The 72,089-nt window shown below is 38.6% G+C and overlaps 3 protein-coding genes across 9 annotated transcripts in view; 2 read left to right on the forward strand and 1 right to left on the reverse strand.

The window, feature by feature from the left end:
• Window positions 1-9,968: 9,968 nt before the first annotated feature.
• On the reverse strand, window positions 9,969-36,944 carry sp3 (phosphatidylinositide phosphatase spermathreecae). 7 transcript variants are annotated; one of them, XM_014242564.3, is made up of 15 exons: window positions 36,683-36,940; window positions 32,864-33,092; window positions 32,375-32,798; window positions 32,188-32,309; window positions 31,946-32,118; window positions 31,696-31,888; window positions 31,300-31,627; window positions 31,164-31,234; window positions 29,848-30,063; window positions 29,293-29,529; window positions 28,911-29,227; window positions 28,713-28,843; window positions 27,989-28,656; window positions 21,356-21,530; window positions 20,429-21,288 (listed from the first exon to the last, which is right to left on the reverse strand). In XM_014242564.3, exons 1-15 carry the CDS (start codon window positions 36,777-36,779, stop codon window positions 21,160-21,162), a joined length of 3,510 nt encoding a protein of 1,169 aa, XP_014098039.3. In that variant the 5' UTR covers window positions 36,780-36,940; the 3' UTR covers window positions 20,429-21,159. The 7 variants fall into 7 exon arrangements, with proteins under 7 accessions (XP_036213826.2, XP_069969270.1, XP_014098039.3 ...); XM_036357933.2 differs by lacking the exons at window positions 20,429-21,288; window positions 21,356-21,530; window positions 29,848-30,063 and adding exons at window positions 9,969-10,027; window positions 12,937-13,151 and having other exon boundaries at window positions 32,864-33,110; XM_070113169.1 differs by lacking the exons at window positions 20,429-21,288; window positions 21,356-21,530; window positions 29,848-30,063 and adding exons at window positions 12,865-12,884; window positions 12,937-13,151 and having other exon boundaries at window positions 32,864-33,110.
• On the forward strand, window positions 24,830-27,084 carry LOC106623152 (juvenile hormone esterase). Its single transcript, XM_014242565.3, is given in 5 exon segments — window positions 24,830-25,744; window positions 25,847-26,057; window positions 26,119-26,436; window positions 26,524-26,656; window positions 26,839-27,084. Coding segments are annotated over 5 exon segments (1,650 nt in total). The 5' UTR covers window positions 24,830-24,931; the 3' UTR covers window positions 27,014-27,084.
• Window positions 36,945-72,072: 35,128 nt separating the features above from the next.
• Window positions 72,073-72,089, forward strand: part of HtrA2 (HTRA2-related serine protease) — a 2,430-nt gene continuing 2,413 nt past the window's right edge. Inside the window, exon 1 of the mRNA XM_014245138.3 lies at window positions 72,073-72,089. This exon is cut by the window's right edge and continues 1,129 nt beyond it. The gene's annotated coding sequence lies outside the window, so the exon portion shown is untranslated.

Genomic DNA, 72,089 nt, shown 5'->3' on the forward strand with positions numbered 1-72,089 from the left:
CAGAAACCGAACAAATTATTTTGCACGAGAATGAATTAAAAATTTTAATTCTTTTTTAAATTCATTTTTGTAAATTGTTGTCTACAACTTTCTTTAGGTACTATTAACATTGTTAATAAATTATATTTTCAATTGGTCGAATTTTGACCACTGGCGATCCTAGTATTTATTTTTCGAACAAATCATGAATGGATCAAATCAAATTTTGTATCTTATTAACTTATATTGAAGGGCATGTACTCGCGTCAACGAAAATTATATTAAAGTCACCCTTATATGAGAAATATGTGATATACATAAACTTAACCAAGGTCAAGACCAATTCCATTCTAATTCAGCGCTAAACCAAATAATTTTTTAGAAAGCTTGTCCAAATAAATGTATTAAAACATCGCATATTTTGACCAACCTAAACGTTTTAAAGACAGGTGGGAAGTCGGAAATCATATAGGGAATATAGGGGGCAGTAAGGAGCTGGGCTGATTTAACTAACTTTTGACACTACTCAGGTATATTCAAGAACATACGGACAGACAATCACTCGGAATTCAACCTTCTTGTCATCCTGCTCATTTATTTATATTACTTTATTTCGATTATTTCAATTAGTTTTAGGTGATCGACGAAACTGTGAATGGGTTAAATTCAATTTTGGTATATATTTATATATTTATGCTTCATGTCTAAAATATTTATATTAAAATCAACTAATTAACTCAAATGAGATATATGTGAAGTCTAAAAAGGGGCTGGGTCATTCCATGTCAAATCGACAAATAGTTGGACGCGACCCCCACCGAATCGATCGAATTTTGGTGGAAAGTTTTGTCTTATCATAAAACGAATAACCAAAGGAAAAAATTTTCCTAAGAGCTATACGAAATTGAAAATTTCATTGTTTTCCCGATTTATGAGTTTATTTATTTAATATTTCAGAAACTACTGTATATTAAACAGAGAACGCTGGTGAGTTTTCAGAGGACACTTAGAGGTATGGGAAATAAATTGTTTTAAAAAAAAATTTCAAATGTAAAGAGTAACCATCGCGGGAAAACTGTGACCTCACAAGCAGCTTCATGGGTTACTAGGATCAACTATGTACGCAATATCACCGACTTCGATGGTCTTTACATCTGTAAACTTGCTTCGCTTGGTTATTGTGGCCAGGTACTCCCATATCCAACGTCTCCAGAATGTGTTTTCTAGTTGCCAGTTACGACGCATTAAAATGTTCTCAGCAACTGGTTCCGCGATTGGATTAACTCCACTGGAGCTACCTAACAAGAAGTGGTTAGGAGTGAGTGCCTCTTCCTCTTCATGGTCGATGGGGATATAAGTTAAGGGCCGAGAGTTAACCGTCATTTTCGCTTCCAATAAAACTGCACGAAGGAGTTCATTGCTGGGACGGCTAGTTGTCAAGACTTGTTTAAGCACTTGCTTTACTAACCGAACTAACTGCTCCCACGTTCCACCCATATGAGGCGAAGCGGGTGGTATAAAACGCCAGTTGGTAGTAGTAAAAGTTCTTGTTTTGTGATTTTTATCTAATAGTTCAAATGCTGACTTCAACTCTTTCTCAGCACCTATAAAGTTTGTACCGTTATTACTCCATATTACTAACGGACTGCCTCCGCGAGCGATAAAATTACGTACAGCTAGAATGCAGGAGTCTTTTGAAAGCGAGTATGCGATTTCAAGATGCACCTCTCTGGTTGTTAAAAAGGTAAATAATACTCCGTATCTTTTCTCGGTACTTCTCTTAACCGTGACCAGGAGTGGATCAAAGTAGTCAACGCCTACGTAGGAAAACGGTCGACTGCATGCTGAAGTATGGGACAGTGGCAGAGAGGCCATAATAGATGGTCGAGGTTTGAATATTCTGCTTTTAAAATGCTGACAAATGCGTCGAATCTCATTGGCCACTTTGCGTAGTTTTATAATCCAATAGTATTGCCTTATGTCGTAGACAACTTTTTCCAAATTGCCATGATGATACTTTACATGGAAGGGGTTTATTATTAAGCACGTAACAAGGTGATTTGAGGGCAATAATACTTGATCTAGTCGCCATGTTATCTTAACTCGACAATTTATTCTCAAAACACCGTAGTCATCTAGATAAGGTGATAGCTTGAAAATATTGCTGGAATTGCCAACTGGATTTCCGGATTCTATACATGCTATTGAGCCTCCGAAGTTGTCGTGTTAGGCCTTTTTCCACAGATAACGTTCCGCTTAACGAAAAAAAAAAACTTAGTTGGGCCATCACCAGCAAGTTGTTTATCTATTATATGTTTGGCGAGTCGAGCGCGTAGAAGTGCTGCTTTTAGTTCTAAACGTGGTATAGATATTAGCTTCAGGTGGGCTACCCGTGTTTTGCTTGCGATCATTGTAAAGTTAACCACATCATACACATAAGCTTTCTATTTTCGGAATTAGTTTGAGCCATCTTAGCCACTTCGTAACTTGGTCATCTAGGATTGGAACATCCCAGTCGCATCCAGCTCTCCATACTGAACTAATGAGTTCAAGAGGATCGTCATAACCAAACTCAAAACCTCGCGCTTAGTAGGCCGCCGTAACGGAGAAATATGTCAGATCTCTATACTTAGCGGACACAAGAAATGCGAAATGGTCAGTAGACATAATCCACTACATGCCTAATACCTTCTCAGTAGGCAGCTCACGTTCAAGATCAAGAGATAGCTCATCAAGCGGATCCTCATTTAGGGCGACTGATACCCTATATGGCAAATACCAATACTTTTTTACGGCAGAATCAAGAGGTCTCAAACATCTAATGTACCCCTTTTGCACATAATGCAGGATTTCAGCCAGGTCATGGTCTCGTTGCATCTTTTTCCTTAGACATTTCGCCCGAAATAAAGCCATTGACAGACTATCGGGGATCTCAATGTTCAGATGCTTCCACCATAGACTAGTCTCGAAACGATTTCCAATACGGACGGTGTACCTTCGTAGTTGCTCCAAAGCGGCCTCATCCTCCTTAGACATTAAGGCAACAGGTTTGGTTGACACACCTAAGTTGTAATTTCAAGCAATTCGTAGTTTGTCAGCATCAAGCGATTGCGTAGACAACCGAAGTTTCTTGACAGAGCGAACACCCTTTAGAACAATTTGCCTATGCCCGTTTACAGCCGATATGGTTAGGTCGGCTACAACAGACTCGTTTTCATACGGATGGGTATCACCAGTGCAACGTAGGCAGAGTGGTTCCGGTGTTCCTCTTACATTAAGCGATTTTAAGAGTTCTTCTTATGTTGAAACACTACCATGACTAGAGTGTAAAACTACTGGTAGTATTCAACAGTGTGCTTGTCCCGGTTGCTATATGCGTATTAGTGTTGGCGGAATGCTCTCTGGATACCATATTGACATTGTTTGACCGAACTCTACAAGGTTTAACCAAATTACATCTATACATCGAATGTCTTTTCAGATATTGACGACATAGCTTTAGCTTACGAACAACTTGCCACCTTTCACTTCATGGCATTACCTTAAAAGAGGTAAAATTAGAAACTTCACTACAACTTTCATCGCAAACGATACATCTTACCGGACTAAAAAGATGATTAATTGCCCCTCGTTTGCGCTCTCGTATTGATTCCATTGGAACGATAACGCAGTTGGCTCCTTGAGCCAACTAAAAAAGCCAATCACTGAAGTTTTGTAAATTACGTACTGTCAAGCTCCGCTTATGCATTCCCCAATATGCTAGTAGAAGCCCAGGTAATTTGAAACCAAGTGCTGTTCAAATTCGGGATTGTTCAAATGACTAGTCAGACCTGATACTGACACCATTGCAACGATGTTTTGCACTTCTACCGCAAAGTCGAGTATAGATTCTAGATGGCTCTCCGCTGGGCTGGTTGTTGCAGAGCAGTCTCTGGATAGAGCATCGAGTTCCATCGCAACTGTTATTCAAGTGACTGTATTCGATTCAATAAGGGTTGAAGGACCGGTGTTCGTATATCAGTTTCACCTTGCTGACCAGTCAATATTCGAGTATATTGTTATGGATTGAGGGCCCACTATTAGTAATACCATTTACAACAGAATCTGCTCTAGTAAATGGTGCTGCAAATATTTGAAATCCTAGTCATTGAGTATTGCCTTTCGCGAGGTCGTCATCGAAGCCTATTGCATCTATGCGATCCAAAAACCTGTGCTGTTCCCTTAATAAAGCCTCGCGACGACAAAGCCATAGTGAACCAACGGAATGAACAGGACTTATGAGTTAGCTTTCGTGAAGATGCCCTTATTGGGGTGATACCGTATATACCCTATTGGCTGTGGGAGCTGCATTTGTTACGCCTGCGTTCGATCTTTCAGTGTGTACCACAGAAATTCGCTATTAGCAGCCCGATCAATAACACTATTATCTTCTGGATTGTCCACTATTGGAAAGCTGGTTGAAGTAGTGAGATTGCTGGCTGCAGCGAAATTATACCCAGAACGATATTAGCAGGTGTAGAAGCTGAATACAAATTATTCGCGCGACATTATAATTTGCCTTTATATGTAGTGAGCGATAAGAGTAGAGTAAATTTTTTAAGATGTTAAAAAAAAGGCGGGAATTTTTTGCAATTAACTGAATTATATTTAAAGGCGGTTAAAGCGATATTATTAATTAAAAAATTTACTCTGAACTCTATCCTTTGAAAGTTGTCATATGAATGCATGATCGGCTCCCGTTTTCCCATTGCCTGCTGTGCTAATTTTACTAATTGCTCCCGTTACGCTTATTGGACCAATCAGAACGCGCCTCGTCAGTTCATACATAAGCAGGTAGGACTTACGAGGATTACATCAATCATGCTGCCATATCGTTCGTAACACAAGTATTTATCGATATATGGTATACGGTATGAACTCAACCGGAAGTTGGAAAACCTTTTTGTTAGGTATATGAAGGCTAAAGTATTAATCACCGAATTTGGTCGAGCCTTTCTTGAGATATGAGATTTCGTTTAAAAGTGAAATTTAATGCTTCTGACGTATTTATTTAGTAAGTTATCGTACCTCCAGTAGTTTTCGACATAACAGTTAAATGGGAAGTTGGCGGGGTTATCATCCACTTTTACCTTTTCTCACAGTGTTCAAGGAAGTGCCAAAAAGATTTGTCCGGAGCGAATTGGGTTAGAAAAGCTTTAGTTGTTTGTAGGATATGTACAATAAACTTATTACGGGGCAGGAGCACACCCATTTTTAAAAAAATTTTAAACCACATATATTATTTTCTACTGCGATTAGCTATACCGATGCTGCTCATATACAATACAACCTTTTTATGGTACCAAGAGACATGTGTACCAAGTTTCATCGAGATCTCAATTTTTACACAAGTTAACGCTTGTACGGACAGACGGACGGACAGACAGTCACCCGGATTTCAACTTGCCTTGTCATACTGATTATTTATATTTACCTTATATCTATTTAAGTACATTAATTTTATTTGTTAAAAACTACCGTTAGGTTTGCAGATGAATAGCATCGGACCATTGCATTTTCTCTTCTTTTTATTCCTAAGAGTAGTTTGAATTCAAACACCTTCTGTCTACAACGCGTAAGTTCTCTAAAAAGGCGTGCCGTATAGTTGTGTTGCTAATGTCGTGTAAGAAATCCTCAACACTCCTAATTTACATAAAAGATAATGAAACGCTAAAAAGATTGTCCATCGGTAATTACCATCTCCTCTCCAATTCACTTCCTACATTTTTAAGCATATTCGTTTAAATATGTTTGTGTTGTAGAAAATTATCCAAACCATTTAAGGTCAAAAATCTTTAGCTACTGACAGTGATAGTAGATAGAGATAGTCCTTAACGAAAGGAAACCACTACATAAAATAATTTTAATGCTTTTAAATACACGAATTTTTGTTACGGTATTTTAAATGATAAAAATAAACAACATTAACTTGTGTTGCACCGAAGATATAATACCCTTCACAAATACAAAAGATTCCATACAATTGATTTTAATTGGTTATTTTGTATGGCAGCTATATATATACCTACTACAAGTATAGTGGTGCGATATCGCCGGTTCCGACAAATAACTCTGCTTTTACACACAGATTCTTTTGTAGCCCAAACCGGTTTATTGAGGGCGAGGGGACGACGAGGAAAGACCAAGGGACCGTGCCACTCGTGTTCGGGTGGCACGCTTTGTGTTCTTATTCGTAACAGCTCGCTGCTACCCTTTTCAGCATTCCTTTTCACTTTCAAATTCTTTACACGGTTGCAAGAGCGCTCGTTTTCAAATGAATTCGTTCGCAAATTTGAATTCTGTTATTTATTTTATGCATGTAATATGCAAATATTATATATATGCATAGAACAACAGAAATATTTTGAAAAATTGTAAATAAGGAGCAAATTAAGATATAGATTATGGAGTAAGGAAATTATGAATTTTTAATAATTAAAGATTAGGAAATTCCTGTTATAAATTTGGCTTTGAAAATATTAGTAGCGGATATTCAATACATTCTGGTGGATTAGGAAATTCCCCTCTTAAGTATTTCTTTGAAACTATTAAGCGGGTAGGTATTATGCATTTTGTTCTACCACATTCATGGTAATTCATTGCAAGCAAAATGTGTGACCACCATCCCAAAATACAAATGAAATATGCAACACGCTCTAAGTGTTACGCAGTCGAACCGCACAAGTATTTACGAAAATTTTGTGAAAAGTAATGCAGAAAAACTAGACTCGAGTTGCTGGACTCTTTTTGACCGTGTGAATGCACAGAGCGACACCAAAAGAGAATTTGCCGACAACGAGGGTCAAAAGAATCTGTGTATAGAAGCCGTCTAAGCAGCTTCATAGATTGAAACGGACGTGTGCAAAATTTCAGATCGATATCTCAAAAACGGAGAGACTATTCCATGTATATAGACAGAGGGGCCGACAGGCGGTCATGGCTAAATCGTCATGGGTAAGCTGATCATTTACCTACAAGTATATATGTACGTATTGGGCGTAACAAGCTTCGTGGAAAATTAATATATCCTGTTTAGGGTATAATAAAAGATTTTTTATGTATTATTTAAATGAAAAACTTTGATTGCTCATCGGCATCTTTAAAAATTAAATAAAAAATTTTGCCTTGCAGGGATATTTTTTCTTTGTAAATAGGCTCATTTTAACCATAGGTTAGCTTGATTTGTCTCACCCTAACACATACATACTTGTATATGTACATATTTAGATAAGTATGCAAGATGTTCGGTTTGCCACTGACAATACTAATCGATTGCAATGCATTCGATTTCTGGCAAATTCTGTAAATATTTGTGTGATTTAATCGAAATTAGCTACGCAAAATGTCAGTGAGACAGGCAGTCGAAAGATTGATCATCGGTTGATGGCAAAACAATTATTTGATGGCAACAGAAGTGGCTGCAAAATTGATAGGGCATTAGCCTGTGGTAAATGTCCTGCACATATGTGAGTACGACTACACCAAACACACACACAGCAGCAGCCACGTGTGTTCAACCATGTTGTTATCGCCAGCGCGACACACTCGTCCGTCCTCCTCCACCCACACTGTGTATTCAACAAACTAAAAGTTCAAATTTATAAAAAAAAAAAATCTCCAGGATAATCGCTGTCCAACAACTTTTGCAAGTTTTGCAAGTAGCGGAAGCATACATCTGTATGCCACGAATTGTAGCTACCAGTGTGGTTTAATGGATTTTTCATTTCTTCATTTGCGTCAATTCAAGTAACGGTTAATGCCCAATGTTCGCAAAGTCCTACCGTTAGCGCATAAAGACGCAAATGACCGTTAAATATATACATATATTCATATAGAAAGTGTGTGCGAGTGGTTGAAACAAGCAATCAACAGTCGCAACATTTGACACTGACACTTATTGCTCTCATTGTTTTTATCGTTTGGTCTTTTTGATCGGTGTAGGGAAGTTATTGCGGAGCATTGCGGTCAAAAGGAGACGGCTGCTTGTGCCAATATTTGCATTTATGATAGATTTACGAGCTTGCAACTTTTGGTCATTTACGCTATTTTTATTTCCATGGCTTATACACATAAGGTTACAATATAAATGGCTTTTTAAGTGGCAAAAAGAAAAGCCATTCCAGAAGTAAATGCTTGATAAGATATTTAGAATTACATACTTATGTTAGGTAAAACTCTAAAGAAGTTGTTATTGTATTTTTGCATCACGCCCAGAAACTCACTTTTTCCGTAAAAACATAAAGTAATGCGACTCCGGGGCCAATTTAGCAAAAAGGGTCACTTTGGGAGGAATACGTGTGGTTTTAAGAGTGTAAAATATGGGGCGGTGGCCTTATTCTCTAATAAATTTTATGTATGTATGTATATAACTCATAAGATATTCAAGCTTATTATGTTCGGAACTACTAAAAATACGACAACTGTCTAAAGAATACTCTAAGAAAATCCATATTTAACTCTTAAAAGAAATATTCTACTTACATAAATGGATCAATTTTAAAACTGAACAGCAGACGTTGCACCACCCACTTTTAGGGGAAATTTCATGTCTCACAGGCTACTAAATAGATTCGAACTTAACTTCGTTCGGATGTTGTCAATATATCATCTTAACACAGTATAAAAATGGAAAAGATCTGGCTACAACGACATCCACTTCTCATAAGCCATTTTGAATCATGTTAGCTTATTCTAGTTTATAAAATATCGCAAAAATATTTTCCTTCCTTCTCCTTCTATACCATCTGTGAAGATCTCCATCTTTGGATTGCATTTATATTATATCATATGATCAAATTTGACCCGGACAGGTTCAAAAAAACGGCATTTTCATGTGTTTCAATACATAAATTTATTATCGCCCTCAAAATATGCTTTAAGTCAATGCATACACTTGCTAGAAGCTTTGGCTGGCCTTCAGTGAATATAGCGAATTTTGGTTTTTCGGTTTCGGCTCATTTCTGAATAGCCATCATTAGATTGTTGTACAGTTCGACGTCATATTCATAAATCTTAGTCTAGCAGTGACACGCTTCACATTCAAAACATTAACCAAAATCGGTGGAGTCGATCCTCACGAGACTTTGATATCCTCTGATATTTTTCTGATGTCAACACGACAGCTGGAAATTTATTAGAGCTACGCTTCTTTTAAAAGACTTTAAGCCGAAGAAGCCCTTTCTTACAGTGGCAGTTTGGTACAGAGGAAGTTTGTAAAAATACGGGCCGACGGAGGTATACTAATTATTTTGATAAACATAATGATTTACATTTTGTATGTACCTCATCAATGTTATTCCCCAAAAACTACGCTATGTTACTACATTATAAGACCTATCAAAAATTACTGTTAAGTCTAACGTATAAATATTTTGAAGAAAGTTTTTTTTTTAAACTTGAGTATTGACAACTCTAGTACTTTGAAAACGTGACTGTACCGCTTGAGAAATTGAGAAAGAAAATATATATAAAATACGTGTTGCAACTATAAGGCCGTTATTATTATTCTTCCGTTTAGCAGATTTTTATGATTTTTTTAACTTTAAAAGCGAAAAGCGTTAAGTTAAGAAACCATATTTTTAGCAAATTAAAGTCCAACTGTTCCCACTGCTTTAAGTTTTTCCTCATTATTAATTTGCCGATTTTTAGCATACAAGGTTCGTACACGAATTGCCGAATTGTCCTGCTAATACATTCAGTTTTTTTCACTGTTGGAAGTTAAGAAGGGAAAAAAGTCTTGGAGAATCGCTGTCATCATGGCTATTCGTTTAGATTGAACAAAACTGCTTTATTCGTAGAGAAAATTTCTCATAACTCAAAAACGTTCATTCCGCCGAAATTTCGCTTCGAAAATAAAAACGGATCATGTGAATGATTAATTTTGTTTGACTAATACAAAAGGCATTAAAACAAAGTCCAAACTCACTACCCAGTATCCAAACTTGTCTTCGGCCAAGAGACCCATCCTACCGGTGCCGAACTGCCTGTGCCAAAGCCTTTATTTGTATATCTGAAAGAAAAATTTCTCATACTCAGCGAGGCAAAAATTTCAGAAAAATATTTGTAGGTCCACAAATACGGGAACTGATAAAAGATAAGAGCCTTGAAGAAAAACTCGCCTGGAAATATTTGGTGAACGTTGTCGAAAAATTACAAAGACTTAATAAATGGACTTATAATGTCATATAAAGCTTTGGGAAGTAATATGCCCTTAAAAATACATATGCTGGACTCACATCTGCAATTCTTTCCGGCATAAGTGACGAACAAGGCGGTAGTTTCCATCCGGACATTGCCTTAATGGAGAAGCGCTATCAAAGGAAATGGAGCGCAGGAATGCTAGCAGGTGATTGTTAAAGACTTAAGAAAGATCTTCCAGAAATTTTCACGAAATTCATAAGTATTTTTTCTGTATGAAGCAATAATCTCTAATTGTAGCTGATGCTTGTACTATTTAGGAAAATTAATGTTAATGCCACAAAAAAACCTGGCGTGTATTTTTCATTTACATACTATTATTGTTTAGTGGCCCTAGTGCATTAAAAATTTTAGATGAGTTTTCATGGGACAAATAAGGTTAGGTTGAGTTAAAAGGTCGATCCCAATAGGGATTTCACTTGGATAGCTAAGAACGCCGGTCCGTTGTGGTACCTAAGAACTCGTTTATACTGGATCATAAAACCCTTACAAATCGACAAAACGCTTTAAGCCTATCACAAATTTGTTGAGACGGCTAACGTCAGTTTAGCCTCAGTAGTGCAAAGGCTTGGCAATGGAGAAAAAGTGCTGAGATGTTTCCACTTCATCCTCCTCCATACAACTTTGACAACTAACGTCCATCAAGATTTTTAACCTTACCTCATGGATGTCTATTGGGCAGTGTCTTACGAGAACTCCTATGATTGCGACAAAATGAATTTTGATCAAGGCAAATAGTCGAGTAGATCTCTTGCGTTTTACTTTAGCCCAGAAGGATCTCATAGTCGCGCGGGATCAGCATCTTTGACCAGCGTATGCTAAGCGCCCGATGGAGATCCAACTCGGTCCCAATCCGATGCGTGCGAGGCAAGGGTGCCCCTTCTAGTCTAATGATAAAGTAGCTTGTTGCTATTTATAGTGAGGACAGACACCTAGTGCCACTTCGTAGCAGTACGTCTACCGCCACCTTGATAGCAGCCACTCCTGCCTGAAAAACACTACAATGGTCTGGGAGTCTAAAGCTAAAAATTACCGAGAACTCCTTGCAGAAAAATTCTCCTCCAACCTTCCCTCATAGCGTTGACCCATCCGTGAAAGAACTCACTGCGCCTCTTCTCCAGCGACTTCTCCCAATCCCCATATCCCTCGTCGGTATGTGAGCAGAGAAGAAGCCGCCCCGAGTAAGAGAATTTCAAAGCATTCCTGTTCGGAACCCTTCAAATACCCAGCTTCCCTGAGCCTTAAATTACACTTCGCAGCCATTCACCTACCAACATAGTACACGAGTTCTATGTTTCAAATGGCATTAAGTGCTATTGTTGGTGCAGTCCATAGTGCACCGCAAATGCCGAAAAGAGCCGCTCTTTGGACACGCTCATTCTTTTTAGTAAGTGTAGCATTTTCGAGCACCTTTCACCAGATAAATACAACATATAACATTATTGGCTTAACTACGGTTTCGTAAAGCCAAAACAACATCTTTGGTGAGAGTCCACACCTTTTCCCTATAGCTCCTATGCAGCAACATAAGGCAACCGATGCCTTTCTAACAATCTCCTCAATATTTGGCTTCCAAGAAAGCTTTCCTACGAGGATAAGCCCTAGGTATTTCACTTCTTCGAATTCTTTAAGTAGGCCGTTAACCACTAAGAACGGAGATCCCCAATTACTACCCCACTCCGCTACGACCGTTCGCAAAGAGGACTGTATATACTATGCCTGAGATTCGATTCTACCTCAAACTTGTGCATAAGGGCTCCCACCAGCCATGACACTACATCGTGCAAAGCAGTGTGGATTGGCCTGCCTTTGACATAGGCATGCTAGGCCCTTCTACTGCCAATATGCAGATCCACGAATCTCTCCAAAATTTTCAACAGAAACGAGAATATGCTAAGGCTTTCGGTATAAACGCGACATTAACCGATCTCTAGGCCTAAGGCACATGGCTCAATCTTCCACAGTTCACGTAGAAGAGGCCAGCCAGCTGCAAGACACCGCTGCAGTTGTGCCGGTAAGATGCCATCACTTGAAGTGTTTGAATGAATTCAACGCCCAGATAAGGTGGCGTTCATCCAAAAGGTCAAAGAAAGATGTACAGTCCTCTTGAAGCTCTCCCAGAGGCGCTTCTTCAGCGGTACGGTTTAACGGAAAGTTAGAATCCAGGAGTAGTTTTGAGGACTCCTTGCTGTTCGCGTTCCTACCACTTACCGCATTTTTCAGATACCCCAGTGGAGTAGTACTTTTCGCTAGAATTCGCCTAAAACGTGAGGACTCACGACAGCCCTGTACACTTCCGCAAAAGGTTCTCCATGAGGCTCTCTTGACTTTCTTTTATTCGGAGTTGTAAATAGACAGTTCTGGCTTATAGCGCCCAATAGTCGCTGGAGCCACTTCTACGGGCTTTGTTAAAGGATGTCCATCAAAGAGGTTTCCCTTTGACTTTCTGAGTTTTCAGAGAACAAGAGCATTCCTGCAATTTCTATAAATTCTGCACTCCGGGGGAATCGCGTCCAAGCTAAGACTAATGTATCTATGTTCTAGGATCATAAAAGGAGGGGTCGTCGAGAACCCCCCATTCCAAAATCAAGTTTGTCATTTCTCTAGAAGCTAGCGTTACGTCAAAGACCTCCGTCCTACTAGCAGTCACAAAAGTAGGAAAGTTTACCCTATTACAAATATATAAGTTTTTGCTGCATACAAAATCAAAAAGTGACTCACCTATTGCATTTGTGTTCGAGCTTCCCCAGACAGTGTGCTTAGAGTTGGCATCCGTTCCGATTATTACGCCCGCTCGTCTTCGCTTGGTCCCTGCCAGAGCTCTTTTCAGCAGATCCGGAGGTGGTTCCACATCGTCGACATGCGGCGCATACACCAAGACAAGCCAGAGTTCTACGCTATTGCCTTCTAGCCTAGCAGTAACGACATCCTCGTAGCTGAAATTAGGTAAAAGAAAAATTTGAAGTTCGATTCTAGGCAAGCACAACCAGCATTACTGGCCACCAAGAGTTTGAGGCACTCTGTCCTTAATCCAGAGATGCCGTTGCTGCTTAGCCAAGGCTGTTGGATGCAGCGGGTCTTTCGCTCTGACTTCCGCTGGGAATAGCCGTAGGACGACCTTTTCAAAGCCATAACTTATAGCCCCTTTGCGACACTGAAAAGAGCGAAGCCCTCCTTGTTTAGAAGTATCAGCACTTCGCTCAATTTTTGCCGGGGCGAAAGGTTCGGCTGGAAGCCAGACACAAAAACGAGGTCACATCGGAAGATCCGATTTGTCCAGCGCCTCGAGCCTTGCTCTCTTTAATACTTTCTCCACATTGCCACACCTTTTTAATTTGTACATACCGAAGTGCCGCCATTTACCGAAGTGCGGCGAGTTTAGCGATTTCCCTCTTGCGACTTCTGCCGCTTGATCGAAGGTTGGAGGTCGTTTGACCCCGCTTCTCCATCGTTACCGCAGCTCAGCCCCCTTTTGGCCTACTCAAGTGTGCTAGCTTGCTGCTCAGATTCTTGCTCAGCCTGCTTGCCATGCGCTCCAAAATCTTCGCTGCTAACCGACGGTCTGATTTCAGCTTTTTAGCTACCTTCCCATTCTTTCTCACAGGGCCCTTAGCCTTCACTGAGGACCCCGTGCCCCTACCATTACTGCCGATTCCGGCTTGCAATTCTGCCCTACCTTTAGTTCCGTCGACAGATTACTACCGACTCCCCTAGACTTACCGCCCCGATTCCGACCTAATTTCTCGTCCTTACTTAAATTTATGATATTATTCATGTATTTTGTCTCAGAGGCGCTATCTACCTCCGGGAAAGGTAGTCGCTTTTTATGGTCCCAAGGTTATCTCAGTTACGAGGCCAAGGCGAGGGTTGACGCACGCTCTCAAGAGGCAATGCGTTCAAAGCCGAACACCGCAAAGAAGAAGTAATCTCAACTTACACCTACCACACCAACTTAATGATGACGGGATGTACCTGCCAGGGCTTTAACGGGACGGAGGCAGCCTTGGCATTAACCCATCAGCCATTTCAGCAGAGTGTCACCCCTGCACACTGGGATGACAGAATACTACGACTATCAGCCCAGGGTTCAAACCAGTCCATCTTAAAGGTTAAACTAAGTCCGTGTAAATCCAAGTGTCATATATCCGTAAGAGTTTAAAAAGACCGTGCACCGCGTAGAGGTGATCCTGATCAACATCCCTTTCATGTGACAAAAAAATGCGTGTGGCACTCGGGGACTGTCGAGGTTCAAGTTACACTTTTTGAGCGTGGTGACCGATAAGAAAATATTTTTTTGTTTCTTTTATTGAATAAATGAGAAGTTAATATTGTTTAAAATATTTTTATTATCTTACAATACATGTAGGTTATTCAGGAATTTTTATCATTGAATCTTTAGATTCGTGGTAACTGAAAAAAGAAACATAAGTTTGAGATGTGATATTCCCTAAATATCTGGAAAATACCGCGTCAATGATGGCCCCATATTTTGTTGTGGATTTTTGTAGATCATTATTCATTTTCAAATTCAATTTTTCTGAAAGAAAAGTTGTCAACCGCTCTGATTTTTATCAGCGAAGTTGATATTGAAATCGCCGACCAAGATAAGTGGAAATTTATTACCATTGATGATCGATTGAAATACCAAATTTCAATTGTATTGTTCAATTCAAACAAAATACTATTCCAAAAGGTGTGGTAGCTATTTAACAAAATAATAATAATGTTACTAATATTATGACTCCGAATATTGAATATATAGATAGAAAAATATTGTAATTGTATATTATTTTTGAATCACCCTGCTCTTCAATTGATTTGTTCCGAGATATGCGAAAATACGTCTAAAAGTACGCAAACATTTTGCGGATACTTTGTGATCGTATTAAGTTTATTTCCGATACGAAATTTCTTAATTCAGTGTTATTACTGCAACAATACTGAAGTCAATTAGTAAGTGAAAGATGTCACACAAGAACAAAATTTGGAGAAATTTTGTCAAATTGAGGTGCATGCCTCGTTGTATTCATAGACAAGAAATATTTTTCCAGGGTGACACTAATAACTTTCCCAAATTTTTCTTTATGGATGTGTTCAGTGACGCCAACTGTGAACTTGTAAAAATAATCATTTGCATTCGACTGTGTAGAAAGGAAGGGAGAAGTTATTTTAATGAATACCTAGATAAATTAATTTTTTTTTTACAAGAGAATCTGAAAAATCAGAAATGTGAGAGTCTGGGTTGAACCAATTTTGTATATGCATGTATGTATATACAAATAAGTATGTAACATAATGAACACCCAAACCAAATGTTGTTAAATTCAGAACCTCCCAATTAAAAAAAAACATTACAATTCCAAAGCCAGGATATGGGCGGCTCAGTTTATCTATGCTAAAGTGAACCTGACAAGTCTAATTCCTAGCCTAAGTTTACTTCTTTGCTAATACTTTCAATAAAAATGCTTATGTTAATAACTTTATTATCTCTATTACGAATAGATTCACATTAAACGGTGGATTATGTAGGCGCTAGTTCCCAATATTTGAAGACTATTTTGCAAGTCATTTTTATAGTAAGCATTTTAAAGATATATATATGTATATATATCTGTAAGTTATTTGTATGATATTCGTTGATTAATTTTGGATTAAATTTTACCACTACAACAAAGCGCGAGTGCTCATCCGTGTATATATGGTATGTATGTATGAATATATGTATATGTATGGCAATAAATTGTCAGCAAAATTGTTATAATTTGTTTCTTGTAAATATCAGCAAATATATTTGTGTTGAAGGCGCATTCACATACAAATATCCTCGCTTTGCATGACAGTTCATACCAGAGATAAAGTTCATACTGAAACAAGGAAGCGCAGAAAACAAAGGGCATACCACAATGAACGCTTTGCTTTCAGTGTTTCTTTCTAATAAAAATTGAGACTGTTGCTTGGCAAAGCAAAAAAAACAAAGAGATGTGCCCAAAATTTTGCTTGGCTTCGCGTCGAAAAGATTTTATGGGAACGTACTCATCAATAAACATCGAACTTTTTTGTCAAAACAAATGTCTGACGCAAAGCGAAGCAAAAGTTCTATGTGAATAGGTCATTATTCTTTAAATGTACGTATGTATGTATTGATGCACTTAGTACGTATGTATGGATGTGGTATGTGTGTATGTACAAGTCTTCCAAGTCGACAGTGTTTGCTTTTGACAGTTAATTGCTTTTGTGATGTTAATTTATATATCAATTTCATAAGCATAGTGTGTGCTTTTCATAATTGCTTGACTCAAAAGTAAACTACACAACTAACAAATATTTTGTATTACGTGTACATTGTATGCATATACATATGTAATTGGCTTTATTGGCAATATCATTTCATAAAGCGAACATATATATGTATATTTAAACTATTATTAAATCGCTTCAATCAGCACTTTAAATAAATTATAGACCAGCGTAAATAATTTTTCAAAAGGAAAAAAATGATAGCAGGATGAACCGCATTAAAAAAAAAAATATGACAAACAAGTAAGGAAAGGCTAAGTTCGGATGTAACCGAACATTTTATACTCTCGCAAAGTCAAATGGTATACTCGTTTGAGATTTCTTTGTGGATTGACTGATATTTTCGGTAGAAGGTCAACTATAGGCACTGGGGTCCACATATTTAGTACTTAGGGGTTTGAACAGTTTTGGTTCGATTTAGACAATTTTTGGCCGCAAGGTGGCATACTTTAATTGCATTATTCACGCAAAGTTTTACCCCGATATAATCATTGTTACCTGATTTGCATAGTGGAAAGTGAAAGAATCAGATGGAATTGAAAATGGTGTTACATGGGAAGTAAGCGTGGTTGTAGTCCGATTTCGCCCATTTTCGCACTATAACACAGTTATGCACCGAATTTGGTTGAAATCGGTTAAGCAGATCTCAAGATATGGGTTTTCACCTAAAAGTGGGCTGTGCCACGCCCACTGACTACTTTTGAACGCGGTTCCTATAAAGCCAATTTATACCATCTCAGAGATAAAATTTAATGTCTCTGGCGTGTTTAGTGCTTGATTTATCGCGCTTTTAGTAGTTTTTAACAGTACCGTTATATGGGGAGTGGGCGGAGTTGCCACCCGATTTCAACTATTTTCACACCGTCAATAGAATTGCTAAAAACATTTGCTTCTAGTGAATTTTGTTATGCACATTAAACCTATTAGAGGCGGGACCACGCCCACTCAAAAAAGTTTTAACTGCAGATGCCCCTCCCTAATGTGATCCTGTGTACCAAATAACAGTCTTGTATCTTATTGCGGAGCTTAGTTATTTGTTTTTGATTAATGGCGTTTTGTGGGCGTGGCAGTGGTCCGATTACGCCCATCTGCAATACCAACCGTCTCACGGTACCAAGAAACATGTCTACCAAGTTTCATAAAGATATCTCAATTTTTACTCAAGTTAGAGCTTGCACGGACGGACGGACGGACAGACAGTCACCCGGATTTCAACTCGTCTCTTCATCCTGATCATTTATATATACATAACCCTATATCTAACTCGATTAGTTTTAGGTGATACAAACAACCGTTAGGTGAACAAAACTATTATACTCTGTAGCAACAGGTTGCGAGAGTATAAAAAGAAAGTATAATATAAATAATTTACAGGCGATCTGAGGTCGGAAGAAGGAGGTGAGGGGCGCGGTTGAATTTTTAAGGGTTAAACACGGATTATCTCGATTTCCGACAAAACTACGAGTCCTATAGAAAAAAGTTGAGCAAAACAGCTGCCCTGAATCGTTTAGTGGTTTCTTTTGTTACATTTTCTGAGATATTTACTATAGTAATACATATACTTGTATTTTTTATACCGTCAGAAAGTAGAGATTTCAATAAAAATGAAGCCCACTGACTTAAAATTTAAAAAAATGTATATTTAGCCGTGAGAATTTTGAAAATTATACTTTTTTCGATATTAAGCTTATAATAAGGAGAAAAAATTAATATGTAAAATAAATAAAATACAGTGTGTTTGGGACTTTTCTTATGTCCACCAAACTTCGTGAACGAAAGCAATTTTTTGTACAAATTAAAAATGAAAATGTAAAAAGGTGTAGATACGAAAGTTGTAGATCTTTTCTTTACTTACAACGTTGTAATATAAATTTTTTCCATAGCACTCGTACTTTTGCCCAAAATCAAGACAACCGTTTCTACCCCTTAATATATCAACTAAGCCCCTCCCATTTATGAGCTTACCGAAGGGTACTTAAACGTGGTATCCAACTGGGCAAATAGAAGCGGCCTAGCCGTCAACCCAAGTAAAACCGAAATGGTTTTATTTACTAGGAGGTATAAGACCCCAAACGTGCCTCTCCCCTCTTTCGGGGTTCACATCACCTGTTGATAAGGTGAAATACCTAGGGCTTATCCTTGATAGAAAACTTTCTTAGAGGCCGAACATGGAGGAGAGAGTCAAGAAGGTATCGGTCGCCTTTTATTGCTGCAGGGGAGCTATAGGGAAAAGGTGGGGACTCTCACCAAAGGTGGTGCTATGGTGTTCGTCTGGTGGAGGGCGCTCGTAAAGACTAACCTGGCTAAAAAGCTCGAGCGAGTCCAAAGAGCGGCGCTCATCAGAATCTCCGGTGCACTGCGAACCACACCAACGGTAGCTCTCAACGCTATATTAAATGTAGCACCTGTGGACATTCCCGGTAGGTGCATTGCTGCGAGGTGTGCTATTAGGCTCAGGGAAGCTGGGCTTTTGAAGAGGTCCGAACAAGGACACGCCACAGTTCTCTCCTCCTTCAGCTGCATTCCTGAAAATTTGGATCACTACGTCACAGCGGCCACTCGAAACTGCTTTTTCTCTGCTCATATCCCGACGAGGGAGATGTGGAGGGGAAGAAGCCGCTGGAGAAGAGGCGCGTTGAGCTTTTTCACGGATGGGTCGAAGCTAGGAGAGAAAGTTTGAGGGGGGGTTTTCCGTAAAGAGCTCTCCGTCAATCTTTGCTTCAGGCTACCGGACCACTGTAGCGTTTTTCAGGCGGAAGTGGCCGCGACCAAGGTGGCGGTAGAAGTACTGTTACGGAGTGCAGCTTCGTTTAGAGAGGTGAGCATTCACTCTGACAGCAGAGCGGCAATACAAGCCCTGAGTGCGCGAACCGTGCATTCAAAGCTAGTCAAGGATAGTGCCTGGTCACAGCGGCATCGCAGGGAATTGCAAGGCCGATGAGCTGGTCAGGGGGGGCACCCTTGGCCCGCTCACATCGCAATGGGATCGAGTTGGTTCTCCACTAACGTCTTGCACTCTGGCTCTGGACCATTGGACCTCGCATGCGCTCAGCAGACGCTGGTCGACGACCAGCTCCTGCGCGACTGCGCGATCCTTCTGGCCGAGAGTGGATCGCAGGAGGTCGGGGGATATTCTCGCCTTGAACAAAGTTCCCCTCGCCGCCATGGTAGGAGTTCTCACTGGGCACTGTCCACTCATGTAGTTGTCAAAGCTGTATGGAGGAGGGTGAAGTGGAAACATCCCGGCATTTTCTCCCCCACTGTCCGGCTTTTGCTAGGTTGAGATTGAAACATCTCGGCAATCACACTTTTGGCGGACCAGAAGATTTGGCTGAAACAGATATTGGCCGTCTCAACAAGTTTGTCATAGGCACAATGCGCTTTGTCGACATGTAAGGGTCTAATGGTCCGGCTCATAGGAGTTTTGGGTGCCACAACGGACCAGCGTTTAAGCTGTCCAAGTGTGATCCTTCTTAGGATCGACCCTCTAACCTAACCTAAACTAGCCTAACGCTTCCATTTCTCTTCACGAATTCTTTAATAAAGATGTTTTTATGAAATGTGAGAAAAATTAAGGGCTGATTTAAAAAATAAAAACAATATTAAAGAATTACCGGAACTGACTCGGGTTACTCGGGTTATCAATTTTATAATGCAAAAATGTAATCAGTAAATTGTAAATTTGTAAATCAAATAAATAAATTTAGCGTTTATAAAATAGGCTAGAAGCTAAAAGAATGTAGCAATACAAAATGAAAACGCGAATTATCGAGCTTTAATTATTTAACTAGCAAATGTTAGTAAAATTTCTATAATTCTACACCACATCCAAATAAGATTATGGACCTGAAACAGACATATAACATTTTTATTACATAGAAATTACAACAAATCTGAAATAAAATTCAAAACGAAATGTGTTTAAATATCGCTAAATGTATAAAAAAAATACTGTATTTTATTAAATAAAAACAGATGCTAATTCAAAATCACAAGAACTCGGAATCTCATTATGCTTCCCATTAAAAAAAAAAAACGATTATGTATTTATATAAGGTATATACATAACGGTGTTTCGCTTTGATTTGAGTGTATTTTTACATAAAACATTGTTTCGACAAATCTTTTGCAACTTTAAGAAAAATATTTTGCTTTAGTTGAATTACTAAGAAAAAATAATTAAAGTGCTTTCTCGCAATTGTATAATATAAATCACAATACAATTATGTAATAATTATTATATTTATATACGACTTTAACTGTTATTGGTGCACAATTATGCCTGCACAAAAATTATAATAATTAAAAAACGAACCAAAGCAAATAAAACTGCGGGGTAAGAAAGTCACACAACTAATGAAAATGCGTTATCACCAAAAAAGTTACATTCATATGAAATTACGTATATACATATGTATATGTACGTAAAAAAAATGTATATAAATTCATTTATGTATATATTGTACAAGTGTGTTGCGACGTCAATACTACAAAATTCCTCAATTGTTAATTTTTTGGACGATCTCCCATCAAAGTCATGATTGTGTGCCCTTACGCACTTTGTCCAGTTCAAAATGTATTTATGTTATACATACATATATATTACTTAAACGCTATAAAATATTCCCTTCCATTTCGTATTTCCCTTCACAATGCAATTAACTTGGTGGCGCATTGGTGCTCCACCCACAGCGCCTGCAATTGAGCACGATTATTTTGTCGTTCCGATGGCAGCGTGTTGTCAGCTGAGGTGCTCGTTGGTGACAACACACCTGTCTGTAAAGAAAAATAGGTAATAAACGATTCATAAGTTTTTTTGACATGCTCGAACAAGTGTACCAACCTTTGAGGCAATTTTACGTGGATCCAAATTTAAACCAATATTTTGCATACCTTTAGCCAATTTCGACAAAGGACTAACCACTATTGTGCGCGATAACGGACTTGTCAATTGCATTAACTTACAAGAATCGGCCGGGGTACCACTCAGCGGTAGGTTTAGATCTTTGACTGCTCCACTGTTTGTACGAAATCAAAAGTGTTTTTGCAAGTTGGAAACTTTATTTTTAACTTTTGTTTTTAGGTTTACCACTTCTTTATAAGCGGAATATAAGTTTACATAATGTGTATGTAATCATTACAACAGACGCAAAGGCACTAATTAAATGTCTTAACAATTCGACTTCATGCAAATGTATACATAAAAACAACGCATGCCAAAAAACAAATATTTGAGCATTGGATCTAATTCTCTCATTAATAAACTTATCATATATAAATTATTTTAACTATTGCATTTCATTTATATATATAAATACTAAATGTCACGTTTTGTCCGTGGACCGATTTTTAGTAAAATTTTACACGAATGATCCAACTTAACAGATAGGATAATTTATATCTCAATTCCAAAAAAAAAATATATACATATTTCTACACATAGGAATGTGTTCAAAATTAAAAAAAAAAATCTAATAATAATTATAGTTTTCAGTAAATGCCGAATGGAAAATACATTATTTTTTCTATTGACAAATATTTGATTCAAGAATTTTCAAAATTAAGCCTCAAGCACAATCCCTTGGACCATTGTACCGGCAATAACGTTTTCGCCTTTGTTCGTACATAATTTATATAATACTTTGAATATTTTGAATTTGAATAGTTTATTATGATAGTATTTAATGTATACCATAGTCACTAGCATAAAGATATAGTCTAGCAGTTAGTGGTACAAGGTGCGTTCCAAAGTAAACAGTACAAAAGTAACAAAGTAAACTCTAGTGGCGCCATCTATATGTCGTCTAGTGCGTTAAAATCTGCTATCCTTTATCGACTTCCAGCAAAAATTTCATGACATTTCGTCTATTGGAAGTGAAGTTATTCGGTTTTAAGTGTCAGTATGTTTTTGTCATCGGCAAGGATAAAATGATGCGAAGCTCTTTGAATCGAGAGAGAGCTGTCAAAACCCACATTTTTTATAACATTTTCCAATCATGCCACTGTCGAAAGGAAATAGATTGGGTATTATAAAAAAAGCTTTTGGGTATTTTGCATATCGATATTATTTTTAGGTGCTCCGTCCCCGAGTATGCCTATATAACGCATATACATCCCTATATACGTGTATTTATATTATAAAATTTTTAAAAACTCATATAACATAAAAGAATAGCATATATATAAAAAAAATTATAACAAAGAAACAATACAAGTCATAATAAAAGATCATGGTTTTATGATGAACGTTTTAAATTAAATTAACAAATAAAATTTAGTTGCACGTTACTCAAAAGTATTGGTGTCGTTCCTTGAAATTTCGTTTCCCACTGCTTTTGTTAGCTATTTTTAGCGGGTTTATTTCTGGCATCCCGCCTTTTTTGACATTAGCTTTTCGAAATTCCCGGATTTTAATAATCAGGGAAAGAGAATAACAGAAAAATCAGCGAAAATGAGAGAGTCTCGCATAATGTCATCCTTGTCATCGGTGCGAAAATGAGCTTCGAACAAAGAGCCAACATTAAATTTTTTTTTAAAATTGGTAAAACTTTTACCGAAACGTTTCAATTGATGAAACAAGTTTATGGCGATGATTGATTGCCTATCCCGAAGCTGAGTGCATGAGTGGTTTCAACGTTTTCAAAGTGGTCGTGAGGACATAAATGAGAAATGAGCCAAAACCCAAAAAATCGCGCCTGGAGAAGTCAAAAGTGAAGACAATGCTGATTTGTTTTTATGATTCCAAGGGTATTGTCCACAAAGAATTTGTTCCACCCGGCCAAAACGTTAATGCGGTATTCTACCTTGGAGTTTTGAAGCGTTTGGTGCGCCGTATTCGACGTGTTCGGCTCGAATATCGCGAAGATGGAAGTTGGCGTTTGTTGCACGATAATGCGCCGTCTCATCGATCGACGCTTGTGGCCGATTATTTGACCAAAAATCACATTTTAACAATCAACCACTCCCCATATTTACCTTATATGGCACCGTGCAACTTCTACCTTTTCGGAAAAATGCATTTGCCGGCACCGGCATACTGGCGGCCATACCGGGCAACGAGCTAAAACACTCGTTCGACATGGTTTTGGACCGTGCAAAAAGCTGTATTAAAGCAGAAGGAGACTATTTTGAATAAAATTTTGTCTTCGACATCATTTAACGGCAGGTTCTGTACTGTTTCGACGGGGTCGGTTTTTATTTAGGTAGATGTTCAAAGAAATGTTTATTGGGGGCCTCATTGCAAGCAGATGATATGTTTGGAATGCCTGGATGAACTCAACTAGGTAAGAGCTTAACTTGTTACAGTTTCCCGAGCGTGATCGCGCCAGAGTTATTTTTGTTGTTGTTATTATTGTGCGCATTATATTTACGAGTATCTCAAATAATTTTGAATCAGAATCTTTTGAACATTAGTATGCTGTTAATAAGTATATTTGCTATTTCTCAAGTCTCATAAAGTATAAACACAAACAAAAACATACATGTTTATTAGCGCTAGCAATGCGTTCGAACAAATTAACATGATATGTGAGTTAGAAGAAATATAAGTTTCATAATTAAACTTAATAGAAAACAAAATAAACGTTAACTTCGGTTGCACCGAAGCTATGATACCCTTTACAGAACTTTATTCCGATCATTCAATTTGTAAGGCAGCTATATGATATAGTGATCTGATCTGAGCAAATTTTTCGGAGATTGCTTTAGACAATAACCCACGACAAATTTCGTGAAGATATCACGTCAAATGAAAAAGCAAGCAACATGCAAGCCCTTGATTCTAAACGTTCCGTTTGTGTTGCTGCTATATGCTATACTGGTGCGATCTAAAGTATTTCTTCGGAGATTATATTGTTGCCTACACAAATACCTCATGCCAAATTTCGGGAAGATATCTCGTCAAATAAAAAGGTTTCCCATACAAGTACTTGATTCCGATTGTTCAGTTTTTATGGCAGCTATATGCTATACTTATCCGATATCGGCCGTTCCGACAAACGAGCAGCTTCTTAGTAAGAAAAGGACAGGTGCAGAATTTATATTTAGAAATAGTTTGTATATAGGTATACAGTCAGACGGACATGGCTGAATCAACTCAGCTCATCATTCGTGGTAAACTTAATATACCCTGTTCAGGGTATAGTTAGAAATAAATATGCTAAATACGTTATTCTACTTTTATATGAAATATTATATATGATTAGTATATATGTATACAATTTAAGTAAATATGTGAGTATCAAATGGGGGTTTTCTTACATCGCTTCCCACAAAGCATGATGTATGCGTGAATAGGTGTGTACAGTTCCCGCTATCGCAGTCGCAGTCACTCGAAATGTCACATACTTGGAAATAAATACGACAAATCGCGCTCTACTTTGTTCAGTTAAAAGTAGTGATTACACACTAGGCGTTCGACATGAAGATACAGCTCTGTAATATAATTGGCATTGCCGTCGTTGCTGCCGCATTACATTGCGCTATTGCAATTCAAGTGAACACTGCGTTGGGCAAGATCCTGGGTACAACCCTTAAATCTCGTTTGGGGGCAGACTTCTATGCATTCCGAGGCATACGCTATGCGCAATCGCCTGTTGGAGAATTACGCTTTCAGAACCCCAAACCATATCCGGCTTGGAAGCCAACAGTTTTGGATGCGACTGAGGATGGCCCCATGTGTCCACAGTTAACGGAAAATATAACCGATTTGTCGGAGGACTGCCTACGCTTAAATATTTATACCAAGGATTTATACACCAAGAAACCGGTCGTGGTATATTTGCACCCAGGAGGCTTTTATGGTTTATCGGCGCAGAGTAAAAACTTTGCTGGTCCAGAGAATTTAATGGACCGCAATATTGTATTGGTGACTCTAAACTATCGCTTAGGGACATTGGGATTCTTGGCCTTGGGCAGCGCTGAGGCACCTGGCAATGCTGGTTTGAAAGACCAAGTTGAAGCGCTACGTTGGATTCAGAGTCATATTCGTAACTTCGGTGGGGATCCAAATGCTGTAACACTTTTCGGCTACAGCGCCGGTAGTTTTAGTATTGGCTTACATTTGATGTCGCCCATGTCAAAAGAATTATTCCACCGCGGCATTATGATGAGTGCATCGCCATTGTGACAATTCATTTACGAATCGCGGCAGAAAAGATTGAGCGATAGACAAGCAGAATTGTTGAATTGCCCGAAAGAACCTTCATCCGACTTAGTAAAATGCCTAAAGAAGGTTTGTTTGAATAAGTAAGAGCCTTAAAAAGCTTCTTGTACAGTTTTTCACAACCGTTAATGCAAAATTATGAATGCGTTGTTTTTTTGTTGAGTTCTTTAGAAAACAATGACGGATTTTGTGAATACCTCGGCTGAAATGTTTGATTTCAATTGGAATCCTGTCTTGAATTGGATGCCAGTGATCGAGGAAGATTTCGGGCAAGAACGCTTCTTACTGGAGAACCCTTATAAAACCATACAAAGTTCTAATATCCAGAGAGTACCAATTATAATTGGTATAACGGAGTATGAGTTTATCGGCGGAGCCTATTGTAAGCAATCTTTAAAAATATTTTAATAAACATTAATCACTTACTATTATGTAACACATAGATCTACAAAAAAATGAAACCACGAGAAGATGGTTGAATGAGGAATTTGAAAAGTATGCACCAATCGTACTTATGTATGAACGAGACAGCTTACGTTCCAGGAATATAAGTAAGACAATGCGGTCCATATATTTGGCGAATGCCACCTTAGAGTTGCCGAACACTTTAGACTCTTTCGGGAAACTCTACTCTGACGGCATTATTGGCTTTGAATATCATCGATTTTTGGATCTGATCTCTCGTCTTACGACCGTCTACACATACCTCTTTACTTATAAGGGTCGCTACAGTCATTTTACTTACAATAACGAGGTTTACGGTAAGTAGTTTCGTGTCTTGGACCCCATCTCTGATAAAAAAATCCATAGATCTCAGTCTAATAAATTTGCATATACATATATTAAAGGCGCCGTACATCATGATGAATTATTATACCTCTTGCATGTACCCGTCAAAACACCGCTGTTCAAAAAAACAGATCCCGAAGATGTAGTTATTGAAAATTTAACGCGCATGTGGGCTGAATTTGCCAAAAACGGGTAAGATATTTGCAATATTCACAAAAATCAGATCAGTCTCCAAAGGTCGCAATTTCGCTATTTAAATGATTCAACCAAAATGAAAATACAGTGACTGCATCTCCCTCCAATAAAATCTTAATACATTTTTTGAGAGGAGTATAATTTGAAACATTATGTAAATATATTGTATTTATTTTTAGAGATCCGAATAATGCAACTGATGAGTATCTGAAAGATTTCAAATGGCCGCCTTATACCGAGGATAAAAAGTCTTACTTAGTAATAGGGAAAGACTTGGATATTAAGGAGGGTGGAATTTTCACACAGCACTTCCAAATTTGGGACGAGCTATTTCCAGTGCCTAAGTTCGCCTAAAGTACACTATTGCTGATTATCTACATTATGTATTTACGTTTAGATAAATAAAATTAGATTCTATGAGCGAATTCTGAGTGTATAATTCTGTAAAGAAATATGAACTGTGTGTGAACAAATCGGTATTGAAATTCGGAAAACGAATTGCAATGAATTCTATAAAAATTTTTGTCTCACTTCGCTTCGAATGATTAAACGATACCTCTTGGCGTCTCCACTTGAACATTTACATAGTGAGGCCCTCGTGCTTCCGGTCAGGGAAGAAGCAGTTTCTGCTGGGATGTTTTTGGAGGATGTACTTGGAGTCAAACCACCACCCATCGCAGACGAAGAGAATCTAGAAAGACCCTTGCGCAACTTAGTTATGTTCTGTGTATACTGTAGCAGGTTAAACTCCTACTTATCCAGAATCGACCCCAACGAATCAAATATATGTCAAGCGTGCAATGAGTCTCCGCATGACACTAACCACCTCTTTGCATGCCCAACAAATCCCACTCATCTAACACCCTTCTCCCTATAGTCCGACCCCGTCGAAACAGCACGTTTCCTGTGCCTACCGTTAAATGACTTCGATGACAACCAGGAAACTTATATGAGGAGTATAAAAAACGTTTCGATAAGCTCAAAGTACAATTCCTTTGGATAGTTATACAGGCAATAAGGTTTTCGCCATTATTCGTAAAAAATATTTACACTGCATTGAATCGTTTATTATAGTCCAGTTTATATATAAATATATATATCGGCGTAACTATAATGTACAATAGCTTTTAATTACTATTTTAATTATTAAGTTAAACCAACTATAAATTTAGTTACTAACTCGATTGTCTTAATGCAAATGGCAATACACATAAACACTAATACACATGAAACCTCATACATCAAAACAAATATAAAGAAAATGAGGGTATTCATCTAGTCATTGACAACAATGGAAACATTAATGCTCATCAAAAATAAAATACCGACCTGGCACGTTGCACCGTTGGCTGCTCCCCCACTTCAGGTTGTACACAGATTTGCGGATTTGGCGTTATCGGACGCACCGGTTGCGCATTCTCCAACAATCCCGTTGGCATGGTAACGTGATCGGTTACCGACGATATCGAAATGGCGTTGACATCTTCAGTATTTTTGGCCATGCTATCCCTCTGCACTAACCGATCTACGTTCTCGTCCGACGCAGGCGACTGTTTGCCATCTTGTGTATTTCCCATGACAATGCCAACAGAGGGCAAAAAGTCGTTTTCATTAAAACCCGACTTTCCGGAAGCAGCCTTGGTAGTTGCAGCGAGTGCGAAGTCTACATCCGAATCAACTTCGGGCTCATAAATACTGCTGTCGTTCTCATCGCTATCTGTGCTGCTGTGAGAATTGCGCTGCGCACGTCCCACAGAAAATGTAGCTTTCTCAGCTTCCACAGCATGTTCTATTGAAGTTTGTGACTGACGCATGACCTGTGGATTTATTTTGGCTATTTCATTAGCCTGTTTCTGATTGTTGCTGTTTGCGTTGGAATTTCTGTTTTTATTCGGATTAAGTGACTGCCCCAACTTGGAAAATTGACCGGCCACATTAAATATTGCTTTCGAACTGATTTGTACCAGTTGAGATTCGGAGCGATTGCGCGGCATGCCCTTAAAGAAGCAGATAATGTAACAGTAGGCTCAAGAGAGACACTATATAACGTTACCTTTGGTACTTCTAGCATTGGATTTCTACTTTTACGGCGCTGCAAAACACCTCCAGTGATATATCGCACATCAGACTTGCCTATATTGTCAATGGCAATGCGGAACATATCAACAATGGACATAAGGGATTCTGTAAGTGTAGGTATGAAAAAATTATATATTATTAAGAATACTGATGTTGAATGTTCAATGCCTACCCATAACTTCTTCCTGCGTTTTAATCACATAAACCATATTATTGAAGAATCGTATATTCGCAGAGCGAAACATGTGGAAATATCCGTCCACTCCATCGACAGTATAGTTGAGCCGCAAACAGAGCAGAGCTGGCGCAGATCCTTGAAACAATTTGGTTTGTTGATACATGCCCATCTCTATTAGCGCAATATTCTGTAACGGCACTTTTTCGAAACGTACGATCTTATCCAAATGTGAATCATATTCGGCTACAATGTAGCAATCATCGGTGAGCAACAACACAGTATCCACATCGGTTTCATTTAGGTCACCAGTACTACAAAACAAAATAAACTTAGAGTTGCTATAACTGGTACTAACTCTACAAGAATCTCTACACACGTTGGATCAGCGTCGATTAGACCCCAAGAACCCACGGGATATTGCGCTGAACCGAGCAGCAAACGACGACAATCATCTACGAGCAATTTTGCTTGTTCTGCACCCTCTAGAGCATCGGTTTCATCAGGTACAGCCTGACCGCCCAACGCATTCAATGACTCAGCAGAAACTTGATTTCCGAGCATGAGATCGATGGTGGCTTGACGATAAGAATCTTTAAAACGCGCGAGATAATAACTGAAATTTAACCACAAGAAAAGAATACACAAATAGTGAGGGAATAAAAATTTACACAGCCATAAATCAAAATAAAAAATAATATTAAAAGCGCATTCAATTAAATGGTGATATTGTGGTTAGAGAATAGACAGTAAAGCGAACTTATAAATAACACAATAACCAAAAAGAGGAAGGAGTTAAAACAAAATAAATGAAATTCAAAAGAATAATACCTTTTTAAATTATAGAAGTAATACAGCGGAAACAATAAAAGCAACAAAGTTAACTAAATAACTAGATTTCGAATGCGTTCTTGGCTTGGCGGGTGCGGCGCACCTTGCGTTTATGATATTTTCTAGAAAATGCAATTCCGGACCAAGCACACCGGCGTGATAGTAACCGTGTGTAGGCGCCGGGGCAGACGAGCAGAGCATACATAATATTGTCTTCATAACTTCATCCTCTTTCAATTGATCAGCTTCGACCAGCTTGCCTTGCATTAAATCAATTATGCATTGCCGGAAGGAATCAGCGAAATTTTGAATGAAGAAACTACGAAGAACGAGTTTTTAAAGGTGGTATTATGTAAGTTTTGAATAGTAATGTTAAATACAATTCAATAGAAATGTATAAAATGACGCATATGAGCTAAAAAGTAGCAAAACAATTGGAGTAACATTGTGTTGGATGAACAAAAAGACGTTTCTAATATACGCGATTAAATAACCTTAACTATAAATGTACAAGGTGTGTTCAAAGGAAAAGGTGAATTATGAATTTTTTTGAAAAGTACTTATTTATTCATCAATATCTATTTCGTGCCAACGTTTTTTCCAATCCTCGAAGCACTTCTGAAATGCGCTTTTCGGTATGGCCATCAGCTCTTTGTTCGATTTTGACTTGATCACAAGAATTGTGGCGAAACGCTTTCCTTTCATTGGTTTCTTTAGTTTTGGGTTTATGAAAAAGTTACAGGGATCCAAATATGGTGAATAAGGTGGTTGAGGCAAAACCGGATCGTTGTTGACGTTATTTAGTAACTCCCGAGCGAAACTAATGCGGCATTGCTTTTGTTCAAAATTTAACAATTTCGAAACAAACTTCGCTGCCACACGTTTCATGCCCAAAACCTTCCGAGAAAATTGAATGGCATGAGCCGATTGATATGCCAACATCCTCTGCAACTTCCCTAATAGTGATTCGACGATTGTAAAGAACAATTTAGCTTGTTAACGTGGTCGCAACCCGAGGATGCTCATCGTCATCAACATCTTCTGTCTTCTGTAAAGCACTTGTACCACTTATATACACTATTTTGAGACCAAGTGGACTCACCGAATGCCTTGGAACACTTTATTTCATTTTTAACGCAAAATTTAATACGTATTCTTTGATCCATTTCTTTCAAAAGTCAAAAATCGAAGAGCACAAATAAATGTAATTACCCTTTTCTGTTGTCAAAAACAAACTACTAATCGAAATTGGCTCCTAATGCAAGCACATGATAAACATATGTGTTCAATTATAACAAAAACAAAATATCGGTAATCGAGTGTAAACAGCCCGCGAAAAATCAAAATTCACCTTTTCCTTTGAACACACCTCGTATATCAACTTCAATACGAATAGTTCAAAATGTATATACAACTAACCGATTTGCCGAATTCATACCGTCCTTCATCATGCCACTTATTTTACGCTCGCCGGTGCGGGTATAATCGCCCTAAAAGCAAAGATAAATAAAATTTAATGTCAAAATGTAGATGCATATAAAGTTGCATTGAGCACCTTTAGCGCATTTGTGCCCGCATATTGTCGGCTTATTATATCACCATTGTTGGCCCAAAGTATCATAAATGGTGATTTTAGTTGTTCCGGTATCGGTGTATATGGTGGCGATAAGCCGAGCTTAACCAGCTGCGACTCCAGCACAGCTTTGCCTATTGCAGTCTCTACTACATTTGTGCGATCCAAACAATCCATACAATTAACCCGAAATACTGATTTTTGATTACAAATAATACCACGCTGATCACGCCAATGAAAGCCCATAGCGCCTGCTTCAGGAGCAAGCGCCTCCACCAGTGCAGAAACATTTTCGAAACGCATGCCGCGACTGCAAAAGAATTTAAATAATTATATGTTTATGTAAATAATTATATCAATAACTGTCGAGTTACGCACCAGTAATCGTGGAAATCAAAAGTAACATATGTTAAACGATCATTATTGTAAAGCACAACATGCTTTGCATACGTGTCGCCAATCAATTTCTCCTTGCCGCTCTGCTCAACCAAATTGACAATGCAAACACCATCATACAACGATATTTCTTTGGTAAAATGCAATTCGAATGCCCCCTGCGTTTCTTGTTCACCTTCAAAAGTATGCGAAAATGAAGTTAATACACAAAGAGATTGAATTTACCACCTACCCCTGTCCAAACGTGGCGGAGGTCGATATTTGTAACCTGGCTGACTCCAAAAGATGGGCACTGAACCACGTACCTGTGTGAATGACAAATGATGGTGACGGAAAGATAATATTTGCTCCGTTTCGACATAATTGGCGCAATTACCCTCCTCGTCCACGCCACGTCGCTTATATCTATAAAGGTAAACCAAAAGCAATCCAGTCACAAGCAGGGTAAATACACATTAATGCATCAACACTTACCTAGTGCCAGCGCGATATCGTGACCGGCGCGATACTAACGCCAATGTAAAGCATTCATTACCTATAACGCATGGTTCTACTTGCACGAATCCTTGTATAATTGGTAATACCCATGTATTGTCCTACAATATACACATGCATATTTATTAAATAAAACTTCAATAACCGCATGCGGATGTAAACTAACTTTGAACTTTAAAATGTCAGCAATCATATGCATATTCCAAAAGAAACGTTCATCATATTGTTGCCTTTGTTCACCGCCACCATCTTGCCGCTGCAAATTATTGGTAATGTCGCTGTCCAAACTGAAGTAGAAACTATCTGTATCATCAAATATCTTATGCAGCTCTTCCGTGATGCGCTTTTCAATACGCGAAGGATCGCGTATACCCACAGAAGATTTCATCTGATTAGATGCCAAAGCAGCAGCTTGTTGGGTGGTATTCTTAATAGTGTTACCCGCATTCTTTACAGCGCCCCATGTTTTGTTCATCAGCTGTGCACCTTCAAAAAGCTTCGTTTTCGTGGTGGAAGTAGGGGTTTTGTTGGTGCTGCCTGTAGTGGAAGTGTTCGATGTTGGCCGGTGTGTGGGCGTGCTATTGGCGCTTCTACTTGGAAATACAAATATTGAATTGAATAATTTGTAATTTCCAATTTAAATTTTTGTCCTCACCTAGAGTGCCTTGTGCAGGAGGTCAATACTGTGTCCGGTTCGTCGGCATTCAAAATGCAGATCGATTTGATTTTATACACTAAACTCGGAGCATAAAGTACACCGACGGGAGTGGCCTCCTTCACTATCACTAAGTGCGGTTCGTAGACATTTGGTAAGCAGATGACACCCACAATGCCATGTGTAATACCAATACATTCGATGTCATCCACTGAGGACAAGTCCCAACCTAAAAATAAATAATTAACTGGTGATAAAAAGTTGGTTTAATTACATTGATCTCCGAACAACCAAATCAAAGAATCAAAAAATATTTATATTAAACTTAAAAATAAAAATAATAAGAGACACATTTTTATTTATTAACAGAAAACAAGTATCTAGAACAATGAAAAGAGAGAAGTCGTATTTTCCTATTTTAAAGACGTTATCCGCATATAAATCAGCGGTAGTTTGTTTTTGTCAATTCCCGAACAACTGTTGACACAGAATCATTCCTGTTTGGTTTCGAATTATTCACGTAGACAATAAGAATGATTGATTCTACTTAAATCTATAAATTAGGGAATTGAGATAACTAATACGACTTCTGATTGACTGGTATTTATATATTTATTTATTTATTTCAACGCCAATCGGCAATATACATAGATATAATAAAGAATTCAAGTATTATACAAAAGTTGCTAGGGTATATTAGTGTAATATCTGGAAAATATTCAAATAATTGTAAGTTAATATGTAATTCAGACTTGATTTAGATGTAATTCAGACGAGCAGGTGTCTCTTGGTGTTTTCGGTAAAAGCAGCGTATGTTCCTCCATAGAAATCAATTTCACTTTGAAGTGAATTTACTAATTTAGCCGGTCTGTTCTGAGGACCATGGATAAAATAATTTTTCTTGGTTTTCGATGTTTTTAGATCTATTTCGCCTCAGAGTGAAGCCAGGGTTCCGAAATACATACAACGTCGTACTGGTTAGCCGCTAATGCTGTTTGAAATGTTGAGAGTTTTGTACGCAGACCTCTGACGTTCTGGTAGCACAGGTGGACGTAAGATACTTTCTTCTTGCTCGTTGAGCGAACGAAAATTTCTTTTAACGATTCTTGGGACACCATGGATATATTTAATTGTCTTACTGTCATCACCACTCTTCACGATTGAATCAAGCTCTTGACGCAAATTTTTTCAGATGAAGTTGTTGAGAGGGAGTTAGATCAGTCTTGAAAATAAAACCTGAGTTTTCGTCTGTTGGTCTGTATTTGATAATGGAAAGTGCAGCGGCTGCTGAGCGGGTGGTAATGTGAAGAGGACGTGTACGTCCAGGTGTAGGACGACCCAGTCTACGTAACTTGAGTTCAGTGGCCTCATCCTTGAGACTGGGAGGCAAAGCTGTGACTAACTTTGTTCTGTCATCCAATATATTAAAGTACTTAAACAACCACATTATAATTACCGCTTTTTTTTGCCCTTTACTACAATATCAGTGAAAGCAAACGAGAACGTACATACTTAAGAGCACTTATATCAAAAGGAAAAATTTTACCATAAAATGTGAAATATTGGCGGCAAATCAGTACAAAATATTAACAACGGTTTCTTTCAACTATTGTTACTACTACACATATTTATGTATATATGTATGAACATTTTAGTTCGGATAACGTAACTGGGTATATAGTAGGTATATATATGTATATGTGCGTAGGTTTTTAATTAGGTAGAATAGGAGCCATAAATGTAATAAAATAAAAATTGGAAAACGGTTGGCCTCAAGGTTGGCCATCCTTGCAACTTCCCGCTAATTTCATGCGTTAACGTTCAAATTTCGCTTTTTTCACTGCTAACAGTTTAATGGGAGTTTAATATAACACTATTTCCCAAATTTCTCAAAGACTAATCAATTTTGATGATTTCTTTCGTTAACGATTTCTCGAAAGCAAATCAACCGATTTCGACAAACGATGTGTTTCTTCAAGGTTTAGAACTGATTAGTTTTTGGTATCGATCGGTCGAGTCGTTTGGAAGCAATTTGAAAAAAAAAAAGATTTTTTCGAAATTTTTCATTTTCGAAATCTGGCAAGTAAATCAACCGATTTTGACCCGGTTTGCGGCAACCGATGTGTTTTTTCAAGGTTTAGAACTGATTAGATTTTGGTGTTGATCGGTCAAGTCATTTGGAAGAAAATCTACTGGTCCGATTGGGTCCAAACTTACACGAAATTCAAGTGCAATGAAACCCTTTAGAATTAGGTTTAGTTTATTCAAATCGGTTGAGCCGTTTAAAAGTTATAGGAGGTTTACATACATCCACACACACACACATACATCCACATATACATACAGACATACGGACATCATCGTAGAAATGTTCGGGGAAGCTTCCTCGACCCTCAGAACGTCGAGATCTGTTGAGAATTCGATTTTTGCAAAATGGGGTGAAACCAATAACTTCCAGATTTTTAGAAAATTTTCAATTTTCTTAGCGGGAAATTAAAAATTTGGGGGAGAATAGCCAAAGCTATTATACCCTTCACGAATGAAAAAGTTTCCATACGAGTACTTGATTTTGCTATAGAGGTCTGATCTGAACAATTTGTTCGAAAATTGCAGCGTTGCCTTGGACAATAATCCATACCCGTTCCCACGACAGTCGGGTCTACGTAACCGGAACGGACCCGGATTTATTCCGGCAAACTCAGCAGAATTCTGCCGCCACAACAACAACAACAACAATAATCCATACCAAATTTCGTGAATATATCTCGTCAAATAAAAAAATTGACCTTACAAGAATTTGCTATCGATCATTCAGTTTGTTTGCCAGACGGACATGGCTAAGTCCACTCAGGTCGTAACGCTGATCATTAATATATATATATTATAAGGCCTTCGACGATTCGATTTGGGTGTTACAAACTTCGTGGTAAAATTACAGCTGTCCAGGGCATACAAACATTGTTCATACATCGTAACATCACTCCTCACATTGGCCTCATTGTCAATTTCAGCACACTCCGAAACAGAAACCAGAAAATTTCTCGCGCTACTTCAATTATAGATTAAGTAGAGCATTTTTTTATATCAGCAAAGAGTACTGTCCCAGTGAAATAAATACGTGAGTACAATTTTATACCGTTTACAGGTAAATTAAGTTTGACTCGGAAGATGTAACATTCAGAACGAAACGTGGAAGACCCTATAATATATATACATGTATAAAAATAATAAGCATCTGGCAAGCAAGGATCTGTCTGTATATATGCAAACTGGCTCCTCAGATATGAAATTTTTCATACGTCTTTTTTTCCCCAAGAAGCTGCTCATTTATTGAAACCGCCGATATCGGACATAGGATATAGCGGCCATAAAAAGTGAACGATCAAAATCAAGTTTTTGTATGGAAAACTTTTTTATTTGTAAAAGGTATTATAATTTCGGTCATCAACTAATGACGATCTATAGAACATAAGGGCCATATAATTTAATTCTCTTGGTTAAACACAATAATTTTATTACATATTGTATGTACACGTATGTACTCCAATAACCAATAATTTAAGTTAATTAAACTCGTTTCAGGCACAGATGCCAAATTAGAGCGTATTATAGGGGCTACCTCGAGCATATAGTATAATCGTGGTTGCCTTCGGCTGTATATTAATCAATCGAAAAAATGCATTGCTGCGTAATCAAAAATATTTACTAAGAAAAATTTAACACCTATGAAACGCACATAATGCATACAACCAACAAAGTAACAAACTGTTTATCATGTTATTTAATACAAAATATATAAATATACATAGATATTCCTACCTGCTTTAATAGTAAACTCAGAGGTTTTTCGATGCCACCACAAACTTTTTTCGCGTTTCACGAAAATGTAATAATTATCAGTTTGAAAAACTTCCATTTTAAAGGCAGACAAAATTGCACTACACTATATTAAGTAAAGTTTCTAATTATTTTCACTTTTATTCACTAAACAGTTTCAAGTATTTGCATTTTTATAAGAGCAGACCAATCAAATGATTAGCATTGATTTATTTAGGCGAATGGCTTTGAAGAGAAATTTGAAAAAATATAAATGTGAAAGAGTAAACAATGACAGAAAATTATTTGTCAAAAGACTCAGCTGATTGGTATTGCCATCATATTATCATAAATATGTAAAATACGTTCTCTGTGTATGTTGCCAGACCCGCAAAACACAGAACAAAGTGGCAACAAAGCTTTAGTCGATTTAAAATATTGCAACGGATTTCTCGATAAATCGTCTACCGGTAACTCAATCTTGAGTTTGATCACTGGATTGTTAAATAAAAGTCTCAATTTAATGGCTACACACTTATCTTTATTTCTAATTCCAACAACTTAACACTTATTGCTCGTTATTCGAGCTTACAACTTCTTGCTTATAGCTTAATTGCTCTTATCACGACAACACTCTAACTAGAACTGTGTTTGCTGCACAATCCGGCAGCCCTTATATAGTAAATCTGTAACAAAACATTGCTTCTAGAAAATTCTGGCAACTACGAATTCGGTAACTAGCTGCTTCTGGCAGTTTATCGTTGATTCGATTTTGTTCTATCATCCGTGTTCGTCACACTGCCCTCCACCTAAGTCTGATCGTCCCGATTAGACATATTTGCGATATCAAACACAAAGCTTTTATGTCCCCCATCTCGTCTTCTAGGCTGGTGCTGACATCGTTAGCCGTCCTTCTCTTCTTGGAGTTGATTCCATCCGTTTTCCGGATACTCAGTTTCTGGTACATCCCTTGATTTAAAGTTGACTCGAGATTCCATTCTTGATCAGAACGTAACTCCATTGGAACACCGAATCTCGTTACCCAATTGTTGATGAATGCCTCCGCCACTGGTTCAGTCTCTTGGTTAGGAATTGTGTATACTTGTGGCCATTGGTTGAAATGGTCCTTGACTACCAAAAACATGACTATTTCCTAATTTATTGGTGGGGAATGGACCATCTTCATACACGCCTATTTTCTCAACTGGCGCACGCGAATTGTGCTGTTTCATCTGCCCATGACTCCTGGACCTTGATCCTTTAGCTACAATGTTCTCAGCATATTTCGCAATCCTTTCTATAGCTGATTGACAACCAGTCCAATAAAACCTTTGCTTCAAATGCTCCAAGGATTTCATGTGTCTTAAGTGCCCTCCTCGTGGACATTTGTACTGCACGTTAAGAACATCAGGAATTCCAACCCTTGGAACAACCATAAGTACTCGGAAGGTTTGCCCATTTTCGCTTTTCCATACTCGATGCAAGCAGCCATACACTAAATTTAAACTGCTCCGTTCTGCCCAATATGATTTTGTGACTGGCCTTCCTGTAGTTATTTCTCCAATCGTTGTACATTGGTTCAACTCCACCTTATGTAATGCACCTTCCAATTCTGGATCTTTTTGCACAGAGTCATCCGTTTCAGGTTGAATTTTATGCTGATATTCCACCTGTGATGGTATACACGCTTCCTGCTCTTCCAACTGTAAGGACACTTTTGCTGGTATCCAAGCTTCTTGCTCTTCTAACTGTGAGGAACCTTTTACTGGTTCACACACTTCCTCCTCTTCGAACTGTGAGAACACCTGCCCTGTCATACGCAGTTCCAGCTCTTTCGACTGTGAGGACCCTTGTACTGGTACACACGCTTCCTCCTCTTCCGACTGTGAGAACATCTGCGCTGGCATGCGCCCGTTCAGTTCTTCCGACTGCGAAGAAACTTTTGCTGGTATACAAGCTTCTTGCTCTTCATACTGTGAAGATCTTGGTTCACATGCTTCCTCCTCTTCCAACTGTGAGGATACCTGCGCTGACATATGCACGTCGAGCTCTTTCGGTGCTGACAACTGTGCTGAAAAACGTGCATCTTGCGCTGCGAACTGCTCTTCCAAATGCGTTGACAATCGCGTTTCCATTTGAGACATACGTGTACCCTGTTCTTTAAATAGTGTCGATATTTGTGTTTTCTGCTCCCGAATTTGTGTCGATATTTGTGATATTGCGGCAAAAACCATGTTTATGTCCACAATCTATCTTTGTTGTCTCTTCTTCGAATTCCATGTGAAAGACATATTCCTCCACATTAATGTTTTCCGCCTTCATGGCCTCTCTCAACCGTGATTGTAATTCAGTTATTAATCCATTTGTCGCCAAACCCCGTTGCTCCAGCTCCTTTTTCAGTTGTGGAATCTTCAGATCGTTCAACTTGGCCATTTTCAAACAATTCTCTCTTTGGGAATTTGTTTGACAATCCCACTTCTGACACCAATTGTAACGGATTTCTCGATAAATCGTCTACCTGTAACTCACTATTGAGTTCGATCACTGGATTGTTAAATAAAAGTCCCAATTTAATGGCTACACACTTATCTTTATTTCTAATTCCAACAACTTAACACTTATTGCTCGTTATTCGAGCTTACAACTTCTTGCTTATAGCTTAATTGCTCTTATCACGACAACACTCTAACTAGAACTGTGTTTGCTGCACAGTCCGGCAGCCCTTATATAGTAAATCTGTAATAAAACATTGCTTCTAGAACAAATTCGCTAACTAGCTGCTTCTGGCAGTTTATCGTTGATTCGATTTTGTTCTATCATCCGTGTTCGTCGCAATATTTTACAATTCTAAAATATTGTAACGGATTTCTCGTCTAACTATAACTCACTCTTGAGCTCGATCACTGGATTGTTAAATTAAAGTCCCAATTTAATGCTATACACTTCGCTTCATTTCCAATTCCAACAACTTAACACTTATTGCTCGCTATTCGAACTTACAACTTATTGCTTATAGCTTAATTGCTCTTTACACGGCAACACTCTAATTTGAACTGTGTCTGCTGCACAATACGTCAGCCCTTATATAAAAATTTTTTAACAAAAGTTCGCTACTAGAACAATCTGGCAACCACGAATTCGCTGTCTAGTTGCTTCTGGCAGCTTATCGTCAATTCTGATTTGTTCTGATACTCGTGTTCGCCACACTGCCCTCTACCTAAGTCTGATCGTCCCGATTAGACATATTTGCGGTACCAAACGCTGCAAGCCGTTCCAGATGAACCACCTTCATTTTATTCCTTGGTCTTCCAATGGTCTGTATGCGATACACTACATTATTAAGTCGTTTCATAACCTGGTATGGTCCTTCCCAATTATACTGTAATTTGGGAGATATCCCTTTCTTTCGTTGTGAGTTATATAACAATACCCAATCGCCTTCAATAAAGCCCTTAGAGTTTATTGCCTTGTCGTATTTTGCTTTCATCTTATCGCCCATAATTTTGGTGCGCTGTCTCACCATAGCATCTCATCTCATCTCATCTTCTAGGATGCTATTGAATTCCTTAGTATTCCTTCCTCCGTTGGCGTTAATTCCAAATTTTAAATCAATCGGTAGTCGAAGATCATTACCAAAAATTACCCTTTCTGGAGTCTGCCCCGTTGTTTCATGTACAGCAGACCGATAGGCCATCAGGAACAAGGATATATGGGTATCCCAATCTTTTTGATACTTGTCCACAACTTTCCTCAAATCTTCTTACAAAGTTCGATTGAATTGTTTTACGATGCCATCAGACTGCGGATGTAGTGCAGTTGTACGGGTTTTCCGGATACCCAGCTTCTGGCATATCTCCTGTATTAGAGCTGATTCAAAATTTCTCCCTTGGTCAGAATGTATTTCTATTGGAACACCATATCTCAATACCCAATTGTTGATGAATACATCCGCTACTGTTCTTGCCTCTTGGTTAGGAATTGCGTATACCTCTGGCCATTTGCTGAAATAGTCCATGACTACCAAAACATATCTATTTCCTAATTTACTGATAGGAAATGGACCATCTACATCCATGGCTACTCGCTCAAACGGCGCACCTGAATTGTACTGCTTCATCTGACCATGACTCCTGGACCGCGGCCCTTTAGCAGCAATGCACTCGACACAATTGGCGATCCACTCCGTAACTGATTGACGACAACCAACCCTATAAAATCTTTGTATAATATTAATTTCTCCAAGGTTTTAGTGATACCCATGTGTCCTCCACTTGGACCGTTGTGCAGCTCGTTGAGAACTTCGGGAATTCTTACTTTTGGGACAATCATCAGAGGTCGTGAACTTTGCCCATCTTCGCTTTCCCATACGCGATGCAAGCAGCCAGACACTAACTTTAAACTATTCCATTGTGCCCAATAAGCCTTTTCGACTGGGCTTTCTGCAGCTATTTCTCCTCTTGTTGGACGTTTATTCATCTCCAAATCGTGTATTACACTTTTCAAATCTGCATCCTCTTGCTGACATTTCCGTAGCTCCAGTCTGATGTTATAGTCATTAATCGGACATCTATCTTTCTTTGGCCTCAGCTTTTGAGCAATGTCTGCATTCCAGATTACAGGAACGGCGGGACATGGCATCAGCAATGCAATGACTACTACCTTTGCGATGTTCTACAGAGAAGTCGTAACTTTGGAGTCTCTCAATCCACCGTGCCAACTGTCCTGGGTTCCTGAATTGTAGAAGCCATTTTAATGCTGCATGATCTGTCCTCACCCTAAATCGCTGGCCATAAAGGTACTTATGAAAATGTTTGATGCACTTCATCAACGCCAGTAATTCCCTCTGAGTAACACAATAATTTCTCTCTGGCTTGCTTATGGTCTAGCTGTAATACGCAACCACTTTCTCATGCCCATCAATGACTTGTGATAGAACGCCTCCTATTGCAAATCCACTAGCATCCGTATCCAAAATAAAAGTTGATCCTGGGACCGGGTATGCCAACATTGGCGCAGTACTTAACCACTCCTTCAGAGTTTGGAAAGCCACTTCCTGTTCTTTATTCCATTCAAAAACTCTGTTCTTTTTCGTGAGTTCATGGAGGCTACTAGCTACGCAAAATTTGAAACGAACCGTCTATAATAAGTACATAGTCCAAGGAAAAGGAGCGGGCCAATCTCTTACTGCCTCGATCCTTTCATTAGCTGTGCAAATGCCCTCTGTTGTCACTTTATGTCTTAAGTAGCTTACCTCCTTTTTGAAAAGGGAACACTTCTTTGAACTCAGCTTCAGACTAGCACTAGCTATCCGTTGGAAAACCTCTTCCAAGTTCTTAAGGTGTTCATCGAAGTTTTTACCCAACACGATGATATCGTCGAGGTATACCAAACAGGTCTTCCAGTGTAATCCTTTTAATACTTGGTCCATAAGTCTCTCAAAAGTAGCAGGAGCGTTACATAATCCAAAGGGCATTACGGTAAAATGCCATAGACCATCTCCAACGCTGAAAGCCGTCTTTTCTTTGTCTTCTTCGTTTACCTCCACTTGCTAATAACCACTTTTTAAATCAAGTGTTGAGAACCATTTTGTGCCTGATAACGAGTCAAGTGTGTCATCGATTCTAGGTAGTGGATAACTGTCTTTCTTCGTTACATCATTCAACCTTCTATAGTCCACACAAAATCTCATGTTGCCATCTTTCTTCTTCACAAGTACTACAGGTGAGTTCCACGGACTCTCTGATGGTTCGATTACGCCGCTTTCGCTCATTTCACGTATGGTCTGGCTTACAACTTCACGCTTTGCTAAAGGAATGCTCCGAGAAGTCTGGCGGATTGGTCTTGCATCACCTGTGTTAATAAAATGTTTCACAACTTTGGTTCTTCCTGATTTGGCATCGTCTTTGTCAAATATGGATGAGTATCTGAGAAGAAGTTGTTTAGCCGTAGTTTAATAGTTTGCCTCTAGTTCCTCGGTCCATACGTTAATTTCGCTCGATATATCGTTTTCGTCCATGGAATCTTCCTCAAGACCTAGTTCGCAATTTATAACGGCCTCAATCTCTTGACACTGCCCTAATACAGCTCCTTTGGAGAGTTTGATTGGTAACTTGCACCCATTAAGTACTCTTACTGGAACACGTTTATCTTGTCTTGTCATAGCCAGGGTTTTGCCTAAAAGTAAGTTTGGTGTAGATTCTTTTGTGGCCTCAACAATCCACCACTTGTTTGACCCATAGTCTCCATCTATTTCTGCCCAAATAACTGCTTCTGATGTTGGTGGAATCTGCTGGCTCTCTGTTGTTATCACTCGTCTAACGATGTACTTATTATCGTAACCGAACATAAGTGGCACTTCCATATTTCTATAGGACATAATCCTGTTTTTTATGTCAATTTTGATTCCTTGATTCGCTAGAAAGTCTACTCCAATTATGACTTCGTCAACGATATCTGCTACTATAAAATTGTGTAACACGGCTACCTTTCCAATTACGATCTCGCACGTTACCTTTCCGAGAACTAGGGTATCTTCTCCAGTTGCAGTACGCAACTTTGCCCCAGCTAACGGTCTCACTTCTTTCTCAACCAGATCAGATCGAATTATGGAATGTGATGCGCCCGTATCCACAGTTAGTATGCACTTTTTACCGTCTACGCATCCACTAACGCTAACGTTACTCGTATTCCTGCTTATTTGTGTAATGGAGATTACAGGGCATTTGCTTGCGGGAGCCAGCCCGTGCCCTTTTCGGCTGGCTCGCTTTAGTTTAACGATTGGTTTGATTTGACATTTGTTTGATCTTCCTCAGCTTTGCGTTTACGTCCAACTGGATTATTGGGCTGGTTACAGTTGCGTGCAATATGGCCACTTTTTCCGCAGTTGAAGCATTTAAGCACACCATCATTTTTCTTATGCGCTTCCGTAGAATTTTTCAGCGCTTTCTGCATGTTGTAAATTTTTTCAAGTAATTGGTTCACCCAAGTGTGTTCCTCTATTTCTACTTTGTGAGCTTTAAATGTTTGATTGCAAAGCAGAGATGCAGTTTCCTGTGTCAGAGCATACGCAACGGTCTCTGCAAACGTCAATTTTGGACATGCTAATGCAGCGAATCGTGTAGTGTTATCTCGTCTTCCATTGACGAAAGTCTGAATTTTCGTATCCTCGATTTATTCCATGGATTTATGTGCATAAGCTAAGTGAGCTAACCTCTCAATCTCTCTAGAAAACTCCTGCATTGGCTTTCTGGTGGCGATTTCGCAACTCGATTTGAAAGATCTGCTTCCTGTGCTCACTACCATACCGTCTTTCTAATGCACCCATCAACGTTTCATAACTACTCGACTCGCAGTTTGGAATGGTCTGTAATATTTCTGCTGCAGATCCTGTCCAATTGTTGATGACTCGTTCGAGCATTTCGAGTGGTAACTAGCGAATGACACGCGTGATGTTTTGCGCTAAGTGCACTTTTACACAGGGACTCTTTTGAGTCTCAAACCAGTTTATTGTGGGCGAGGGGACGACGAGGAAAGACGAAGGGACCGTGCCACTCGTGTTCGGGTGGCACGCTTTGTGTTCTTGTTCGTAACAGCTCGCTGCTACCCTTTTCAGCATTCCTTTTCACTTTCAAATTCTTTTAATGGTTGCAAGAGCGCTCGGTTTCAAATGAATTCGATCGCAAATTTGAGTTCTGTTATCTATTTTTGTATGTAATATGCAAATATGTATGCATAGAATAATAGAAATATTATGACAAATTGTAAATAAGGAGAAAATTAAGATATAGATTATGGAGTAAAGAAATTATGAATTTTTAATACGGAGTAAAGAAATTATGAGTTTTTAATACTTAAAGATTAGGAAATTCCTATTATAAATTTGGCCTTGAAAATATTAGTAGCGGATATTCAATACATTCTTGTGGATAAGGGAAATCCCGTCTTTAGTATTTCTTTGAAACTATTTAGCGGGTAGGTACTTGTATTATGCATATGTTATGTTCTACCATATTCAAGGTAATTCATTGCAAGCAAAATGTGTGACCATCATCTCAACATACAAAGGAAATACGCAGCACGCAGTGTTGCGCAGTCGAACCGCACAAATATTTACGAAAATTTTGTGAAAAGGAATGCAGAAAAACTAGACTCGAGTTGCTGGACTCTTTTTGACCGTGTGAATGCACAGAGCGACACCAAAAGAAAATTTGAAAAAAATCAGACTATTTTGAGTCCCTGTGTAAAAGTGCACTAAGGCGCAAATCGAAGCAGGAAAAAATCTAACGATGTGATATCACATGATCTTAATGGCCAATCGACCGGGCCAAAATGTGAAATTAGCTGCTCACTGAAGTGTTCTCTCCATAAATTCATTGATTAATACGATGTCTGGGAAGTGGCGCCATCTTGTTGAAACCAAATGTCGCTGAGATCACGAGCGTTAATTTCAGGTATCAAATAGTCGGTTGTCAGTGCGCGATAATGGTCGCCATTGACGGTTACGTTCTCACCGGTATCATTTTTGAAGAAATATGGACCGATGATTCCACCGGCCCACAAACCACACCAAATCGTTGATTTTTCTGGATAAAATGACAGCTATTGAATCTCTTCAGGTTACTTTTCGTCTCAAATGCGGCAATTTTGCTTGTTTACATACCCATTGAGCCAGAAATGGGACACCTCACAGAACGAAATTTGGTTTCAAAACGTGGGATTTTCTTGGAAGTTTTTAAGAGCCTATAGACCGAAACGATGTCGCTTGGGAAGATCGAGCGGCTTCAGTTTTTGCACAAGCTGTATTTCGTACTAAAGTTGAACGATTTTTAAACGTTGTTCAGGCATAAGTTTTTACGTGATAAATTGCCTAACAATACTGAACAAAAATAACATGACAGCTTGGCACGACTCATGCGTGATCTGTCAAAAAAAAGCTTTTGAAAAAAGTACCTCTACTTGGATCACCCGTTACTTTGGTTATATCTGATAGCAGAGCTTAGAAATTTGTATATACCATATGTATCATAATATTATATGATGTAGTGAATCGTAATCACTAAAATCTCAATTTCGAATTATTTGATGATACGTTATTTTGCATTTTAGATGACGATATACTATAACGTGTTATAAATCTTTCGCAGATTATTACATACACACGAACACATGAAACACAAATATGTATAAGGTATCTTCTTGGCCAATGCCCATCGTGACATGTTTCAGCACATGTGTTGCATAGCCCAAAATTTAATTATTGATCGGAAATTTGGCAGGTGCAACCCGATTTATTTGGCAACAGCAAAAGACAACAAAAGCTCCTGCCGACTCAACACAAAGTCATACACAGGCATACCTATCTACCTGTATATGTAGACCAATTCACTGCCCCTTAACCTTGACTGATCTATTTATTTGGCAGTGGCCTATTAAATACACGACGGCATTTAAGTGACAATCGTCTGTAAATATGTATATACTTTGTAAATTCTTTAATTTAATTCAAGCTCCCTTAGGCGACTAAAAAAGTAAGTAAATAGGGCTTTGTATTACTCACTTAGCCAACAGTGCTTCTTGTTTGTTAGTGCTTTTATAGGGCTTGGCAGTAAGACTTTTATTCAATCAAATGCGTGAGACGTGTAAAATGCGGAGAAATGATTCAATGTCACAATGATGGCGGAAAAGTAGAACAGTAGCTAGTTGCTGCCGCAGCAAACACCAACAATGCAACATTTTCATAATAGTTCGTGTGCCTGTTTGTCTGTGTATGCAGTTGAATTACTTTTAAATCAGCAGGAAAGTGGACGGTGCTTAAGTACACCGACGTGTTGCTTGTAGCTGCAAGAGGGTTTTATATGCTTGGGACCGCATGTTGCATCTTCATTATTCCTCTAGTCGCTTAAGTTAACATATGCATCTTAATAATTTGAAATTTTCTTTTTTGCCCTTTAGCACTTTATAGCTGGTCCCATCGCAACCAGGCCTGCCAATACACTTATTCCAATGATCCTCCAATAATTGTATACCATCCCTATAATGACTTTGCTTTGCAAAATACCCGTCTACGACTGTAATAGCTTCTTCATTGGACGAAAAACGCTTGCCACGAAGGAATTGTTTCAGCTTTCTGAAGAGGTAGTAGTCGCTAGAAGGCAAATCCAGGTCTTTTCTCACAAATTTTTTTTTTCCAGATAATCCGAAAGGCTCTAATATTACTCAGAGTTGATTTTTTTACCTTTCTGCAGATAATCAATCAACAAAATTGTTTTTGCATCCCAAAAAACTGACCATGTAAAACATGAAGTAATCGTTCGCCTGAGATGCCAATGGCATTAGCAATTTCACGCTTAATCAAACTTGGATCTTCACTAACAATATTATGAACTTGGTCAATGATTTCTGGTATGGTGGCGGTTTTTTGTCGTCCTTCGGGTGAATCATCTTCCAGCCTAGTACGACCACATTTAAATTCACTAGCCCAAAATTAAGCGGTGCGTTTTGAAAGTAAAGACTCCTTATACACTTCTAACAATTGTTCATAAATATCCTTTGCTTTTAAACCTTTCAAAATAAAGAATCTAATCACTGCGCGATATTCAGTTTTTTCCATATTAAAAAAATACTCTGACACGTCAATTTCAATTGGCTAGTAAACAAATAATTAATTGACAGAATGATTTGTAACTTTGCATGAGTTCTCACGACAAATGTACCAACTTGAGAAAATAAAATTGGAGCTAGTAGTGCTATTTCTTGGTGAGAGAGAAACTTTTCAACTAACCTGTATGTTCGAAACCGGCAGTAATAAGTAAGGAAGGGCCTAAGTTCGGGTATAACCAAACATTTCATACTCTTGCAACTTGCGAGGATCAAGGCAGGGGAAATACCTTCAAATTGGCAAAACTTTATATTAAGAAATGCAGCGCAAATCAAGTTCATTGTTCGACGAAATGTTAAATGGATTACAATAAAATTTGGTATCATACTCACTTATTTTGAAGGTCATAGACTCACTTGGTTGTATGACTATATATTACCTCCCGTCAGCGAAAACTATACTAAAATTATTGGAGGCATTAAAATGAAAGGGCTGATTACATTAATTTTTGACATTGAGCATGTGTTCTTGAGAACTTATTAACAAGCAATTTTATGAATATATAAATATTGTAGCGAACACGAACACCAGAACAAATCAGAATTGACGATAAACTGCCAGAAGCACCTGCGAAATCGTAGTTGCCAGAATGTTCTAGTAGCGAACTTAAAATTTCGAATTAAAAGATCGTCTCCGTGAGCTACAAATAAATCGCCAAGGTAAAACCTGCATCCTTTGATGGCACTATTCCGTTCCATATTTTTAAGCTTCAATTCGAAAAGATGGCGTCTTCAAAAAGTTGGAACGGTGAAGATAAAGTAGCTGCATTGTTCGTTACATTTAAAGGATTTGCAGCGGAGATATTACAGACCATTCCAAACTGCGAGGCGAGTAGTTATGAAACGTTGTTGGGTGCATTAGAAATACGGTATGGTAGTGAGCACAGGAAGAAGTTCTTCCAAATGGAGTTGCGAAATCGCCGCCAGAAAGCTAATGAGTCGTTGCAGGAGTTTGCTACAGAGATTGAGAGGGTAGCTTACTTAGCTTATGCACATATATCCGTGGAATACATCGAGGACACGAAAGTTCAGACCTTCGTCAATGGAATACGAGATTACACTACACGCTTCGCTGCGTTATCATGTCCAAAATTGACGTTTAAGGAAACCGTTTCGTATGCTCTGACACAGGAATTTGCTTCTCTGCTTAGCAAGAAAACTTTTAAAGCTCATAAAGTAGAAATAGAAGAACACACGTGGGTGAACCACGTATGCTCTGACACAGGAATTTGCTTCTCTGCTTAGCAAGAAAACTTTTAAAGCTCATAAAGTAGAAATAGAAGAACAAACGTGGGTGAACCAATTACTTGAAAAAATTGACAACATGCTGAAAGCACTGGAAAAAGCTATGGAAAAGTTAAATGCTTTAACTGCGGAAAAAGTGGCCATATGAACGCAACTGTAACCAGTCCAATAATCCAGTTGGACGTAAACACAAAGCTGAGGAAGATCAAGCAAATGTCAAATTCAACCAATCGTGAAACTAAAGCGCGCCAGCCGAAAAGGATATCGGCTAGCTCCCGCAAGCAAATGCCCTGTAATCTCCATTTCACAAATAAGCAGGAATACGAGTAACGTCACCGTTAGTGGATTTGCAGACGGCGAAGCGCATACTGACTGTGGATACGGGCGCATCACATTCCATAATTCGATCTGGTCTGGTTGATAAAGAAGTGAGACCATTAGCTGGGCAAAGTCGCGTACTGCAACTGGAGAAGATACCCTCGTTCTCGGAAAGGTAACGTGCGTGTGTAATACACGGATTCGGGATGAATAAACATCCAACGAGAGAAGAAATAGCTGCAGAAAGTCCAGTCGAAAAGGCTTATTGGGGACAATGGAATGGTTTGAAGTTAGTGTCTGGCTGCTTGCATCGCGTATGGGAAAGCGAAGATGGGCAAAGTTCACGACCTCTGATGATTGTCCCAAAAGTAAGAATTCCCGAAGTTCTCAACGAGCTGTACAACGGTCCAAGTGGAGGACACATGGGTATCACTAAAACCTTGGAGAAATTAAAACAAAGATTTTATTGGGTTGGGTGTCGTCAATCAGTTACGGAGTGGATCGCCATCGATCGATTGTGTCGAGTGCATTGCTGCAAATGGGCCGCGGTCCAGGAGTCATGGTCAGATGAAGAAGTACAATTCAGGTGCCCCGTTCGAGCGAGTAGCCATGGATGTAGCTGGTCTATTTCCTATCAGTAAATTAGGAAACAGATATGTTTTGGAAGTCATGGACTATTTCAGCAAATGGCCAGAGGTATACGCAATTCCTAACCAAGAGGCAGGAGCAGTAGCGGATGTATTCATCAACAATTGGGTATGGAGATATGGTGTTCAAATAGAATTACATTCTGACCAAGGAAAAAATTTTGAATCAGCTCTAATATAGGAGATATGCCAGAAGCTGGGTATCCGGAAAACCCGTACAACTGCACTACATCCGCAGTCCGATGGCATCGTAGAACGATTCAATCGAACTTTGGAAGAACATTTGAGGAAAGTTGTGGACAAGTATCAGAAAGATTGGGATACCCATATATCCTTGTTCCTGATGGCTTATCGGTCAGCTGTACATGACACAACAGGACAGACTCCAGCAAGGGTAAATTTTGGTAATGATCTTCGACTACCGATTGATTTAAAATTTGGAATTAACGCCAACGGAGGAAGGAATACTAAAGAATTCAATAGCATCCTAGAAGACGAGATGAGGGATATACATGCTATGGTGAGACAGCGCACCAAAATTATGAGCGATAAGATGAAAGCAAAATACGACAATCAACTCTGAGGGTTTTATTAAAGGCGATTGAGTATTGTTATTGGGAAGGACCATACCAGGTTATTAAACGATTCAATGATGTAGTGTATCGCATACAGCCCATTGGAAGACCAAGGAATAAAGTTAAGGTGGTTCATCTGGAACGGCTTGCAGCGTTTGGTACCGTAAATATGTCTAATCGGGACGATCAGACTTAGGTAGAGGGCAGTGTGGCGAACACGAATACCAGAACAAATCAGAATCGACGATAAACTGCCAGAAGCAACCAGACAGCGAATTCGTAGTTGCCAGAATGTTCTAGTAACGAACTTTGGTTAACAATTTTCTATATAAGGGCTGCCGGAGTGTGCAGCAGACACAGTTCTAATTAGAGTGTTACCGTGTAAAGAGCAATTAAGCTATAAGCAATAAGTTGTAAGCTCGAATAGCGAGCAATAAGTGTTAAGTTGTTGGAATTGGAAATGAAGCGAAGTGTATAGCATTAAATTGGGACTTTAATTTAACAATCCAGTGATCGAGCTCAATAGTGAGTTATAGTTAGACGATTTATCGAGAAATCCGTTACAATATGTATGCATTCTCATACATAAACATACATATTGACTATGGTTTGTTAGCAAAGCTGTTAGAGCGGCAAAGGAAGTGGTGACAATCGGCGACCGTTCGTTAATTTTTTTTCGGCATATTAATAAAATTTCTATCAACAACATAATATTGCCCTCACAATTTGAAGATCAGGAAGCAGTTGAACCAGTAAAAGAGTCCTCAAAGTCAGAAGAGCAAACAGCTTGTATACCAGCACGAGTATCCTTACAGTTGGAAGAGCAGGAAGCGTGAATACTAGTTCACGGGTCCTCACGGTTGGAGAGCACGAAGCGTATATACCAGCACAGGTGGAAGAGCAGGATAAAGTTAAATCTGAAAGAGTGTACCAGAAACTGGGTAGAGGAGAACGGCTAAGGAAGTTAACACCAGCCTAGAAGACGAGATGAGGTTCATAAAAGCTTTCTGTTTGGCACTGCAAATATTAAGTATGACATAGGTGGCGTGTGACGAACGCAGATGATACAACAAAATCGAACCGACGATAAATTGCCAGAAGCAACTAGACAGCGAATTCGAAAATCAGAGCGCGGAAATTAATTATATTTCAAATTAAAAATAATATACGAATTAATATCGATATAAAAATATGTTGGAAGGAAATTTTCCCTCCAGGAAGAAATTCTGTATCTGCCACTGGTCGTCCGGAGATTGCGCATGAAACAATGTGTGTACATATTTACATACAAATGTTGTTTGTAGACAAATTTAACAAGTAAGGAAGGGCTAAGTTCGGATGTAACCGAACATTTTATACTCTCGCAAAGTCAAATGGTATACTCGTTTTAGATTTCTTTGTGGATCTTGCCGTCTTGTTCTATGTTGACCGATATTTTCGATAAAAAGTCAGCTATAGGCACTGGGGTCCACAAATTCATTGCCTAGGGGCTTGAACAGTTTTGACTCGATTTAGATAATTTTTAGTCACAAAGTGGCATACTTCAAACGCATTATTCACGCAAAGTTTTACCCCGATACAATGATTTTTGCTTGATATGCATAGTGGAAAGTGACAGAATCAGATGGAATTGAAAATGGTGTTATATCGTTATATCCAATTTCGTGTTATATCCGATTTCGCCCATTTTAGCACTATGACATAGCAATATGAAAAGAACGTTATGCACCGAATTTGGTTGAAATCGGTTAAGCAGATCTCAAGATATGGGTTTTCACCTAAAAGTGGGCTGTGTCACGCCCACTGTCTAATTTGAACGCGGTTCCTATAAAGTCATCTAATACCATCCCAGAGATAAAATTTAATGTCTCTGACGTGTTTAGTGCTTGATTTATTGCGCTTTTAGTAGTTTTTAACAGTACCGTTATATGGGGAGTGGGCGGAGTTGCCAAGATTTCAACTATTTTCACACTGTAGGTAGAGGTTCTAAAAACATTTGCTTCCAGTGAATTTTGTTATTATAGCATTAGCGGTTTAGCAGATATGCACATTAAACCCATTAGGTGCGGGACCACGCCCACTTTAAAAAATTTTAACTGCAGATGCCCCTCCCTATTGTGATCCTGTATACCAAATAAGAGCCTTGTATCTTGTTGTGGAGTTTAGTTATGGCAATTTATTTGTTTTTGAATAATGGCGTTTTGTGGGCGTGGCAGTGGTCCGATTACGCCCATCTGCAATACCAACCGTCTCACGGTACCAAGAAACATGTCTACCAAGTTTCATAAAGATATCTCAATTTTTACTCAAGTGAGAGCTTGCACGGACGGACGGACGGACACACAGTCACCCGGATTTCAACTCGTCTCTTTATCCTGATCATTAATATATATATAACCCTATATCTAACTCGATTAGTTTTAGGTGATACAAACAAACGTTAGGTGAACAAAACTATTATACTCTGTAGCAACAGGTTGCGAGAGTATAAAAACATTATGCGTTTATTGATGTTTCATTACATGCACACATAATTGTATATGTTTCAGATGATATTAAAACTTTTAATTACCAAAGCAAATATCTCCGTCACATTTTGACATCTCTATGATATACGTTCATGCATGGATAAAATGATCCGAAACTCCTCTCTGCCTTCTGAGAGAACTCATGATCTCGTGGTTTTTTTGGCAGCACTGAAAGTTCATGAGCTACTGAACAGATGACAAGCAAAACAACGAACTACCACTAAGAATCCCGCAGAAATAAATTGCGAAATCAGTGGGTATTTGTGAGATCAGATTTTTTAGTGACTTTTACGTGTGTTTCTAATCTTTATTTAAAAAGAAGCGGATATTCTGTCGTAAAGTTTTGTTTTGGTTAATCAGTATCAATTGTCCACGTATAAACATATTTTGGATAAAATTCCCCGCAAATGTTATGTAAACTTTGACTTCCGAATATATTATCAAAAGCTATTTATTATTGAGTATATAAAAAAGAAATAAGGTTCATGTTTAGGTTATTTAAAACTTGTAAGTGTTTTGAAATATGAAATTATTTTGTTAAACTAAGTTTTAAAAGGTAATTTTGAAATTTTTTTGTGATTAAAATATACATGTACACATATTAGGCGTCATATAGGATATCTAGCTTGTTAAACTATTTTAAATTATGTATATTTTTCTGTTATATGAAAACCGAAAAATACCCAAGAAATACATTAAAAAATCTCAAAACGTATTTCTTGCACTAGTGGCACCATTGTCAAATGTTATAAAAAATGTGGACTTTGACAGTGCTCTCTCAAATGAAAGAGTTTCGGATCATTTTGTCCATGCTTTGACAGCGCTCTCTCAATTCAAAGAGTCTCGTATGATGTTGTCCTTGGTTCTATGCGCCTGGTGTTGTTGAAATAACCAAATGACAACTTTGGCGACAAAAATAATTACATATATACTTACTTATATATACATATGCTCGCGTACATTGTGCGAATCATCGCGGAGTTGACAAAATTTGTTTCAATCAATGTCAATCATGCGACTGTCAAAAGAAATGGACTGGGTATTTTAAAAATAATACTTTTGGGTATTTTGCATTTCGATATCATGCTTAGGTGGTCGGTTCCCTATATCGGCCTATATCACTCATATATACTTAATACATCGGTACATACATGTATTGATATTATAAAATTTTTAATCATGTAACATTGAAAATTCTCAACCTTTTTTGAGATGAAATAAAATGTTGGGATGCGCAACTTAAATAAAAAGTGCCAACTGCCTGTGCCTAAACGAAATGAAAGAATCCGGTTAAGCAAAAAGACGTGCGTTCACGAGTGTGGTCATTGTATAAATTGTAGGCTAATACAATGAGTGTGGTTTTATACAATTGAATTCTATGTATTAGAAAAGGGGTAAGTATAAGTATATTTCAACAGTTTCGTTAATTCATTGTAAAAGATTGTTGTAATAGATAATGTGGTTTGTTCATTCCAATTTTATTCAATTAATTTTTATTTTTTAAGTTTATTTTTAACATATATTTTATTTAAGTTTCGAAAAGTTGCTTGACGTAACACCGGCAACCTTGACAGGATCATAATCTTTCAACATTGATGGGTAGCAGGGCGAGCTTGTCAATAAGGTGCTTGATTGTGCCTGCCTTGGTACACTTGTACCTTGCCGTCTTACCCTTGTACGGTTCCGACGAGTCGTCCTAGTACTGCTGCGGTGGTATGTTATCTTCGTGAACGAGGACGAGATCGTCGGGTTTTGGACCATTGTCGCCAAAACTGTTGCTTGAGACAGCAAACAAGTTGCCATTTCTCGCAGCAACGAATTGGGTCCGTTGCTACTTGTGCTGGTGGTAGTGCTCGGAGGGAGCACCCTATGAGTAGGTGTGCTGGAGTTAGCGTTCCCAGCTCTTCGGCTGTGAGCATAAAGACGATTTTGAACTCTTCTTCGGCAGCGAACCCTATTAGTTCTGGAGACTGGGACAGAAACGCTTCCTTAAGTTCACTTGCGGTCGGCGCCTACGAAGTTGGTTGCGTTGTCGCTGTATATAGTCTGGGGCATCTCTCGGCGACCAATTAACCTTTTTAGGGCGAAAATAATGGAATTAGTCAATAAGTCAAAAGCTAACTTTTGAAGTGAAGCAAATGGAGACTGCGATATACGTTTTCACGGCTGGTCGACCGCGTATTTTTAATGTAGTACATATTGGACCATCTACGCCACATATGAGAGAGGTTCGTAGCGCTTGAAGTCTTTCGACTGGCAAATTTCCCATTATATGGGTTTGCAACTTTGGCTTGTAATGAAAACAGTGTGTACAGTTTCTTACGGTTCTACTGCCTGTTTCTCTGGCATAAATCAGCCATATGCGTTCTCGAAGAAGCGCAACCAACGGAAGTTTCTCCAGAGCCCAAAACTTTTAAACTACTGAATTTATTGACGTTAAGTCTTCTTCAGCTTGGCATAATGTGCTATTTACTTCGGGAGGAGTACTTACACTGCTGACGTATTTGCCAGACACAATCCATCCCAAAAGAGTTTTCTGTAGCGTTGGTTGATTAGAACCACTTTTATTTTGGCCAACAGCTAGTAGATCGAAAAAGATTTCTGCTCTCAATAACATATCATTATTTTGCGATTTGTGGAATTCTGGATCCGCCAATTTAATATTGTGCGGAATTTTCCAGCCATTAACATTGATGTTAAGGTCTGGATGATTTGGCGAAATACATCGCATAATCCAGAATTCCGCCGAAAGTTCGAAGCAATTTACCCGGGACTTAACAAACGCACATAATTTTGCCCCGACTTTCGTGTTGAAATTTCCACTTCCTATAGTATTTAACGTCCTGTTTTGACGTCGAATCCGCAATTTTTAGACCAAATCCTCTGTTATAAAGTTGACTTGTGATCCTGAATCCAACAAGACTCTAGCGGGCAGGTATTCTCCAAATGCTGATCCTCGCAAGAAAAATTGCTGTTGCCAACATAACACGATCTGGTACGCTTGTTGTATGCATGGCATGTGTAGTTGTTGTTGGTTGCGGAGGAGGTGCAACAGCAAATGAAACGGGATACTGCTGCAGTAACGTATGGTGGGATCGATTGCACACGCGACATCGATCCGCCCTGCACGTGGAGACCGTATGTTCCTTACGAAAACAATTTTTGCATAAGGGTACCGATTTGACAAACTCAAATCTCTGTTGCACAGAGAGAGTTTTGAAAGTGGGACAGGCGGTTAAATAATGGCCCTTTGATTTGCACTGCTGACAAGTCGGCTGCTTTGTGTTTGTAGCAACTAGAGCTGACTTCGTCCTGTCCATAATGTGACTCGCGCTGGCTGCGACTATGGGTCTCGTCTTTTCAAGGTAGCTTCACAATCCTTCCACAATGGAAGCTTGTCGTAATCCAGCTGTTCTTCACACTTGGATCGGGTGATAAAGTCAACCTTTGTCATGACTATATGTATCATTATCGCATTTGTTTTATGTTTCTCATACACTCATGTTATAAACTGCTGGCATCCATCATCGCGCGCAATGTAGGTGCTGATGGCTTTGGGATAGTTGGCAGCTCAAAAAGTTTTGAAATTGTATGGAAAAATATCAAAAATTTATTATCGTAAACTTTTTTTAGAATTGCCAATGCCTGCGGATAATTTTCATCCGACATTTGAAATGCCCTTACCGTTCCCAAAGCTTCTCCAGATAGGCCATTAACCAAATTTTTCAATATCTGGGATATTTGGATCATTATGAACCAAACTCTCAAACAAACTCATGAAATTTTTAAATTCCGAATATTCTCCCTTGAATTTCGGCAGATTGAGCTGTGAGATGGTACAAATGATATTTCGGCAATAGACGTTCTATTTTTTGCTAAAATTGTTTTGATTATTTACTTGGTTTCAACAATTAGGTTCTCTAACTTCCATCGGGCCATGTCGTCTTCATCAATTTCTTCAATCTTAGATTGGCATTTCATCAATTTTTCACTATTTGAATTTAATATGTCGAGACGATATTCCAATTCGATTGGATCTAGAGATATAGTCTTCTCGAGAAGACCCGTTTTTATGCGCCAAATGCTACTTTTCGCCACCGTCCTTTGACGCTTTAAAGATTTAAGTCGATCAACTCCTTACTTGGAGAGAGGTTGGCGAAAGTTGGCTTTGGCTTGCTTTTTTTGAATTAAAAATCCCGAAAAACGATAAAAGTTGGCAACAGAATAAATCTGCAATATTAGGAATCGATTGACGAAAACGAAAAAAAAACAAGAAGAAGAGCTAAGTTCGGATGTAACCGAACATTTTATACTCTCGCATAGTCAAATAATATACTCGTTTTAGATTTCTTTGTGGATTGACCGATATTTTCGGTAGAAGGTCAACTATAGGCACTGGGGTCCACATATTTAGTACTTAGGGGCTTGAACAGTTTTGGTTCGATTTAGACAATTTTTGGTCACAATGATGCTTGATATGCATAGTGAAAAGTGAAAGAATCAGATGGAATTGAAAATGGTGTTATATGGGAAATAGGCGTGGTTGTAGTCCGATTTCGCCCATTTTCGCACTATAACATGAAATATGAAAAGAACGTTATGCACCGAATTTGGTTGAAATCGGTTGAGCAGATCCCAAGATATGGGTTTTCACCTAAAAGTGGGCGATTCCTATAAAGTCATCTCATACCATCCCAGAGATAAAATTTAATGTCTCTGGCGTGTTTAGTGCTTGGTTTATTGCGCTTTTAGTATTTTTTAACAGTACCGTTATATGGGAAGTGGGCGGGCTTGTCACCTGATCTCACCCATTTTCACACCGTCAATGGAGGTTCTAAAAACATTTGCTCCCAGTGAATTTGGTTATTATAGCTTTAGCGGTTTAGGAGATATGCACATTAAACTTATTAGGGGCGGGACCACACCCACTTTTTAAAAAAATTTTAACTGCAGATGCCCTGCCCTAATGTGATTCTGTGTACCAAATAACAGTTTTGTATCTTATTGCGGAGCTTAGTTATGGCAATTAATTTGTTTTTGATTAATGGCGTTTTGTGGGCGTGGCAGTGGTCCGATTACGCCCATCTGCAATACCAACCGTCTTACGGTACCAAGAAACATGTGTACCAAGTTTCATAAAGATATCTCAATTTTTACTTAAGTTACAGATTGCACGGACAGACGGACAGACGGACAGACAGTCACTCGTTTCTTCATCCTGATCACTTATGTATATGTAACCCTATATCTAACTCGATTAGTTTTAGGTGATACAAAGAACCGTTAGGTGAACAAAACTATTTGTTTCAATGAGCTAAGCCTCAGTACCACCACTCTCTCCGGTAACAACTGGCGCACCCTAATGCAACACACCACACCAGAGAACAATCACAGGTTCTCACCACTCGATGAAAACACACCATAACACGGCACCTGTACATCTAACAAAAAGGACGGGATCATCGCCCTCACATCATATTTCGCTTATCGTCTACGGGCCTGAGCGCCACACATACATTCGCTAAAATAATTCGTTCGGACAACAGTTCCTGCGCCCTACCGCATCAATTCAAGCCGACCCCCACTGCGTTCGATTCCATCAATTATTAAAAATAAAAAAAAGTTCAAAGTTATAATCGTAGACTACCACCGTGCTATAAATCAATGAAAACTACGACAAATTGCATGAAATAGGCTTCGAATTGCTACCGCCTACTTCGTATTTTAAGAATGTGGTCCTCAGCAAATACAAATTGAAATTAAACAAGTAAGGAAGGGCTAAGTTCGGATGTACACTCTCGCAAAGTTAAATGGTATATTCGTTTGAGAGTTCTTTATATATTTTAATAATTAGAAGTAGGAACTGTCCTCCGCCGATCTAGTGCTTCGTCTAGGACGGGACGAAGCCGACGTTGTCCTTATCCAGGAACCGTGGCTGAGCAGCAACGGTATCTCTGGTCTAAGGACAAAGAGCCACAAGCTCCTGACCGCAAACAGTACAGGTAGAACCAGAGCCTGCTTGTTGATCAGAAACGAACTTAACGTTTTTCTTTTACATAATTTCAGCAACGAGGACGTCGTCGCTGCTAGACTGGAGGACAGCGCTGGAGAACTCTGGCTGTTCTCAGCCTACATGCCGCACGACGACGAGGTGGAGCCACCTCCGAACTTGCTGAGAGGAGCCCTGGCAGAGGCCAGGCGCAAAGGAGCCGGTGTCTTAATAGGCTCGGATGCAAATTCAAGGCACACCGTCTGGGGGAGCTCGGACATTAACACAAGAGGTGAGTCACTCTTTGATTTTATTTGTAGAGCAGATCATTCTATTTGTAATAGGGGGAACAGCCCTACTTTTGTTACTGCTAGCAGGGCGGAAGTCCTTGACATTACGCTAGCCTCTAGAGAAATCGCTCCCTTGATTTCGGAATGGAGGGTTCTAGACGACCATTCATTCTCGGATCATAGATATATTGGTTTCAGCTTGAAAGCCTCATGACCAGAACTCAAAACCTATAGAAATTTTAGGAATACCAACTGGGTCCGGTACTGCAGGAAGCTTCGATCAGCTCTGCCACCCGCACCCGACAGGGATTCGATCCTATCGGCGGATGCGGTTGATGAGCTCGTCGAGATTTTCAGCTCTGTTAGTAGAACTACTCTTGACAGCTCCTGTCCTCTGAGAACTCAGAAAATCAAAGGGAAACCCCCTTGGTGGACTTCGGAGCTAACGGAGATCAGATCTTCGAGCAGAAGACTGTTCAACAAAGCCCGTAGAAGCGGCTCTGGCGACGACTGGGCGTTGTACAAGGCCGGACTGGCCATCTACAAGTCCGAGTTGAAGAAAGCCAAGAGAGTTTCTTGGAGAGCCTTCTGCGGTAGTATAGAGGGCTGTCATGAGTCCCCACGATTTAGGCGCATTCTTGCAAAAAACCCTACTCCAGTGGGGTATCTAAAAAATGCAGATAGTAGTTGGACAACGAGTAGCGAGGAGTCGTTGAAACTACTCCTGGATGCTCATTTTCCACTAAATCACTCTGCTGAAGAAGTATCACTGGGGGAGCTGCAGGAGGGCTGTACAGCCTTCTTGGACCTTCTGGACGATCGTCACCTTACTTGGGCGCTGAAATCCTTCAAGCCCTTTAAGTCCCGGGGCCCGATGGCATTATTCCTGCGCAATTGCAGCGCACGATCAAGATGTCATTGAGCTGGCTGGCCCCTATCTACGCGAACTGCGTCAGATTAGGCCATGTCCCAAAGGTCTGGAGACAGGTTAAGGTTGCTTTCATTCCGAAGGCCGGCAAAAGCTCTCACGTCTGTGCGAAAGATTTCAGACCCATCAGCCTATCCTCGTTTTTGTTGAAAACACTGGAGAGGTTTATGGATCTGTACATTAGGAGCAGAATACCGAGGGGTAAACTGTTACGGGCGCAGCATGCATATATCAAGGGCAAGTCAGTCGACACTGCTTTGCATGATGTAGTGTCATGGCTGGAGATAGCTCTCAAGCACAAGGAATTTGCTGTGGGCACCTTCCTCGACATCGAGGGGGCCTTCAACAATGTGCGACCAGAGGCAGTGGTTAAAGCCCTCGAAAAGTTTGAGGTGGAATCTAACCTCAAGCACCTTATTTTTAGTCTTCTTTGCGACAGAACTGTCGCAGCGGAGTGGGGTGGTGCCAAGGCCACCAGAAAAGTGAATAGAGGAACTCCGCAGGGGGGAGTACTCTCCCCACTGCTCTGGATAATGGTGGTTAACGACCTACTTATAGAACTCGAGACGCAAGGCTGTCGGGTGACAGCATACGCTGACGATGTGGTTCTTATGGTTAAGGGAAAGTTCCTGAATACCGTTTACGAGCTCACCGAAGGGTACCTGAACGTGGTATCTAGGTGGGCGAATAGAAGCGGCCTAGCCGTCAACCCAAGTAAAACCGAATTGGTTTTATTTACCAGGAGGTATAAGATACCAAATGTGCCTTATACTGCTGCAAAGGGGCTATTGGGAAAAGGTGGGGACTCTCACCTAAGGTGGTGTTCTGGCTCTACGAAAGCGTAGTTCAGCCAATAATGTTCTATGGTGTGTTCGTCTGGTTGAGGGCGCTCGAGAGGACCACACTGGCTAAAAAGCTTGAAAGGGTCCAAAGAGCGGCGCTCATCGGAATCTCCGGTGCACTGCGGACCATACCGACACTGGCTCTTAATGCTATTTTAAACATAGCACCTGTGGACATTGCCGGTAGGTGCATTGCCGCGAAGTGTGCTCTAAGGCTCAGGGAAGCTGGGCTTTTGAAGAGGTCCGAACAAGGGCACTCTGTAATTCTTTCCTCCTTCAGCGGCATCCCGGAAAATATAGATCACTGCGTCACTGTAGCCACTCGAGGCGGTTCCTTCTCCGCTCATATCCCAACAAGGGACATGTGGGTGGGAAGAAGCCGTTGGAGAAGAGGCGCGGTGAGCTTTTTCACGGATGGATCGAGGCTAGGAGGGAAGGTTGGAGGGGGGGTTTTCTGTAAGGAGCTCTCCGTCAGTCTTAGCTTCAGGCTACCGGATCACTGTAGTGTTTTTCAGGCGGAAGTGGCTGCTATTAAGGCGGCGGTAGAAGAACTGCTGCGTAGTGCAGCCTCGTTTGTAGAAGTGAGCATTCACTCTGATAGTAGGGCAGCAATACTAGCTTTGAGCGCGCGTACCGTGCAATCAAAGCTAGTCAAGGAGTGTCTGTCCTCTTTAGAGGTAGCGTCTGGCTATTTCAACATCAGGCTCGTTTGGGTGCCTGGTCACAGCGGAATCGCTGGAAACTGCAAAGCCGATGAGCTAGTCAGGGGGGGCACCTTTGCCCCGCTCACATCGGAATGGGATCGGGTAGGATCTCCGTTAGCATCCTGCGCTCTAACTTTGGATCAATGGACCTCGCGTGCACTCAGCAGACGTTGGTCGACGACTAGGTCCTGTGCGACCGCGAGATCCTTCTGGCCAAGAGTGGATCGAATTAATTGTGTCATTGCTAGGCCATATAGTTGTAAAGAGAATATTGAATGAAGGGTCATTCCATCTATTCCGAATGCTGCTTTACCCGTAGGTGCGCAAAGAAGAATTTTTTAGGAACTTGGATTGGGTCCAGGTGTAGAATTGTAAGGATGGTTAAGAGCTTGAAATATTGCAGATATTAAATGACTCTTTTCTACAACTGCCCTGCCGCCAATGGACTCATAAAATGGGCGATTTGTTTTTAGCTGGTGCATCAAATGTTTCAATAGGTTCTTTGCTTAGTATTTAGACTTTGAACTAAAGAAAATAATTCCTCAACTGGTATTAAAGGGGGTAGTTTAATAAGTCTAATATTGCAATCAGATTCAGTGCCATTATCTGTTGAATCTTCGCCATGCAAGTCCAGCAAATTTATATTTGGGTTTATTTCTGGAAGTGCCAACACTCTGAACTCATTTTCCACGATAGGTAGTTCATTTTGAGCACCTTCGTCCAAGTCTATTTCATTATAAAGACTTTCTAGAACATTTTCAAGTTCTCTTTGCTCAAAAGCATCATATTTTCTTTGATTTTCCTCAATACGAATACGATGTGTTATGCAAGTCTGCTCATTATCGTTTTAAATGAGATCTTGCAGTTCATTCCGCCATGGATAGTAAAGCATTACCATTTTGCGGAAATACTCAACTCTGGCCAAATCTGGGTTAAACCTTCTATATCGAATAATATAAGATTTGGTACGTTTCCTAACAAAACCGCTACCGCCTTAAGAGGCATGACAACCCCGCTTTCTGGTAAATTATCGTCTTCCCTCTCTTCATCTTCATGATCACTGTCTTGTGCTCTTCTACTAGATTTGAAATATATTATACTATATATATTTATATTTATAAATCAGCTAAACAAAGAGTTTCTAACTGATCGGATCGTTGAACATAACGGTCTAAAATACCGGCTACGAATATTTCAGTCGAGCCTGAAGGAAGGTTCTGAAGTTCCGCTCTAGGTTTTACCATTCGAACACGTTCCTCAGGTCGAGAGGTATTTATAAATATTTCTGCATTACTTGCTTCCAAAAGATGGAGCCCAATGCAGCATTATACTGCTTCTTGTGCAGATATTTCTGTGCCTGATATAAATTTGTGACTTATATGTTTAAGTTTTTGCTTAATAGTATAATTTCCAGCATTTACCTCTAATATAGCTTCATTTAAGAGCCTAGAAACTCCCCTGTTAGACTTGTTAATATAATTAATTATATATGAACAGCAAGCATATGCATCCAGTATATATTGGATATCCATATTTGCTCTATGGAGTTCCAAAACCATAGGATCATAAGCGTTTATAAAACGATCCTGTAATTTTCTTTTTAGAAAAATTTTGGGTTTTGATAACTTGATCTAACGGCTAACAAATAGATATATAATTTAGAATTTAAAACGTTTTGAATTTTGAAAAAGTTTTCCTTGTGTCTTTCTGAATTTTGACTTGTTTCAGTAAGAGGTAACAATATTTGCGTTGAAGGCATTGGTGGATATGGTATACCAAAACGACAAAACTGTTGTCCTCTTATTTCCCAAGTGCAAGACCGACTGTGATTATGCTTTTGATAACCCAAATATTCCTCTAAGTGGCTGATCGAACCATCTGTAAAAATATAATTGTCAATAAAACTAATGGCATCAGGGAATGTCTGAGAATCTTGCAGGTTGATCCTGGGAGCATTATTAAGCTAATACATGACATGTACCTGCGGGGAACCTCTCTGTTGAAACTCCACTCTCCAGTAGAAATTTGCCGGCGTTAACTTTAAAAAGCTTAAGAATTTGTCGATAGCGGTAGTCAAAATATCTAGCACAAGTAACTGCGTCTGACCGAATTAAGCGATATCTGTCTTGGTTTGTTAAACGAAATATCTTTAGAATCAACAGTTTTAGAGAGGATGACCAAAAGCTTAACCCACTGATATTCTGCAGCCGATAAAGTAATAAAGAAGGTTGGAAGCTCAAATTGGTGAACCGTAGCGATTGCCTTTTTCTTCTCAGCTTCCGAGTGCGCAGGTGAGGATCTAACGCCTTTCAAAACCTTGTAACCATCATCGTGTTGAATCAAGTTTTGAACAAAGTTTTCGTTAAATAGATTTTGGGCCGTAACTCGGTTGCGACCTGAAAACTTTCTAAGGCAAATGGTGTCAAAACGGCGAATTTCAGAACGTATTATCTTGCTATACGTTTCAGAGCATGTACGCTTCTGCCCAACGTATATTGTTCCAAATGACAACTCTTCTGAATTATTATCTTGAATTATGTCAATTGGTCTTTGTCCTTCACCTGGCGTTATAACTAAACGGTTATAGTCTAAGTTTTCTACAGGAATATTGTCCAAAAGAGTTTCTGGACCGCCTGGATTTAGCTCTGAAGGTAAAATACCCGTGGGAATATTATTACCTGAGGGATTATCATGAGAAGTTGAATGCATGAAAAGATTGAACCAATCGGGAATCCTCTGAAGATGCAACAAACGGACAAACTTCTTCTTGGTTAATAAATTCTGAAATACAGTTTTCGTTAATATGTATATTGTGCTCACGATACAGAGGGGTATTCACTAAGAACTGCAAAGCTTCCATAATCTTTGCGGGGCGTATGGTATCGATCATGTTATCATGATTGTATTCCAAACGCCCTCTTAAGTGAATTTGTATCACATGAGCCTCATCAAAGGACCTTGGTAGAGATGTCACAATATTGTTAACAGAAATTGGTATATTAACAACAGCACCTTTGAGAGAACTCTAGCCTAGATATCCTAACGGACGGATTGTCATAAAAAGCAATCTAGGCATTATGAGACGTTCTTCAATTGGGGTTAAACCTTTCAAACAATCCGGTATTTCAGGAAAGTCTAGACCGTTAGCTAAACATAGTTTTGGAACGTTCTATTTAACAATCGCATTTTTGCAAGTAGCACCAAAATTGTAATTTCCATCTTTTGAAGGAAATTTTTGCATTAAAAAGAAGGCGGATGCAGCATTCGGGTGACCTTGCGCAATAGTTTCGAAATTTAATTTTCGAACTTGGTGTGAAAACCAAAAGCCGCCGCAGCAAATACATATTTCAGTAGGGCCCTTATTTATATTTTGGAAATAAATATTTTTGAAATCTGTTAAATTGCCACTATTATCAGTTTCAATAACATTATTTTCTCTCGTTGATCGGATTCGTTGGGACTGCCTTTGGTTTTCAATTTGCCTATTGAGCAGGTTATCTCTACGAAGGCGAACTTAACTTTGTCTAAGACGTCTCTGATTTAAAATTTCTTCCCTCATACCCCTCGTACTAAGCTGTCGACGTTGTGTTTCTCTATCACGCTCCTCTCCCCTTATTTCAGGATTTCTTTTTGCATGTTCCCTTTGCATTTGATCACGAATGCGCTCTAAAGTAATATACTCAGGATTTCTTGCGCGAAGTTCTCTATGATCCCTAGTGTTCCAACTTTGTTCATCATAATGTACCTCGGGATTTTCTCGACGAGATCTATGACCTCAAGTATCTCTTATTTGTTCTTCAGAGCGAATTTGTGGATCTTGCCGCCTTGTGCCATGTTGAACAGTATTTACAACTTGCTCAACGTATCGAACTTCGTAGTTCTCGCGCCGAAATCTATGTCCCCGAGTATTTCTGCTTTGCTCTTTAGAGTGGATTTGGGGATTTAGACGCCTTGCCCTATGTTGAACAGTATTTAAATATTGTTCAAAAGACCGTATCTCGAGATTTTCCCGCCTGGTTCTATGTTAATTTGTATTGATAATTTGTTCGGACAGACGTACATCGGAATCTATTCTACGATTAGCGTGACTTACAGTATCTTGTGACTGCTCACTATCTCTATATAAAGAGTTTGCACGAAGAACTCTCATACGTCTTCTATTCTGAAGACGACTTAGTAATATAGATTTTCTACTTAATCTAGGCATAATTAATTAATAATAAATTGATTAATATATAAAATACTTATAGATAATACTTATATAATTCAGTCCGTCCGGGTGTTAAAAGTTGGATCCTAGGTGCTGCTCTCTTTCACTGTTTCCTTGTAAGTCCTTGCTATGCTATTGCTCGTCACTATACACTGTACTGTGTAATACACTAAAATTAGTTTGAATAAAACACTTTGCTTGTAAAGACATCTAGTGAAACTGAAACTACAAACACAGTGTACTGATATTTATTATACTCTTGCAACATGTTGGTACAGCTTACGTACTTTTGTATATCTATATATTACTTAGCTATTCACTAACATAATAATACATAATATTTAGTTACATTTATATTTTAGAAATCAGTAGTTTATTTCTTTGTATTGAAATAAAGTTCTCGGAAAACCCCTCCGTAAATTGCTTTTGTGTAACACTTTTTAAAACAGGGGGATCTATGGTACCTATTTTAAAGGGTCTACCCATGAAGGCTAAATTAACAATAACTTACATATAATTGGGTATGGTATACACATATGTAGAGCAGGTATGTAGATTTTCTTCTTGCTGTCTTAATATCTAAACCTTTCATTAGCTGCCATCGGCGCAAGGTAAACCTCAAAAAGTACTTAAATGTAATTTTCTTGAGTTTACAACTCAACTTATGATCCTCTTATCAAAATGTGTCGCATAATTGAAATAATAGACAATAGAATTTAAACCGATGGGGTCGCAGTTTATCTATTACCACATAAAAACGATCTTTAGCCCTTTCGATACTACACTAAAAATATTTATTTCACGCGATTTTTTCTTGAAAGATATTTTTGCTCTATACAAAGTCCAACAATCTTAGAACCTTTTTTACATTGTTGTCTGGTATATTTTGTTATAAGTGCAACATGATGGCTGAGAAAATATACTTATCCACTGATTATCACCAAATATTAGAAGACATGTTTGTATATAGAAATCTATATCTATCTCAATTAGTTTTAGGTGATGCAAACAACCGTTTGGTGAACCAAACTATACTTTGTTGCAGCATGTTGCGAATACCATACTATTTTTTTTTCCAAAATGTTAACTTTAACAAAAAGAAGCTATTTAACTCAAACATGCTATACAAGGTGCGTTCCAAAGTAAACAGTAATAAAGTAACAAAGTAAACTTTAGTGGCGCCATCTATATGTCGACTAGTGCGTTAGATTCTGCCATCTTTTATCGACTTCCAGTAAAAATTTTATGACATTTCATCTATTGGAAGTAAAGTTATTGCGTTTTAAGTGTCAGTATGTTTTTGTCATCGATGCGAAAATGAGCTTCGAACAAAGAGCCAATATTAAATTTGAAAAATGAGCCGAAACCCAAAAAATCGCGCCTGGAGAAGTCAAAAGTGAAAACAATGCTGATTTGTTTTTATGATTCCCAGGGTATTGTCCACAAAGAATTTGTTCCACCCGGCCAAAACGTTAATGTGGTATTCTACCTTGGAGTTTTGAAGCGTTTGGTGCGCCGTATTCGACGTGTTCGGCCCGAATATTGCGAAGATGCACGATAATGCTCCATCTCATCGATGGACGATTGTGGCCGATTATTTGACCAAGTATCACATTTTAACAATCAACCACTCCCCGTATTCACCTGATATGGCACCGTGCGACTTCTACCATTTCGGAAAAATGCATTTGCCGATGAAAAGAAAGCGTTGTGCAGACGTGGTATTGAGGTTGCTGTTGTACCAGAGGAGCGGAAATCAGTATATTACGGTTATAAGGATTAAACAAAGGTCTAGACAAATTTCATTATTATGCAGCGACAAGCTACATTATTTTTAAGTAAAACTGTCCGTTTAATTTCCTAAAATTAACGAAAAAAATTATACCATAAGTAGAACATGTGATCTGGGGAAATTCGTGGACCGATTTCACACATTTTCGGCATTAATCTATTGTATATCTAATATTTTACGTTTATATAAAGCCATATGGAAGTTGGAATTTTTTACATAAAGTATCTCGGAGCTAGGGTCAATATAACCCCGATAATGGGTACTAAGGCTGAACCAAAAATTTTGTACTCTTGCAATTCGCAAGAATCAAAAGCCAGGAAATTCCTTCAGGTGTGGCAAAACCTTATTAAAAAAAGAATTAAACAGCCATTATTAAATGAAATCGTGATTAAACTACAATCGAATTTGGTATCTTCTTGACTTATATTAAAGACCATAAACTTAGTCTCAGTTTTATTGTTTGAAGTGAGATATACATAAGTATGAATGTGATATTAACTCTACCAAAGTGGCTAAATTTTATATTATAAGCTTATGTGTGTCAACCAAAGAATCGGAATTCATTATATGAAGGTGTGAGGTTTAGACCAAGGTATGTACAAATTTCATTCCAATTCAGCGTCAAACCACATAATTTTAACGAAATCTTATCCACTTAATTTCGTTAAAATATCTCATTTTGATCAACCGGAACGGTTTAAAGTCAGGTGGAAAGACGGAAATCATATATATATATATTGGGGATAGAGAAAGATATTAATTTAGACATTGCTCAGCTATACTCGAGAACATATATTGAAGCAATATTATATATAAAAAAAAATATTAATATTCACTAACCGACATATTCGTCATAAAACTGGTTAGAATAACGAAAAGCATAATAAGTAGTATATGGAAGTTAAGGGTATTACAATATTAACCCGATTGTATCAATTTTTGCCAATACCACATACTACTAACACGCCACAGACTAATAAAATCCTCCTACTGTTTCATTAAGGTACCTCACATACAATCACTAATCATATGGAGTAAGGTCAGACGAATGTTCCAAAATCCTGATATTAGTTACATGGGGGCTAGGTAAAATTTTCACTCGATTTCATCCATTTTAGACACAAAGATCCCTTGTTATGAGCAAAACACACTTTCTCATTTTCATTGAGATAACTCACATACTGGCCGATATACGCGGTATAAAGTCACCCGGAAGTTCAAAAGTTTTATATTAGGTATATGAGGGCTATAGGAAGTATTGATCCGATTCAACCCATTTTTGACACAAAAACATGTTATTATCGAAAGTTTCATCTATTTATTATATCATATGAATTTCAATTATATATCTTACACATTGACCGATATTTTCTGTAAGTAGTCAACTATTGGTACTGGGGTCCACATATTCAATACCTAGGGGCTTGAAAAGTTTAGAAAATTTTGGTCACCATGTTGCATACTTTGAACGCATTATTCACGCAAAGTTTTACCCCGATGCAATCATTTTTGCTTGATTTGCATAGTGGAAAGTGAGAGAATTAGATGGAATTGAAATGGTGTTATATGGGAAATAGGCGTGGTTGTAATCCGATTTCGCCGATTTTTACACTACAACATAGAAATATGAGAAAAATGTTATGTACCGAATTTTGATTTAATGTGAAATCGGTTAAGTAGATCCCAAGATATGGATTTTCACCTAAAGGTGGGCGGTTCCACTCACACTGTCTAATTTTGAACTCGATTACTTTAAAGTCATCTCATACCATCCCCGAGATAATATTTAATGTCTCTGGCGTGTTTAGTGCTTGATTTATTGCGCTTTTAGTAGATTTAACAGTGCCGTTATATGGGTAGTGGGCAGAGTTGCCACCCGATTTCACCCACAGTGTCGATAGAGGTTCTGAAAACATTTTTAATCAGTTAATTTTGTTATTATAGCTTCAGCGGTTTAGGAATTTGCACATTTTCGCCTATTAGGGGACGGGACTTTTTAAAAAAACTTTTAATCTGCAGATGTCCCTCCCTAATGTGATCCTGCATACCAAATAACAGTCTTGTATCTTATTGTGGAGCTTAGTTATGGCAATTTATTCGTTTTTGATTAATGGCGTTTTGTGGGCGTGGCAGTGGTCCGATTACGCCCATCTGAAATACCAACCGTCTTGCGGTACAAGGAAATATTTGTACCATGTTTCATAAAATTATCTCAATTTTTGTTTTAGGTGATACAAACAACCGTTAGGTAAACAAAACTATTATACTCTGTAGCAACATGTTGCGAGAGTATAAAAATATCGATTCCCAATTATACGAAAAGCTAAACCGAAAGATATGCAAAATGAACAATAGCACAATTAAAACGTTTTTTTTTGAAAGCGAGAAAAAATTTTTTTAATATTGATAATTTTTGGATAACGGAGAAAATTTGCCAAAAAACTGACCGAATTGTAAAATTTTATGAATTATCGTTTTTATTTTGTGGTGTCAATTATAAAAATTTCGCACCTTGATGCGTGACCGCAAATCCCACAATCCCTTTTTCACTTCAAAATGCATACGCACATATACGTATTTAAATAATAATTACGGCGGAATGGTTCGTTTAGTTCAAAATTTGATCTACAGGATTTTAACAGCAAGGGTCTAAACTGCCTCGAAAATCGAACCGGGATATTAAATTTAATTTCAGACAGGAGAAAAGAACTGCAAACTGTTCCTTTTAAGATTTTCACTAAGAATATTATGCCAAGCATTTTAATACGACTAGAAAGTGTAGGTAGATTAATAAGTTTTAAACGACTAGTGTATGGAGGTAGACTTACCCAAGAATCCCATCGGAAATGCGCTAAGGCGAAAAAAAAAATTGTTTTTGAACAGACTCTAACTTGTCAGAATAAATTTGGTAGCTAGGGTTCCATACAACAGAGCCATATTCCAATATAGGTCTAACCAAAGTTGTATAAAGTGTTTTAGTAATATACGGGTCTCTAAATTCTTTAGACTAACGTTTAACAAAACTGAGGACAGCTTTTGCTTTCAAGACCATGGTATCAATATGAAGACTAAAATTAAGCTTAGGGTCTATATTAACTCCCAAATCAACATAGTTAAAAACTTGCTCTAGAATATGGTGTTTTATTACATAAGAAGAGTGGTGCTCAGATTTACGGGAAAAGCACATCATCTTACATTTATTGAGATTCAATGGCAAATCATTTCTATCACACCATGCAACCAAATTGTTTAAGTCTGTTTCCAACAGACACCTTTCCTCAGTTGAAGTGTATGATTTAAAAAGCTTTACGTCATCAGCGTATAATACAATTTTTGAGAATTCTATTACTGAAGAGATATCGTTAATAAACAACAAGAACAGAATCGGGCCAAGATGACTACCTTGCGGAACACTTGAAGAAACATTAATTGTATCTGAAGGTGTATCCTCAAATATCACTCGTTGTGTTCTATTATAAAGATAGGAAGCTACCCATTGAAGAAATCTTGGCTGAAAGCCCAGCAGATCAAGTTTATGTATGAGAATCGAGAGATTTCAAGGACGGAATGAAAATATCATGACAGCTAAAGACAAAGTTCATGGTTTTACAAAACAAAATTGACTTGTGGCTATCGTCTCTAAATCAAAGCAACTTCGATACATTTTCTTCGACACAGTCTTTTATTGAAGATGTCGGATGTGAGATAAACATCAAAAAATTTATGCCTGGTATGAAAATAGTGTTGAAAAATTTGAAAGACGAACTGTGTCTTTACTGCTTAGTTCAAGAAATATCAAAGAACACTGGTCAAAGGTGGGTGCAGCTAGAGTTTGAGTCTGCTGATTTGGATACTTTTTGGTTAAGAAAGAAATCAGAATACCCAGAGTTAACCACAGAGGCTTTGAAGTGTTTAATTCCACTTGCCACTTCATACGTGTGCGAGCTAACATTTATTTTCATGGCCCAAATTAAAAGTAAGGAAAGAAATGGTTTGAATTTTAAAACTTCTCAAGCTAGCCCCGCTGGGAGAAATTGGTCAACGCAAAACAAGCACAACTTTCCCTTTAGGAGTAAACTCGTTGGTTCATGTTTTTTCTTTAAATCTTATTAAATTGTATAATATGAAAGAGATCTCATTATTTTAGTTTCTGTTAATTGGATACAAATAGTAATGGTTTGTAGTGATTTTTATAAATTGTTTTTAACTTGCTGTTTATTTTTATTCTTAAGTAATTTTCCCAACTTCTTGCAACTAACAAATGCTTTGCGACCTCCGTGGCATCGCGTCCCACGCGTTGAAAACGGCTGGTCTAGATTAATTAGAATAATTCACTATTAACTTTGTATCTTAGCTGCTAGCTAACAGGAATAAGAAGATTGCAAGTTACTCTCACAAAGAAAAAAACAACAAAATAATGTAAAGGAACGGAATACTAGAAGAAACTAGCAAGAAAATATCAAAATATTGTTTTCACAATCTTTTAAAATTAATACTTGATAATTAATCAATTAAATTTTTATTTTCACAAGCTCTCTCAGCTTGTGCTCTCTTCTGTTAGTTTTTTGGGTGTTTTCCAGCAAAAGCTATGCTAGCTAGTGATAGTAAGCGGTTAAGAAACAAACTTATTTTCTAATACTTATGGTGACTGTAAAAAGGAAGGAAGAAGAAGAGCAGTGGGCCCCC

The sequence above is a fragment of the Bactrocera oleae genome, chromosome 2 (genome assembly GCF_042242935.1).
Source record: "Bactrocera oleae isolate idBacOlea1 chromosome 2, idBacOlea1, whole genome shotgun sequence".
NCBI lineage: Eukaryota > Metazoa > Arthropoda > Insecta > Diptera > Tephritidae > Bactrocera > Bactrocera oleae.

Excerpts from the sequence above, each read along its gene's own strand:
- sp3 (XM_014242564.3), bottom strand. The coding sequence starts at position 36,779 with ATGGAAGTTTTTCAAACTGATAATTATTACATTTTCGTGAAACGCGAA. Across the intron at positions 31,235-31,299 it reads CGGGCACAAATGCGCTAAAG|GGCGATTATACCCGCACCGG; the intron begins GTGCTCAATGCA and ends CTTTGCTTTTAG. Across the intron at positions 28,844-28,910 it reads AACGCAGGAAGAAGTTATGG|AATCCCTTATGTCCATTGTT; the intron begins GTAGGCATTGAA and ends CTACACTTACAG.